We start from the raw sequence: 72,089 nt of genomic DNA, 5'->3' as shown, positions 1-72,089 counted from the left end.
CAGGGGAACAGCTGGCGGTGCTGAACCCCACTGACACATCACCTAGTGTTTTTTCTGTGTAGACAACACTTCCAGGTGGCAACTGACAATGTTGAAACCCAGGGAATCAAAGAGGAGCAGAGTGTAGGCCAAAGCCTGCAGTGGAGCAAGTTGAAAGGGAACCTTTAACCCCCCCCCAGGCATTTGTTGCTGAAAGAGCCATCTTGTACAGCAGTAATACTGCACATGGAAAATGGTGGCTCCGAAAATTATGCTCCTTGCAAATGCTGAAGTACACACTCATATAATGTGTCCCCTCACACCGTCAAACCATCCCGGAAGTGGGACTTTCCTTTATAATGTGAAACAGCACAGCCGTCATTCCAACCCCCTTGGTGCCGTGCGCCACCTCCTCAACGTTGTTTGGTTCTGTCACGGAGCCCGCGCTGTAATGTTATCCCTTGGCCATGCACAGTTAGCGGTGCCCGTCTTCTGACATCATGTAGGTGTCAGGCTGGCAGTGCCTGTGCGTCCAAGCTGCCCTAGATCCAACCTTGCAGTGTCATCTAATGTAGTCCCACTGCGGGCCAGGGATCCATGGGCATGCGCAGTGCATATCATCGCCTCTCACTCACCTCCTTCCTGCTTCTTCAGACTGTGCGGCGTCACGGCCGTGGCATGCTATTAGGGATCAGCTGACGCCGCCTAGTCTGAAGAAGCGTGAAGAAGGGGAGTGAGAGGCTAGTATATGCACTGCGCATGGCCATGGATACCAGGCCCACTGTGGGATCACATTAGACGACACTGCGAGGTGTGATTTCGGGCAGCGTGGACGCACAGGCGCAGCCAGGACGACAACAAATGATGTCAGAGGACGGGCAGCGCAAACTGTGCATGGCCAAGGGATAACATAACAGCGCAGGGTCCATGACGGAATCAAACAACGCTAAGGAGGCAGCGCACGGTGCCAACGGGGTAGCAATGACGGCTGTGCTGCGTCACATTACAAAGGAAAGTCCCACCTCCGGGACGGTTGGACGGTGTGAGGGGACACATTACATGAGTGTGTAGTTCAGCGTTTGCAAGGAGCATAATTTCAAGAGCGACCTTTCCCTTGTGCAGTATTAGTGCTGCACATGGTGGCTCTTTCAGTAACAAACGCCTAGGGGGGGGGGGACAGGTCCCCTTACATTTTAGTTGTGCCAGCGTGGCGGTCGCATGACACGTTGCCGGATACACAGCTGGGGATCAGCTGACGTTACTGAACCCCAATAACAGAGGAGCGACTGTTGACTGTGCACACAGCACTTCCAGGCACCAACTGGCGGTGTTAGAGCCCAGGGACAGCAGGAGGAGCAGATTGGAGGTATTGCCGCACACACAGCTGGGGATCAGCTGACGTTACTGAACCCCAATAACAGAGGAGCGACTGTTGACTGTGCACACAGCACTTCCAGGCACCAACTGGCGGTGTTAGAGCCCAGGGACAGCAGGAGGAGCAGATTGGAGGTATTGCCGCACACACAGCTGGGGATCAGCTGACGTTACTGAACCCCAATAACAGAGGAGCGACTGTTGACTGTGCACACAGCACTTCCAGGCACCAACTGGCGGTGTTAGAGCCCAGGGACAGCAGGAGGAGCAGATTGGAGGTATTACCGCACACACAGCTGGGGATCAGCTGACGTTACTGAACCCCAATAACAGAGGAGCGACTGTTGACTGTGCACACAGCACTTCCAGGCACCAACTGGCGGTGTTAGAGCCCAGGGACAGCAGGAGGAGCAGAGGAACAGAGTGTAGGCCGAAGCCTGATTGGAGCAAGTTGAAAGGGAACCTTTAACCCCCCCCCAAGACGTTTGTAGCTGAAAGAGCCATCTTGTGCAGCACTAACGATGCATAAGGAAAAGGTGGTTATTTTAATTATGCTCCTTGCAAACACCGAAGTAAACACTAAAAATGTGTCCCCTTATACCGTTAAACCGTCCCGGAGGTGCGAATTTCCTTCGTAATTGGACACAGCACAGCTGACATTCCTATCCCCTTGGTGCCGTGCGCTGCCTCCTCAGCGTTGTTTTAAGCTGTCACGGAGCCTGCGCTGTTCTGTTAGCCCTTGGCCATGCCCAATTAGCGCTGCCTGTCTTCTGACATAATTTGGTGTCAGGCTGTTACTGCTTGTGCGTCCACGCTGCTCCAGATCCCACCTCGCAGTCTCGTCCAACGTAATCCCACTGCGGGCCTTGGAACCATGGACATGCACAGTGCATATCCTCGACTCTTACTCCCCTCCTTCCCTCTTCTTCAGACTGTGCGGTGTCACGGCCGTGGCATGCTATTAGGGATCAGCTGACGGCGCACAGTCTAAAGAAGGCGGAGGGAAATGAGCGAGAGCCCGAGGGGAAGATATGCACTGCGCATGGCCATGGATCCCAGGCCCGCAGTGTGACTCAATCAGAAGGCGCAGCCAGCCTGACACCAAATTATGTCAGAAGACAGGCAGCGCAAATAGGGCATGCCCAAGGGATAACAGAACAGCGCAGGCTCCGTGACAACTTAAAACAACGCTGAGGAGGCAGCGCATGGCACCAAGGGGGTAGGAATGACGGCTGTGCTGCGTCACATTGCGAAGGAAAGTCCCAGCTCCGGGACAGTATAACGGTATCAGTGAACACATTTTATAAGTGTTAAGTTCTGCGTGTGCAAGGAGCTAAAAAAAAAGAGCTACCTTTTCCTTGTGCAGCATTACTGCTGCACAAGATGGCTCTTTCAGTAACAAACGACGGGGGGGGGGGTTCAGGTTCCCTTACATTTAGGTTGTTATGCCAGCGTGGCGGTCGCAGGACACATTGCCGGCTACACAGCTGGGGATCAGCTGACGTTACTGAAACCCAATAACACTGGGTCGTATGTTTTTACTGTGCAGCCTGCACTTCTGAGCCGCAACTGGCGGTGTTGAAGCCCAGGAATAGCAGTTCAGGTGGTAGAAAGATGAACACAGCAGGAGACCTGGATGACACCCAATTACTTAATCAGGCAGAGGAGTGGCAAATTCCTGCGAGATCCAGGCCTGGTTCATTTTCAGGAAAGTAAGCCGGTCAACGTTATCGGAGGATAGTCGCATGCGACGGTCTGTTAGTACACCACCTGCGGCACTAAAGACACGTTCCGATAAGACACTAGCCGCAGGGCAAGCCAGCACCTCCAATGCATACTGGCTTAGCTCTGGCCATGTATCCAGCTTAGAGACCCAAAACTTGAACGGGGAAGAGCCGTCTGGGAGTACAGTAAGAGGGCAAGCCATGTAGTCTGTCACCATCTGACGGAACCGTTGCCTCCTGCTGACTGGAGCCGCCGGTGATGGTGTAGACATTTGGGGCGGGCACACAAAAGTGTGCCAGAGTTGTGCCATACTGGGCTTGCCTTGGGCAGAGGCACTGCTTCTGCTCCCTCTTTGGGCAGAGCCTCCCCCACTGCCTCGACGCACTGAGCTGCTTTGTAAAGCACTAGCAGCACTCCTCTCAGTTGGACAGGAGAAGATGATGGAATTCACCAGTGTGTCGTGGTACTCCCGCAATTTACGCTCCCGGGTCAACGCACGGATGAGGTTTTGGACATTGTCCCGGTAGCGAGGATCAAGGAGGGTGAACACCCAATAATCAGGCATGTTGAGAATGTGGTCGATGCGGCGGTCGTTTCTCAGGCACTGCAGCATGAAATCCACCATGTGCTGCAGAGTGCCAACTGGCCCAGAAACGCTGTCCCCTGCTTGAGACATGATCTCTGCCCGCTCGTCATCACCCCACCCTCGCTGTACACACTGACCACTGGACAATTGTGTCGCTCCCTCCTCTGGACGGAGCTCTTCCTCCTCCATTGACTCCTCCTCATCCTCCTCACAAATTGGCCCCTGCGTACCCCTTTGTGAGGAACCACGTGGCGCTGACTCTCCAGAAGCTGATGGAAAAGGTGACTCCTCATCCTCCACCTCTTCCACAACATCATCCCTTAACCCTTGCAAAGTTTGCTGAAACAGGCAGATAAGGGGGACAGTCATGCTGACTAGTGCATCATCTGCACTTGCCATCCGCGTGGAATAATCAAAAGGACGCAAAACCTGGCAGATGTCCTTCATAGTGGCCCACTCTGTGGTTGTGAAGTCTGATCGGCGCTGACTGCGACTTCTTTGCGCCTGATGCAGCTGGTACTCCATAACTGCTTGCTGCTGCTCACACAACCGCTCCAACATATGTAACGTGGAATTCCACCGGGTAGGTAGGTCACATATGATACGGTGTTCCGGAAGGCGGAATCGGCGCTGCAGAGCAGCAATGCGGGATCTGGCCAAGCTGGAACGCCGCAAGTGAGCACACTCTAGGCGGACCTTGTGCAGCAGGGCATCAAGATCCGGATAGTCCCTCAGAAAACTCTGCACAACCAAATTGAGCACATGTGCCAGACATGGGATGTGAGTGAGGTTGCCAAGGGCCAAAGCTGCCACCAGATTTCGGCCATTGTCACACACTACCATGCCTGGCTGGAGATTCGCTGGCAGTAACCACACATCGTTCTCCTGCTTGATGGCATTCCAGAGCTCCTGCGCTGTGTGGCTTCGATGCCCCAATGAAACTAGTTTCAAGACGGCCTGCTGACGTTTGGCCACGACTGTGCTCATGTCGGTCATAGGTAAACATTCACGGGTCCATGTGGAGGTGGACTGTGACGGATCCTGCAGAGAGGAATCTGAGGAACTGGTGTAAGAGGAGGAGTCGATGCGTACAGACTGGATTCCTGCAATCCTTTGAGTGGGCAGGACACGTCCTGCGCCACTCGCACGATCTGTACCTTTCTCAACAACATTAACCCAATGGGCAGTGAGGGAAACATATCGCCCCTGTCCATGCTGACTGGTCCACGCATCGGTGGTGAGGTGGACCTTGCTACTGACGGCGTTCAGTAGCGCATGTTTTATGTTTGCCTCAACATGCCTGTGCAGGGCAGGGACAGCCTGCCTGCTGAAGTAAAAGCGGCTGGGCACCTTGTACTGTGGGACTGCCAATGCCATCAAGTCACGGAAGCTGTCAGTCTCCACCAGCCTGAACGAGAGCATTTCCAGGGACAACAGTTTGGCAATGCCTGCATTCAGAGCCTGTGCTCGGGGGTGGTTGGCCGAGAATGCCCGCCTTTTCTCCCATGCCTGTACTACCGATGGCTGTAGAGTAGACTGGGAGTGTGAGGATGACTGGGAAGGTGGTGCTGTGGGTGGAATTACACTAGGTCTCTGGACAACAGTGGAGGAAGAGGCAACACGAGATGAAGAGGTGGTAGCTGCCGCTGTTGGTTGGCCTACGTCTTCACTGTGTTTCTGTAACTCCACCGCGTGCCTGGTCCGCACATGTTTCCACATATTTGTGATATTGAGGTTGCTGACACTTTTACCTCTTTTTACTTTCTGATGACACAGCTTGCATTTGACAAAACAAATGTCATCTGCAACTGTGTCAAAAAAGGACCAGGCACTGCAAGTCTTGGGAGCGCCCTTTTTGGCTTTGGAAAGAGACAGGCTCCTAACGGGTGCCAAAGTGGAGGCTACAGGCTCCGCAGTCTTCCCCCTCCCTCTCCCTCTTTGGCCCGTAAGGGGAAGCTCTTCCTCAGAGCTGCTCCCACCACCTTCCTGTCCTCACGCCACGATGGGTCAAGGACCTCATCATCTCCACTACCCTCTGCCACCAACTGCTCCTCCTGGGTAGTCTCGGCAGCACAGTACGCATCAGAAAGCGGCACCTGAGTTTCATCATCAGATGCGTACTGCGCTGTGGTCACCGGAGGCACTGGCCCACCTGCCTCTTCAGAGTCAGAGAGAAAAAGCTGTTGGGCATCACTGCACACTGCCTCTTCTTCCATTTCTCCAATGCTGCTTGGCTGGCCCCCTGTTTCCAAGCCAAGAGATTCAGAGAACAGAAGTAGAGACGGCTCCTGTCCTGGGCTCTCTGACTGCCTGGCCAATTTGGCAGGTGGTGAAGAGACAGATGGCTGCTCTCCAGTGCTCTGTGCCTGAGAGGATGTGGCACTAACTGAAGTCGATGCCGAGGCGTTAGCTGCCATCCACCCGACAACGGCTTCAATTTGGTCTTCACGCAGCAGCGGTGCACGGCGCTCTCCGACAAAGCTGCGCATGAAGGACTGTTCCCTGCTGAAACTGAGTGACGACGAGTCACCGGCGCCCACAGCAGGCACAGAATCACCACGTCCTCTCCCTGCTCCTCTCCCTGCTCCGCGCCCACGCCCACGTGCCTTACTCCCTGCCCTCTTCATCTTGGTTGACAGATAAAGATAAGCAGAAAAGTACTAAGGCCTTAGCGTGCTTATTCCTGAAATGCTCCTTCTAACAGGTGTAAGAAACACTAATGTTGTAAAGTGTGGACTAAACTTTATTATTTTTCAGATGTGGCCTACACAAGTGTTAAGTTGTGTTTGGTGAACTTTACTTTTTTTTTGTGCAGATCGGGCTACAGAGCTAGTTTAAATCACACGGAGACCGTGCAGACAGCCGTAAACGGCGCTGCAAGGCCAAAAAACCCTCCTCTAGGTTATCCTATGTAGTGTTTTTCCACTATTTAGCTGGAGACGGGTGGAAAGACACTAATAGGAATTTTTTTTTTTAAATTTTAAACAGGCTGCACTATTTGAAAAAAAGGAAATTGTTTTTCAAGGTATGAGGCAGTAACGCACCCTGAGCTGAATCCAACCAGCTATGGCTGCACACAGACTACAGGGCGAGCTGGGCTCACACGGAGACCGTGCAGACAGCCGTAAACGGCGCTGCAAGGCCCAAAAAACCCCCTCTAGGTTATCCTATGTAGTGTTTTTCCACTATTTAGCTGGAGACGGGTGGAAAAACACTAATAGGGATTTTTTTTTTTAAATTTTAAACAGGCTGCACTATTTGAAAAAAAGGAAATTGTTTTTCAAGGTATGAGGCAGTAACGCACCCTGAGCTGAATCCAACCGGCTATGGCTGCACACAGACTACAGGGCGAGCTGCGCTCACACAGAGACCGTGCAGACAGCCATAAACGGCGCTGCAAGGCCAAAAAACCCTCCTCTAGGTTATCCTATGTAGTGTTTTTCCACTATTTAGCTGGAGACGGGTGGAAAGACACTAATAGGAATTTTTTTTTTACATTTTAAACAGGCTGCACTATTTGAAAAAAAGGAAATTGTTTTTCAAGGTATGAGGCAGTAACGCACCCTGTGCTGTGTGCACCTATGGCTGCACACAGACTACAGGGCGAGCTGCGCTCACACAGAGACCGTGCAGACAGCCGTAAACGGCGCTGCAAGGCCAAAAAACCCTCCTCTAGGTTATCCTATGTAGTGTTTTTCCACTATTTAGCTGGAGACGGGTGGAAAGACACTAATAGGAATTTTTTTTTTACATTTTAAACAGGCTGCACTATTTGAAAAAAAGGAAATTGTTTTTCAAGGTATGAGGCAGTAACGCACCCTGAGCTGAATCCAACGGGCTATGGCTGCACACAGACTACAGGGCGAGCTGGGCTCACACGGAGACCGTGCAGACAGCCGTAAACGGCGCTGCAAGGCCCAAAAACCCCCCTCTAGGTTATCCTATGTAGTGTTTTTCCACTATTTAGCTGAAGACGGGTGGAAAAACACTAATAGGGATTTTTTTTTTAAATTTTTAAACAGGCTGCACTATTTGAAAGAAAGGAAAATTTTTCTCAAGGTATGAGCCAGTAACGAACCCTGAGCTGAATCCAACCGGCTATGGCTGCACACAGACTACAGGGCGAGCTGGGCTCACACGGAGACCGTGCAGACAGCCGTAAACGGCGCTGCAAGGCCCAAAAACCCCCCTCTAGGTTATCCTATGTAGTGTTTTTCCACTATTTAGCTGGAGACGGGTGGAAAAACACTAATAGGAAATTTGAGAAAAAATGTGCAGCAGGCTGCACTATGAGCAAAAAAGGACAACTGTGTGAGGCAGTGTGAACCCCCCCTGAGCTGAATACAACCGGGTATATGGCTGCACACAGACTACAGAGTGAGCTGCACACACACACACACACACTGAGACCTTGCAGAACGCTGTTAAAACAGCGCTGCAAGGCAAGAGCAAGGTGAACAGTGAAGAACACACAGCGTTTTGCTAAATTAGCCTTTGGAAAGGAAAATAAAGCAATTAGCTAGCTCAACTGGCCCTCAGTTAGAACACAGCGTCCTGTCCCTAACTGAAATCACAGCAGAGTGAGCGCAAAATGGCGGCAGCGTTTTTTATAGTGCAGAGTGACATCATTTCAGCAGCCAATCACAGCCTTGCCAGTACTTACATGCCCACCATGCTAAACAGGATGTGCCCACACTTCCAATCATTCCTCATTGGCTGCTGCGTTCTGTTTGAATTCTGGGAACTTCCGATTCCGGTATCCGATACGCGGGAAGTATCGGAATTCGGTATCGGAATTCCGATACCGCAAATATCGGCCGATACCCGATACTTGCGGTATCGGAATGCTCAACACTACAAATAACCAAACATTAAAATCAGATGGTGCCTCACACCAAGCAAAACCGAAAGCCAGGCAAGCAGAGTGGAACTCAAATGGAGAAAGTTTTTTCCCCGATGAATTTCTTTAAAAATTATTATAGAGGTGTATAGCTATAAATCTAAAGAGTGACATATTGCAATCTTATTCTTTGAGCATATAATAACTATGCCAAACACATTATCCACATAAGCATTGGAAAGAAGGAGAGCAGGAAACCGGAAATCATATCCACAGTTTGGAGCAAGTGCAGAGGGCACAATTTACCCATATCACAAAACACCCCTAATCAACCTAGTATTATGTAATTCCTCTAATCTCCCACAAAATATAAAGTGCACAGAGTCAGATCCTCCACATATTACCTCTACGTGCGTCCCACAAAGATTCCACTGCCAAGTGACAAGCCGTGCCTCCGGACCCCAACGCACGTTTCGCTGTTGCTTCTTCCTGGCTTTCGGTTTTGCTTGGTTTGAGGCACCATCTGATTTTAATGTATGGTTGTTTGTATTTAAATAAATAAATTGTTATATATTTTCATAAAAAATTGTGTTTGGTAACACTTCTTGATCCACTGAGAAGGGTCGTTATGTTTGAATTGAAGAAATGATGGCAGTCTGCGATGCATGAAAAAGAAACGCAAAGATGAAGGAGGACTTCACCTAGAGAAGTCACTGTTGAGTCAGTGTGTTACCTGTACACTGACACTATATACATAGCTCCTGTGTATAATGTCTCCAGTGATCACTGTATTACCTGCACATTGACACTATATACAGAGTTCCTGTGTATAATGACAATAGGGTTGTGTTTTTTTATTTATGATCAGTATTGTAGTATTCGGTCACTATGTGATGGTAATATGTCATCTGGTCATGGTATGGAGGTATTTGTTCCTTGTATGTGGTATTATTCCATCACTATGTGGTGGTAACATGTCGTCAGTAGTGTTGAGCGATACCGTCCGATACTTGAAAGTATCGGTATCGGATAGTATCGGCCGATACCCGAAAAATATCGGATATCGCCGATACCGATATCCGATACCAATAAAAGTCAATGGGACATCAAGTATCGGAAGGTATTCTCATGGTTCCCAGGGTCTGAAGGAGAGGAAACTCTCCTTCAGGCCCTGGGATCCATAGGGATGTGTAAAATAAAGAATTAAAATAAAAAATATTGATATATTTACCTCTCCGGCGGCCCCTGAACTCAGCGCGGGTAACCGGCAGGCTTCTTTGTTCAAAATCAGCGCTTTTAGGACCTGAGAATCACGTCCCGGCTTCTGATAGGTCGCGGGCCGCCCATGTGACCACCATGCGACCAATCACAAGCCGCGACGTCACCGCAAGCTATTAGCGCGCTCATTTTTGAAAAATGAGCGCGTTAATGACTTTCAAAGACGTAGCGGCTTGTGATTGGTCGCGGCCACCATGCGACCAATCACAAGCCGCTACGTCTTTGAAAGTCATTAACGCGCTCATTTTTCAAAAATGAGCGCGCTAATAGCTTGCGGTGACGTCGCGGCTTGTGATTGGTCGCGTGGCGGTCACATGGGCGGCCCGCGACCAATCCGAAGCCGGGACGTGATTCTCAGGTCCTAAAAGCGCTGATTTTGAACAACGAAGCCTGCCGGTTACCCGCGGACTCATCATGGGCCGCCGGAGAGGTAAATATATCAATATTTTTTATTTTAATTCTTTATTTTACACATCTCTATGTATCCGATACCGATACCCGATACCACAAAAGTATCGGATCTCGGTATCGGAATTCCGATACCGCAAGTATCGGCCGATACCCGATACTTGCGGTATCGGAATGCTCAACACTAGTCATCAGTAGTGTTGAGCATTCCGATACTGCAAGTATCGGGTATCGGCCGATACTTGCTGTATCGGAATACCGATACCGAGATCCGATATTTTTGTGATATCGGAAATCGGTATCGGAGTGTGCGGCACATGTGGTTCCAAGGGTCTGGAGGAGAAGAAACTCTCCTTCAGGCCCTGGAATCCATATTAATGTAAAAAATAAAGAATAAAAATAAAAAATATGGCTATACTCACCCCTCCGAAGAACCCTGGCTGTCACCGCTTCGAGCGTCCGCCTCCGTTCCTGAGAATGTAGTGAGTGAAGGACCTTCGATGATGTCGCGGTCAGGTGAGCGGTCACATGAGCGGTTTCTGTTTGTGCTTAGGGTTCACGCGGCCACACCTACCCTGCTTTTATGAGGGTTTGAGTGTGCACCTGTGTTGCTTCCTCAGCCTATTGCTGAGGAGCAGCTCCTATATAAACTCCCTCTTTCCCGTTGGGTGGGGCCAGAGCATTGCATTGTGTTTCTGTGTCTTGCCTAGTGAGTTAGGTATGCAGCTCCTGTACTATCTGCAGTCTGTTCTGGGAGAGCTGATACCTCTCTACCGCCTGTTCTGGGGGCAGAGTACCTAGATCCCGCCTACTCTGGGGGCAGAATACCCAGATCTGCCTATCCTGGAGGCTGCATATCCAGTCTGTTTGTGTTTTATGTTTTCTGCCTGCTCTGGGGGCAGAGTACCCAGATCCGCCTGTCCTGCAGGCTGCATATCCAGTACCTGATCCTGTCTGAACTGTGTCCTGTGTTATGTTCCTGAAGCCCTTTTGTGTTTGACACCCCGTACCCAGTCCTGAAGCCCTCGGCTGCCACTCCAGTGTCCCAGACGATTACCTGGGCTGCCATACACGTGTCCCAGATGTCTATCGTCTGCCCTATGACCTGATGTCCTGCTTTTGTCCTGATGTCCTTCCTGTGTCTGATATCCTGATGCCCTGGGCTGCCACGCCAGTGTCCCAGCTCATGACCTGGGCTGCCACGCCAGTGTCCCAGCTGATGACCTGGGCTGCCACGCCAGTGTCCCAGATGTCTATCCAGTGTCCAATGTCCTGATGTCCTGCCTGTGTCCTGATGTCCTGCCTGTGTCCTGATGTCTTGAGGTCCACCCTGTGACGACGTCCTTCTGGGATCGGTGTCTGATGTTCTCCTGCTGAGGCTGTGCTACGCCTGAGGCCTGAGAGAGAGGCCGTTTTAGTAAGCCCGTTCCAGATGACCCTGGACTGCATCAACCCGTGATGACTCCTGCCATCGTCTGACGTCTGAGACGTGTACCCTTCCTAGACGTGCGGAATCGGGATCCTGACATTATTATGTTTTGTTATGTACTGTGCTTTCATTTAAGTAAACTTTGTTTCTTCATACCTGAAGTTGTGCGGTGTAGTCTAGTTCTGCATATCGACATCTTGTTCACATGCTCAGCTGCCACAGACCCTGCTCGCTGCCCTTCCCTAGTCTGGGTAGGTCCAGGTTACTCTATGTGGTCCAGTGGGTCCACATTGCGTTCCTTTTTGGGATGCCCGCCCACGTCGTCATGGTCAGGCGACGTGGAGGCCGCGTCTGCAGTCGCAGCCATTACAACTTCTTATTTATATTGTGCACTGTGGTAAGGTAAGTCAAAATCTCTGGAGATGAACTTATAACTTTGAGATTGTTGAAATCTTTCTGTTCTCCATGTTTAGTGTGGCGCACATACAATGCAAATATCAAGTTCGCCACTTTTTATTTGGTTAGCAGTGTGATTTTCACATTGCTCAAACCTGTTACTTGCCACAGGTGAGTATGAATGAGCATCACATGATTGAAACAAAGTTGTGTATCCACAATTTTGGAAAGGTGCCAACAATTTTGTTTGGCACATTTTGGGGGTTTTGTGTGAAATGATCTCCAATTTGCTTTTTTTTCCTCTTTTTTTTTGTTTGGCTCCAAAACACACAAAGGAAATAAACATGTGTGTAACAAAACATGTGTAATTGCAAGAATTTTTGGGGGAGAAATATGTAATTTTCTGTAACAATTACAATTGTGCCAACACTTTTTTTCAGCCATGATTGTAGTTAACCCTCGGTCACATACAACTGATCTGACAGGCGCTTCTCTTTTACTTTCATTTCCCCTTCCTCACCAGATTGTGAGGAAACCCCCTCCCTCCAGGTAGTCTCCTGTCTCTTGAAGGTCTGTGAAACCTGATATCACAGTTGGATTTCAGAGCTTCAGGGGAGAGGATATAGCTGCACAGATCTCTCAGGCTCATTGTATGTGAATACGTCACATTCAGTAAGGTTGGTATTTTATGTTTTTATTCATCACAATAGTTTATTTAGCTTGTTTTATGAATGTATAGCACAAAATGTGAGGATATTTCATAGAAATAAGGGAGATTTTATAAAAGAAAGTGTGCTGCTCAGGCATATACAGTAGTTCCCTAACATATTCCTTCTCTTGCTTCAGATTATCTGCTGAAATGGAGAGGAAAATGTACAATTTATCCAAACAACTTAATGTTGAGGAAGTATCAAACATGCTGTTAGATGATAGAGACCTCACACTGAATGAGGATTTAGGAGAGGAAAGTGAGATTGATTCTCATGATGAGGTGGAAGAATGTGTCCTGGATTCTGAAACAGAGCAAGATAGTGACAGTGGTGAGGATGAAGAAGTTGGATCATATTATATTGGAAAAGATAAAAATACTAAATGGAACAAGAAGCCATTCCAGAAAAAACGTAGGGAACCTTTAAACATTATTACTCACCTTCCTGCAGTAATAGGAACTGCACGTAATGCAAAAACTGCAGTTGAATGCTGGAACAGTATATTTACAGATGACATTCTGGACTCTATTGTCACATATACCAACCAATATATAGACATTATAAAGGACAAGTACATCTGCAACAGAACCATCAAGCCCACAGATGAAATAGAACTGCGTGCTTTTTTTTGATTACTGTAACTTGCAGGAGCTTATAAGGCAAATAGACAAAGTTTGGAGGAACTTTGGGGTAAAGATGGGGATGGAGTTGAAAAATTTAGCCTTGTTATGTCCATAAACAGATTCAAGATTCTAATTCGTTGCCTTCGGTTTGACGACAGAACTACCCGAACCGAACGCAAAACACATGACCGACTTGCTCCAATTCGTGATATATTTCAAAGATTTGTTGTAAACTGTAAACAAAGTTATTACCCTGGAGAGAATCTCACTATTGACGAAATGCTCCCTGGTTTTCGTGGTAGATGTGCCTTTCGTCAATATATTCCATCAAAGCCAAACAAATATGGAATAAAAATGTATGCCCTTGTTGATGCCAGTAAGACCTACACTTACAACCTGGAAGTTTATGCAGGAAAACAACCAGAAGGTCCTTACTGTGTGAGCAACAAACCCATTGATGTTGTAAAAAGACTGGCTGAACCCTTATTTGGATCGGGTCGCAATATTACAGCTGACAATTGGTTTACAAGTTGTGATCTGATTGATTATCTGAAAATTCAGAAGCTGTCATATGTGGGAACTGTAAGAAAAAACAAAAGGGAATTGCCGCCACAGTTTGTAAGTGTGAAAGAGAGACAACAGTACAGCAGTATGTTTGCATTCCATAATGGAAAGGCTTTAGTTTCCTATGTACCACATGCCAAAAAAATCGTACTTCTTCTATCAACACTTCATGATGATGCTGCCATCGATCCTGGGACTGGGGCAGAAAAAACCCCGGAGATAATTACATTTTACAATGCCACCAAAGGGGGTGTGGATACAGCAGATCAGATGTGCTCCACTTTCAACGTCAGCAGAAACATCAAACGCTGGCCAATGGTCATATTTTTTGCTATGTTGAATTTGGGTGGTATAAATTCACAAGTAGTGTTGAGCGATACCGTCCGATACTTGAAAGTATCGGTATCGGATAGTATCGGCCGATACCCGAAAAATATCGGATATCGCCGATACCGATATCCGATACCAATACAAGTCAATGGGACATCAAGTATCGGAAGGTATTCTCATGGTTCCCAGGGTCTGAAGGAGAGGAAACTCTCCTTCATGCCCTGGGATCCATAGGGATGTGTAAAATAAAGAATTAAAATAAAAAATATTGATATATTTACCTCTCCGGCGGCCCCTGAACTCAGCGCGGGTAACCGGCAGGCTTCTTTGTTCAAAATCAGCGCTTTTAGGACCTGAGAATCACGTCCCGGCTTCTGATTGGTCGCGGGCCGCCCATGTGACCGCCACGCGACCAATCACAAGCCGCGACGTCACCGCAAGCTATTAGCGCGCTCATTTTTGAAAAATGAGCGCGTTAATGACTTTCAAAGACGTAGCGGCTTGTGATTGGTCGCGGCCACGCGACCAATCACAAGCCGCGACGTCACCGCAAGCTATTAACGCGCTCATTTTTAAAAATGAGCGCGTTAATGGCTTTCAAAGACGTAGCGGCTTGTGATTGGTCGCGTGGCCGCGACCAATCACAAGCCGCGACGTCTTTGAAAGCCATTAACGCGCTCATTTTTAAAAATGAGCGCGTTAATAGCTTGCGGTGACGTCGCGGCTTGTGATTGGTCGCGGCCACGCGACCAATCACAAGCCGCTACGTCTTTGAAAGTCATTAACGCGCTCATTTTTCAAAAATGAGCGCGCTAATAGCTTGCGGTGACGTCGCGGCTTGTGATTGGTCGCGTGGCGGTCACATGGGCGGCCCGCGACCAATCAGAAGCCGGGACGTGATTCTCAGGTCCTAAAAGCGCTGATTTTGAACAACGAAGCCTGCCGGTTACCCGCGCTGAGTCCAGGGGCCGCCGGAGAGGTAAATATATCAATATTTTTTATTTTAATTCTTTATTTTACACATCTCTATGTATCCGATACCGATACCCGATACCACAAAAGTATCGGATCTCGGTATCGGAATTCCGATACCGCAAGTATCGGCCGATACCCGATACTTGCGGTATCGGAATGCTCAACACTATTCACAAGTAATTTATCTTGAAAACATGCTTGAACCACTCCGTAGACGATTGTATCTGAAAAAATTGGCCCATGAACTAGTACTTGGAGAGCTACGCAGGAGAAGCGTGAAAACAATCGGTATCCCCTCTCGCCTTCAAGTTCAGCTCAAAAGGTTCCGCCCAGAAGATGATGGTGAAAAGTCACCATCTGCACCACCTCACAAAAGAAGGAGATGCACCACCTGCCAAACGGAAAGCGGAACCAGAAGGCTTTCAAATTATGAATGTCTCAAATGTCATAAAGCAATTTGCCTGACACATGCAAAAATGGTGTGTAATTCTTGCTATTTGCTCTGCAAGTGTGACTTTTCTGGGGAAACCTCAGCATCTACTTCTGATTGAATATGTTTTTAATAGTACTTAAGGTACCTTAAAATTAAGTTTGTGTTCAAAAATTTTCTTTGTACATTTTTTTGAGAGAGTCGAACTGGGGACTATTTGGCGGGAGTTTTGAAAAGTTTGTATTTCATAGTTATTAGTTTTATGTTAAGTAAATGTTTTTTTTTTTGCAACTGATTATGTGTAGTCTCTTTTATTACATCCCTATGAAGGTCACTGATCACTTTTAGAGCACTGAAATTGCAAACATTAGATATTATAGGTATTTTTCCAGCAGGCGCCTGACAGGCACATTGTATGTGAACTCGTTAGTCCGAATATTGTATGTGACGGAGGGTTAATCATTACTTAAAGATGGAGAGTAACTTGACTAAGGGGATTAGAACTTTAACCTAAATGGGTTTAAAGAGCGAGCAGGAGAACTATTGATTCTCGATAGAACATTTATAATCCTTTCCTTCCCAAAACATAACCATCTAAGCATACGATATACTTTATTCTGCCTTGCAGCCACCGGTAGAAGGAGCGTTCTGTATATGGACTTATACATCTCACATTTATCGTAATATTCAATCACCATATCTTCCCTAGTGGGGACCAAAAGCTTTTTTTATCAATGTTTATTTTCTAAACTTCTCAGAGAGATGGTGGAAAGTTCTATGCATCACCAGTTCCAAAGAAACATCATTTCCTTTGTGATAAGGATCAGGAAAGGCTTGTCCACGCAGGTTTTGCACAACCTTGGTTTCACCATTTTCCTGCCATGTGTCTTTAAAAAAAAAAACTTCTTTTGTTGGGAAAGTAATAGGAGAACCAGGGTGGAGTTGTTGGCTTCCAACACACAAAAAAAACACAGGAATGTGCTGAAAACAAGCTGCCGCTTTACCTGCAAAAGAGAGAGAGCCGCTCAGGTAAGTGATCGATTCTGATAAATAGGATGAGATATGAATTAATATCCTAAATATGCGAATGTAGCAGAGATCGGTCTGTTTTTATCTCTTTAAATATGTCGTATGCATTTTTGGAGTAAAAATGCATCGGAAAATGAGCATGTACCCCACAGCAAGTAAATTATAATGATAGATGTAAATAGCATAGAATACATAATTAACATTATTTTGATTAAAAAGGCATAAAAGCCATCCCAGCATGACAAGGTCCCAATCTTATTGTATAGGGATGCCTTTTACTTTTTTTGGTAAAAAATATTAACTAAGTATCCTATATTATTTACATGTACTATTGATATTTACTTCCTGCAGGGTACATGCACTTTTTTTTTTTCTTGAGGATTGTCTGTGAAATGTGTGAATCATCCTTACACTTACATCTCAGTTTTTTGGGAGGATTTTTGGGGTATACATACTGTATGGTTCAACTATGGATGCACTATGTGGATTTCTTTTTTATACAATTTGTTTGCTTCTCGTCCATAACTCGTTTGTTTTTTTTTTTTGTAACGTTGCTGAAATAAAAAATGTATAAAGTAAAAAAAAATCTGCCCTTGTGAACTGCACGAATAAGGATCACGTTTTTTTTTTTTAAATTCCATCAAGTCGCTTTTATGGGCTAAAAACTTTACCGATATGGGTCTATAGAGCTGCAAACTGAAAAATGACAGAATTTGGAATGCAAGAAAAAAAAAAAACGGGAAGGAGCAGTTTGAGCCAACAATGATCGGGCAAGCAAAAAAAGCTACAATAATAAGGAACCAAATGACTTTTTCAGCATTAACCCATCTGACCGACTCAGCTCAACTACATGTATTGGAAGGGGAATTGTAGATGGGGTAAAAAAAGGCATAATTATTGTACTGGGAGATGGTAACGGGGTAAGAGTCACGTCAGAGGAAACTAACATTGTGCTTGTAGGCTTGGACGGAGGATAAATAGTCTGTGGGGGCAAAAAGATGCATTTCTCCAGAGTGTGGGTGAACTAAGTGACCGTATCACGCCGTGCATGCCCCAATGACAGAAAGTCGGTCTCCCTGGATGAAATACTGTAAATTCACCAGTGGTTTTCAGCCTGGTCGGTGGCATCTTGGCGGTGCAGATTTAAGTGTCCAGTGGCGTAACTAGAGTCCTATGGGCTGGTTCAATTTTGAAAATGGGCCCTCATCAGCATATTCGTCAGATGAATGGGCCACTGTAATGTTGTCCTCCGTCCTGGCCCTATTCTCTAATAATGTCCACCATATTGTAATAATGTCCCCTATCCCGGGTCCCTTCATATAATAGTGTCCCCCTTCCTGGGTCTCTTCGTGCAATGATATCCCCCATCCTGGCCCCCAGCCTGTATTAATGTCCCCATCCTGAAATAATATCCCCCATAATGGACCCTACTTTCATAATATTCCCTTCCCTGGCTCCTTCTATGTCCCATTACTGTAACATCATCTTATATACCATTATAATATTTACTGTCCTGTTCTAGAATGTTCCTGTAATAGAAGCCACTATCTTGTGCCTTTTCTTTAATAATGTCCCCTGTCCTGGGTCCCTTCATATAATAGTGTCCTCCTTCCTGGGTCTCTTCGTGCAATGATATTCCCCATCCTGGCCCCCAGCCTGTATTAATGTCCCTATCCTGCAATAATATCCCCCATAATGGACCCTTCTTTCATACTTTAATAATGTTCCCTTTCCTGGCTCCTTCCTGCAATAAAGTCCAATTTTCTAGGCCCCATTACTGTAATATAGTCTTATATACCATTATAATATTTACTGTCCTGTTCTAGAATGTTCCTGTAATAGAAGTCACTATCTTGTGCCTTTCCTGTAATAATGTTCCCTGTCCTGGGTCCCTTCATATAATAGTGTCCCCCTTCCTGGGTCTCTTCGTGCAATGATATCCCCCATCTTGGCCCCCAGCCTGTATTAATGTCCCCATCCTGTAATAATATCCCCCATAATGGACCCTTCTTTCATACTTTAATAATGTTCCCTGTCCTGGGTCCCTCCCTGTAATAATGTCTTCCAATATGTAATAATGATCAACGCCATGGCCCCATTCTGTAAAAATGTCCCCTGTCCTGGCCCCCATCCAGTAATAAAGTCCCATATCCTTGTTGTTTACTGTAATAATATCCCCTGTCTTAGGTCCTATCCTGAATAATGTCCCCTATCCTATGCCATTTCTTTGAGAAAGTCCATAATCCTGAATCACTTACTCTAACAGCAGCCCATGTTCTAGGTTCCTTCCAGTAACAATATTCCCCATCCTTGGTTCCATCCTGTAATAAAGTGTGCGGTCCTGGGCCCTATTCTGCAATTATGTCACCAGTCCAAGCCCCTTCCTGTAATAATGTCCCCATTCTTACTACCATCCTGAAATAATAGCTCAATCCTTTAATAATGCATTAGTCCCTATACTATAATAATGTGCTCTATAATAATGATAACTTTATTTATATAGAACCAACATGTTCTGCAGCACTTTTCAATTAAGCAAAGACATGTACATACAATAAATACAATACAAAGTAACACATAGTTCAACATTCACAGGTGAAGTGAGTGTCCAGCTGCTCACAAGCTACAATCTATAAGATACTGTAATAATTTCCCCTTCCTAGCCACTATCTTGTAATATTGGCTCCATGCAGTAATGAAGGCCTCCATTTTGGGCCTTTCCTGTAATGATATCCAGCCATTCTGGGTCCCATCGTGTAATAATGTCCCCCATTCTGTAATAAAGATCCTCATTCTGGCCCACATCCTGTAGAAAAATGTCCCCTGTCCTGGCCCCCATCCTTTATTAATGTCCTATGTCCTGAATTTAGTCCTCTAATAATATTTCCCATTCTGTGCCCTTCCTGTAGTAATATCCCCTGTCTGTGCCCCTTCATGTAATAATGGTCATGTCCTTATCCCCATCTAGTAATAATATCACCGACTTGGGCCCGATGCTGTAATAAGGGCATGTATATTGTAAAAATGTCCCCCATTCTGTATTTATTTCACCTGTGCTGTCCACTATCCTGGGCCCCAATCAATAATAATGTCACCCATCCTGGTCCCATCCCATAATAATATTCCCTGTCCTTGGGCCAAACCTGTAATTATGCTTATGATCCTGGACCCCCCCTGTAATAATATCTCCTGTCATGTGTCCCATTATGTTAAAAATTCCCCCATCCTGTTATTATATCCCCTGTCCTGGGCAACACCCCGTATTAACGTCCCCTGTCCTGAACCCCTTCCTGTAACAATATCCCATTATTATTATTATTATTATTTATTACATACAGTTGTGGCCAAAAGTATTGACACCCCTGCAATTCTGTGAGATAATACTCAGTTTCATCCTGAAAATGATTGCAAACACAAATTCTTTGTTATTATTATCTTCATTTAATTTGTCTTAAATGAAAAAACACAAAAATAATTCTCCTAAAGCCAAATTGGATATAATTCCACACCAAACATAAAAAAAGGGGGTGGACAAAAGTATTGGCACTGTTCGAAAAATCATGTGATGCTTCTGTAATTAGTGTAGTTAACAGCACCAGTAACTTACCTGTGGCACCTAACAGGTGTTGGCAATAACTAAATCTCACTTGCAGCGAGTTGACATGGATTAAAGTTGACGCAACCTCTGTCCTGTGTCCTTGTGTGCACCACATTGAGCATGGAGAAAAGAAAGAAGACCAAAGAACTGTCTGAGGACTTGAGAAACCAAATTGTGAAGAAGCATGAGCAATCTCAAGGCTACAAGTCTATCTAAAAAGACCTGAATGTTCCTGTGTCTACCGTGCACAGTGTCATCAAGAAGTTTAAAGCCCATGGCACTGTGGCTAACCTCCCTAGATGTGGACGGAAAAGAAAAATTGACAAGAGATTTCAACGCAAGATTGTGCGGATGTTTGATAAAGAACCTCGACTAACATCCAAACAAGTTCAAGCTGCCCTACAGTCCAAGGGTACAACAGTGTCAACCCGTACTATCCGTCGGCGTCTGAATGAAAAGGGACTGTATGGTAGGAGACCCAGGAAGACCCCACTTCTTACCCTGAGACATAAAAAAGCCAGGCTGGAGTTTGCCAAAACTTACCTGAAAAAGCCTAAAACGTTTTGGAAGAATGTTCTCTGGTCAGATGAGACAAAAGCAGAGCTTTTTTGGCAAAGGCATCAACATAGAGTTTACAGGAGAAAAAAAAGAGGCATTCAAAGAAAAGAACACGGTCCCTACAGTCAAACATGGTGGAGGTTCCCTGATGTTTTGGGGTTGCTTTGCTGCCTCTGGCACTGGACTGCTTGACCGTGTGCATGGCATTATGAAGTCTGAAGACTACCAACAAATTTTGCAGCATAATGTAGGGCCCAGTGTGAGAAAGCTGGGTCTCCCTCAGAGGTCATGGGTCTTCCAGCAAGACAATGACCCAAAACACACTTCAAAAAGCACTAGAAAATGGTTTTAGAGAAAGCACTGGAGACTTCTAAGGTGGCCAGCAATGAGTCCAGACCTAAATCCCATAGAACACCTGTGGAGAGATCTAAAAATGGCAGTTTGGAGAAGGCACCCTTCAAATATCAGGGACCTGGAGCAGTTTGCCAAAGAAGAATGGTCTAAAATTCCAGCAGAGCATTGTAAGAAACTCATTGATGGTTACCGGAAGCGGTTGGTCGCAGTTATTTTGGCTAAAGGTTGTGCAACCAAGTATTAGGCTGAGGGTGCCAATACTTTTTTCTGGCCCATTTTTGGAGTTTTGTGTGAAATGATCAATGTTTTGCTTTTTGCTTCATTCTCTTTTATGTTTTTTTCATTTATGACAAATTAAATGAAGATAATAATACCAAATAATTTGTGATTGCAATCATTTTCAGGAAGAAACTGAGTATTATCTGACAGAATTGCAGAGGTGTCAATACTTTTGACTATGACTGTATTATATATCCCATATCCTATTCTCCTTCTTGTAATAATAGCCTCTATTCTGGGCCCCTTCTCGTCATAATATCCTCCGTCTTAAGCCCCATTCTGGAATTATGTCTCCCATCTTGGGCCTAATACTATAAGTTTGGTCCTTGTCCTGGGTCCCATCCAATAAAAATGTCCCCCCATTCCTGTAATTATGTATCCGTCCTGTAATAATGTTCTCTGTCCAGGGCACCTTCCTGTCATATTATCCCTTGTGCTGGGCTCAATCCTGTAGCAATGTCTACTGTCCTTAGTCACAATTTGTAAAAATGCCAATATTGTTCCCTGTTCTGGTACTCATCCTGTATTAATATTCCCTTCTTGAACTCCATCCTGTAAAAATATCCTCCAGCCCATCCTGTAATAGTGTTCCCATCTTGCCCTCTTCTTGCAATTACATCCTCCATCCTGGGCCAAAACTTGTATTTTCCTCTGTCCTATGTCCTATCCTGTAAAAATTTCCTCCATCCTGTCATTATGTCTCCTGTCCTGGGACCTGTCCTATAATAATATCTCGTCTTGGGCCCCGTCCTGTAATAATAGCCAATATCCTGTAAAAATTTCATCCATTCTGTAATTATTTCCCTCCTCCTGGGCCCCATTCTGTAATAATGTCCCCATCCTGCCCTCTTCGTGCAATGGTGTCCATCGTCCTGGGCCATAATCTATAAAATGTCCCCCCATCCTGACCCCATACCATAAGAATGTTGCCCGTCCTAGCTCCCAAGTTATAATAGTGTCCCCCCATCCTGGGTCCCAACCTGTAATGATGTCTACGGTCCTGGGCCCCACCCCTGTCTGAAGTCCCATCCTGTAACAATTTCCAACATCCTGGCTCCTTCCTGTAATAAAATCCCCCATCCAGAACCCCAACCTATAATAAAATCCCCGGCCCTGGCCCTTTCCAAAAAGAATGGCTTCTATCCTGTAATTTTCACCTGTCCTCGCAGAGAGGAGTATCTTGTTCATACTCCATAGCCAGATCAGGGGGGGTAGACGAGCCATGACAGTGACATCATGTGCAACCCGTGATGGACACGCCAGCATTAGTTGTCAGACCCTGATTGGCTTTTGGCATTGCCGTGCAGGGAGTTGACGGCTCTGTGCACCACAATACATTTAATGAAGCTGGCATCATCAGGCCTGATGACTCCCCACACCCTATCATGCCTGCACTCTATCAGATTGCAATTGTTACAGCCAGGTACAAACTGGGGCTGAAATTCAGTCCTGGCATTTGAAATCACACAGGCCCATGTTGTCCCCGTCCCCAAGCACTAGATGGGATATATTACTAATATTACCCTTGATAGAGGAAAGCAAGATTTGCTACAAGACCAATATTTTCTAATGATACCGGTGGCCTGCTGGGGTAAGTGACGGAGTCAGCGACTCTGTGCTCCATTACAACTATTAACAGTATGGCTGTATTGAGAACACCGATTCTGTTAACAACGTAGCAGACAAGGCAGCCCATGACCAGACAGGCCCTTCTGGCATTTGCCAGAATTGCCAGATGGCCAGTCCGGCCCTGGTTACAGCAATCTAAGTGATGGACGCACACCATACCCAAGTAACCAGCTTTGTCACTATGTGAGCTCTGTGCGGAGGTGCAGAGCCGATCATTAAGTTCGGGCTGCACTCACTTGAGTGCTGACAATCAAGATACCAGAAAGTGATCGGTCTGTAAGTCAAAGGGCCGTAACAGTGCGCTGAAACCTCCTCATTCACATACGAAATAAACTGTATTTATTTCCTTCATCTAAACCATTAAAAGTAATAATAGTAAAAGATTCCTCCATCCAGCACAGCAAATTAAAAGCAATATTTTTTTTTTTATTGTGACTCCATTAAAATAGTCAGAGAAAAATATATGACGCGTTTTGAATCCAACTAGCTCTTCATTGTAGATAGAATTAAAAAAAAATGACAAAACTACAGGTCTAAAAACACATAAAGTCATTAGGTAGATGATATCATATATTCAGCACCTGAAATGCAAAATGATAACCCTAGAATGGGATGTTGTGGGCATGCATGTGACCGATAGACAACCATGTAACGCAAATCAAAGACCCAATTTAGAATGTGATTACAATCGAGTTACCGAATAGTTCATGGAACGGCCAAACAGCTGAATTACAGTCTTATTTTAAAGCACTGCTCCAATTTTTGCTTTATTTCACTGCTGGAGTGGTGCGTTAAAGGTAAGTCACCTGCCCTTGGCCATATACTCACCCTCCGGCATCTTCACCGTTTTTTGGCACCACTCCAGTGTGAAAGTCAGAAGCTACGTCACAAGCTCTCAATACAGACTTAGGCTGCCGTCACACTAGCAGTATTTGGTCAGAATTTTACATCAGTGTTTGTAGCCAAAACCGGGAGTGGAACAATTAGAGGAAAAGTATAATAGAAACATATGCACCACTTCTCTATTTATCACCCACTCCTGGTTTTGGCTTACAAATACTGCTAGTGTGACGGCAGCCTTAGGCCAGTCTCACACGTCCAGATATTTCCGGTACCGGAGAAAATCGTACCGAGTTATCCGTGTCAGTGTGTCCGTGTGCTCACGTAGGCCATCCGTGTGGGATCCGTGTGATGTCCGTGAGTACGTTTTTAGGGTCCGAGTGCTGTCCGTGTATTGCAACAATTTTTACAATTTTAACCCTATGGCAGGAAAAACGCACACGGACAGCATCCGTGTGCGGTACGTGTTTACACGGACCCATTGACTTTAATGGGTCCGTGTAATCCGTGCGCTCCCACGAACACTGACATGTCCCCGTGTTTGGCACACGGAGACACGGTCCGCAAAAAATCAATGACATCTGCACAGATACATTGATTTCAATGTGTCTACGTGTGTCAGTGGCTCCGGTACGTGAGGAAACTGTCACCTCACGTACCGGAGCCACTGACGTGTGAAACCGGCCTTACACTGTTATTATATGGAACCTCTGCGTCACTCCTTGAAACAATGGAACTACCAGCAGGTCTCTTTTTACTGGAGCGATGCTGGAAAAGGGTGAAGTCGGTGGCAGGTAATTAGAAGACAGGGAGCAGGGAGCTACATTTAAGGGCAGTCCCACACGTCCAGATAATTCCGGTACCGGAATTATCCATGTCCGTGTGCCCCTGCGTTTCTGTTGCACATCAGTGTGGCACACGGGCGGGGAGGAGGGGGCAGAGTTCCGGCTGCTCATGCGCGGTCGGAAATGGCAGACACAATGCACAAAAAAACGTTGCAAGCAACTTTTTTTGTTCCGACGGTCCGCCACAACATGACGCAACCATCGCACGACGGTTGCAACGTGTGGCAATGCGTTGCAATGTGTTGCTAATGTTAGTCTATTGGGAAAAAACGCATCCTGCAGACATCTTTGCAGGATGCGTTTTTGCTCCAAAGCGACACATTGCGACGTGCGTCGTACGACGCTAGTGTGAAAGTAGCCTAAAGCACCACTCAAGCGGTGCAATTAAAAAAAAAAAAAAACTGGAGTGGTGCTTTAATGGTGCTATAGTGGTGCTTTAATTTCATTTTTTATTTTGATTGCATATGGGAAACCGTTAATTTGTTCTAAGTACAATTTACATCACTTTGTAGCGTTCCTGGAGTTACAAGCACTAAACATTAAAGTAACGCTATCAGCCGTATTATAATTAGTGATTCGACTGAAACCACATTAGAAATTATTTTTATTTACAATAAATTTTCTTCTTTTTTTTTTTTGGTCACATAGTTGCCTATGGGACACATGCATGTCCACACCATACTATTCTAGGGATAACACTTTTTGCTTTTCAGGTGCTGTCAATATGTGAAGTCATTTAATTAGTGGGAATTATGTGCTTTTATAACAGCAGTGTTGTCATTTTTTTAAGTTTATCTTTGATTCCGAGTCGGTTATAATTGAAACTCATCACGTTTTTCTCCACCTGTGTTACTATTTTACTGGAATCAAAATAAAGATTTGTTGCTTTTAATTCACTTTGTTGAATTGAACCTTTTCATATCATTTTGCCCACAGCTGCTGGAGACCTCACCAGCCTTATCCGTGCACAGAGGGGATTACACAGGCACCAGCCTGAACAACGCACATATATTGGATTGGGTGAGCCACATCAATAAAACTTTCAAATACTACAAGGAGAAACAATACTACAGGTTCCGTTTTTATAGGGGTAAGGTCACCTAGTAACTTGTACAAGTGGTTTATTTAGTATTTTGGGGGTGACCGATTTTCCTTTTCAGGTCGAATGATCGTGTGTTCATACAGCGCATTTTTTTTTCTGCATGAAAAATATAAGCCATGTTTGAAAAAAAAACTGTAGTAAAACTTGTTTTACCTTTTTTTTTTTTTAAGTTGTGCGCTACGCCATCTTGATCTCAGTTGGGGAAAAATGCATTAAAAATGCTGAAATAATTTGCTCGTTATTTTAGTTTATAAAAAGTGCGACAGAAAAAAAAACTCATTGAGAGAGACTTTTTATAGATTTCATTTGTTTCACCATTAAGAACAAGGCATACAAAATGCTGCATGAGAACGCTGTTTTTTTTTTTTTTTTTTGCTATGTTTCTGAATTGGCTAAACGATGCTGCTTTCTATTCCAGGACTGACGCAAACATGTTCTCTATTGACCCGCTCACCGTTCTTGTTGGGATTTTATTTGGCCTATTTTTCATTAAGATTTTCCGAAAGTCAAAAGGCAAAAGTTACGAAAACTTCCCTCCTGGGCCCAAACCCTTGCCAATCATTGGTAACCTACACATCTTAAATCTAAAGAGGCCGTATAAGACTTTCCTAGAGGTATTATTGTATTGATATGAATATGTACAAGTATTTTATACAAAAATGGCAAAAAATGTGTGGACTATAGCCTACAGACATCATAAATAAAATGTATCTGTCAGTGGACCTGAAATAGTTTTTTTTAGTGCACCAAAATATTGTCTTCTCCCTCCTTTCTCTAGTTCTTGTTAATGTATTACTTTCCTATTCCCAGCTGTCCAAGAAGTATGGCCCAGTGTTCAGCGTACAGATAGGAAGCGAGAAGATGGTTATACTTTGCGGATATGAGACTGTGAAGGACGCTCTTGTCAACTACGCAGAAGAATTCTCTGATCGACCCTATATCCCCATATTCCAAGACCTAACAAGGGGATATGGTAATTTTTATTTTAATTTTCACTCCACAATGTAAATTTACCAACCTACATGTCATACACTTAAATAGGCAGCTTACTATCATCACCATAAATCTACTATAGTACATTAAAGGGGCTCTTTAAAGAAAAATAAAATAGATTAAACTTTGTCCATATGTCCTGTTCGGGCAAATGAATATCATAGATGAAGGACACCATGTAAGGAATCCCCCCCAGACATTTGTTTTGCTAAAACACTGACTTGGATCTAATCAAAGTTAAGTCACAAATATTTTAATGTAACTATCAGGAATGTGTAGATGGTAGGCAACCACGATATCAGGGGCATAACTTGAAGCATGGTGGGACCTAATTTATAGTCTTTAATAGGGCCCCAAGCTAAGGCCGGTTTCACACGTCCTGATATTTCCAGTACTGGAAAAACCGGTACTGGAAATGTCCGTGTGCTCACGTGGTACATCTGTGTGGCACACATGCGGAAGCAGCGCCACAGTAAGCGCTGTCCCCTGCTTGTGGTGCTGAAACCAGCTGTCATCCATTCTCCCCTGCTCTGCCGGCGATAAGCACGAGCCAGGGAGAATGAATGAAAGAAAGAAAAAAAATGTACTGGGGTCCCCCCTATATTTTACAACCAACCCAGCAAAACTCACAGGTGCAAGCTGCTGTTCTCAGGTTGGTAAGGGGCCATAGATATATGCCCCCAGCCTAAAAACAGCAGCCCTCAGCTGCCCAGAAAATGCACATCTATTAGATGCGCTAGTTCTGGAGCTTTGCCTGGTTCTTCCCACTGCCCTGTAGCATTGGCATATGGGGTAAATGTCATCTTCCTATTGTAAGGTGACATTAAGCCAACTTAGTAATGGAGAGGTGTCAAAAAGACACCTATCCATTACTAATACCACAGTTTTTAAAGGGTTAATAAAACACACACACAGTAAGAAAAAATAATTTTAATGAAATAAAACAATACACATAGTGTGACCATTTTTGTTGTTACAGGTAATACAAGCGAAGCCATTGATCTCCTGGAAAAAAGTCAAAATAAAAAACCTACAATATGCCCATACCTGTCTGCCGTATAGTCACGTCCCACACAGTAATCCATTTACATTTTACAACCGGGAACGCTGTAAATGACTGGGGAATGAATGAAATGCTGAGAGCAGAGCTTTGGTGACTAGCGGTGACGTCAACGAAGCTGCGCCCACTGATTTTTTGCCAGCTGATTTTCTCACACTCATGCGTTCATTTAAGTTCATGTCGCCAGGTGGCACAGCTTTGGTGATGTCACCGAAGCTCTGCTTCCAGCGTTCCATTCATTCCCCAATCATTTACAGCTGGGAGCGGTCGAATTAGCAGCACTCCCGGTTGTAAAATGTAAATGCCCCCAGATATGGATTACTGTGTGGGATTTGACTGCACGACGGACAGGTATGTTTATATTGTTTTTTTTATTATGACTTTTTTCCAGGAGATCAAGGGCTTTGCTTAGATTACCTGTAACAATAAAATGGTCAAACTGTGTATATTGTTTTATTTCATTAAAATTCTTTCTTACTGTGTGTGTTTTATTAACCCTTTAACAACTGTGGTATTAGTAATGGATAGGTGTCTTATTGACACCTCTCCATTACTAAGCTGGCTTAATGTCACCTTACAATAGGAAGGTGACATTAACCCCTCATTACCCCATATGCCAATGCTACAGGGCAGTGGGAAGAAGCGGGTAAAGCTCCAGAATTGGCACATCTAATAGATGCGCCTTTTCTGGGAAGCTGCGGGTTGCTGTTTTTAGGCTGGGGGCCCATATACATGGCCCCTTACCAGCCTGAGCATAGCATTCCACACCTGTGAGTTTTGCTGGGTTGGTTGTAAAATATAAGGGGACCCTACATCAGTTTTTTTTTTTCTTTCATTCGTTGTGCCCTGCTTGCGCTGCTCGCCGACACAGTAGGGGACAATGGATGAGAGTCGGCTTCAGCACCACATGCATGGGGAGAGTGGCTTACAGTAGTTCTGTTTCTCCGGCGGTCGTCTGTGCGCACGGAGGACCGTGTACACCATTCTCCGTGTGCACATTTGCGGGCCGTTTGGCAGGCCATGTGTCTGGGTAAAAACCGACATGTCTCTGTGTTTTGCACATGGACACATGGTCCATGAAAACACGATGATATTTGCATAGGCCCATTCAATTGAATTGTGTCAGTGTCTCCGTTATGTGAGAAAACTGTCACCACATGTACCAGAGGCACTGACATGTAAAGCCAGCCTAACAAAGGATTTTAATAGTGTTTTCATACGTTTTGGTTTCCTTAGTCTCCAGGGCCCAGTTGTGATTGTAACCCCTGCATCTATTGGAGTTCATTCCCATGGTCAGTAATCGATAGAGTTTTGGACGCTGCACATGTCCGCTGAGTCCAAAATGCTTCCAGCTTTTGAATGCAGGTGATTCCGCACTGAACCAATGCGGAATTACCACGTCCAGTCTTCTGAAAGATAAATTGGCATGCTGCAGTCTAAAATGATGCACTGCATGTCCTTCTCCACTGGTGAGCCGCAGGCATCTGTAGACGCATAGAGGATATGGGATTTCTTGAAATCTCATCAACTATGCTGTAACATCTGGATGCTGCAAATGTACGCAGCGTCCAGCCTGCAGCGTTTACTAACCATGGAAACATACACTTGTAGTTATTCTCCTGCTCGGTGTTTGAACTGAGATACAAATTGGAAAAGTATTGGCCTTCACTGCTACAGGAAGCACCACAGTCAGCCCCATACCATATGCTTAAGACAACTGTTAACTCTCTCCTTACCATTTCTACATTTGACCCAAATTCTTCTTCTTTACATAACGTCCCTCTTTTTAACCTTGCAAGTAGATTTTCATGAATACATTTACTATATTGAACAGGAAAATCTCCTCCTTGGTGTGTCTGTACACACACACACACTCGCACTCACGCACACACAAGTTGGTGCAATGTAGTTCTTAGACTGGAGTCACACATAGCGTATAAAAAAAATTTGGTCCCTATTTCAAGACCGAGAATCGCAGAAATGTTCCCTAAACAGTGATCCGTATGTTATCCATGTGCAATGCGAGGATGTAATCTTCTTGCATCTAAGCATCCATGTGACGTCGGTATGGCGAGATTTTCTCGCTGGCTTGTAAAATGGACATATAATGAATCCCGGCTCAGAAAATCATGAATACATAATGTGAAAGCCTATTTATTGGCTCCACAAGTTCAATCCTACAAACAAAAAAAATTACGTGGTCTCCCACGCAATTTTCTTTGCCAGAGAGAAAGCTGATGGCCGAGACCAATATTTTTAGCCTGGGAAGGGGTTAATACACATGAATCTTCCCAGGCCATGAAAATATCAGCCCACAGCTGTTTACTTAGCCTTTAATGACTATTCTAATAGTGGGACCCCCCAAAAAAGTGTGGTCCTTATAATTAATAGCCAGCAAGGCTGCGCAGACAGCTGCAGGCTGATATTCATAGCCTAGGAAGGGTCCATGGATATTGACCCCCCCTGGCTAAAAATACCAGCACCCAGCTGCCCCAGAAAAGGCGCATCTATAAGATGTGCCAATTCTGGCACTTGGCCTCTCTCTTCCTATTGCCCTATAGTGGTGGCATATGGGGTAATCAGAGGTTAATATCACCTTTCTATCATAGCGTTACATTAAGCCTGGTTAATAATGGAGAGGTGTCAATAAGACCTCTATCCATTATTAATCCAATAGTAAGAAAGGGTTAAAAAATGCACATTAAGAAGTCTTTAAATGAAATAATTAAGCACAAGCGAAGCCCTCATTCTCCTATAAAAAAGCAACAATATCCCAAACTTGTCTAACGTATAGTCAAGTCCCATGCTGCAATCCATCTCAAGGGGTTAATAAGTTTACAACTGGGAGCGCTGCTAATGTTACCATCCCGGCTGTAAACCACCGTTGAATAAATGAAAAGCTGCCTGTCCAGCCTCCTCACCTGACCGGACATGAAATCTGTAGTGTGGGAAAGCTTCTGAACTTTTTCCCATGCTACAGAGTTCACCTCAGATCAGGCGGGCCAGACTACCGCTGACGTCACTGAGCATGCGAAGATTCACAGGCTGAACTGAGGTGAACTCGGCAGGGTGGGAAAAAGTCCATAAACTTTCCCATGCTACAAAATTCATGTCTGGTCAGGCTGGGAGGCTGCGCAGGCAGCTTTTCATTCATTACACAGTGGTTTACAGCCAGGATGGTAGCATTAGCACTGCTCCTGGTTGTAAACTATTTAACCCCTTGAGATAGATTGCAGGGTTGTTATTATTATTGGATTAATAATGGATAGGTGTCTTATCGACACCTCTCCATTTTTAACCAGGCCTAATGTCACCTTACAGTATCAAGGTTACATTAACCCCTTATTACCCCATATGCCACCGCTATAGGGCAATGGGAAGAGAGAGGTTAAGTGCCAGAACTGGCGCATCTAATAGATTTGCCTTTTCTGGGGTGGCTGGTGGCAGATGTTTTTAGCCAGGGGAGCCAATAACAATGGTCCCTTTCTAAGCTATTAATATCTGCCCTCAGTCACTGGTTTTTCCTCTCTGGCGAAGAATATTACGCTGGAGCCCACGCACTTTTTTTCCCCCTAAATACATTTGTTAATTTAACACTTACATTTCCAAAATTTAAGACACATAGCACTTACATTATTAGTCAGGGAGATATATAAATCTAACTGATAGGCAATGGAATACTGTATGTAAACCACGTGTCATATCCTGTCGGTTTCTGCAATGATTTTACAGAAGCCGACAATTGAAATATCGGCTATTCTGCTACCTAACTCTCTATGAAAAAAAAAAAAAAAAAAAAAATATATATATATATATATATATATATATATATATATATATATATATATATATACACAGTTAGGGCCAGAAATATTTGGACAGTGACACAATTTTCGCGAGTTGGGCTCTGCAAGCCACCACATTGGATTTGAAATGAAACCTCTACAACAGAATTCAAGTGCAGATTGTAACGTTTAATTTGAAGGGTTGAACAAAAATATCTGATAGAAAATGTAGGAATTGTACACATTTCTTTACAAACACTCCACATTTTAGGAGGTCAAAAGTAATTGGACAAATAAACATAACCCAAACAAAATATTTTTATTTTCAATATTTTGTTGCAAATCCTTTGGAGGCAATCACTGCCTTAAGTCTGGAACCCATGGACATCACCAAACGCTGGGTTTCCTCCTTCTTAATGCTTTGCCAGGCCTTTACAGCCGCAGCCTTCAGGTCTTGCTTGTTTGTGGGTCTTTCCGTCTTAAGTCTGGATTTGAGCAAGTGAAATGCATGCTCAATTGGGTTTAGATCTGGAGATTGACTTGGCCATTGCAGAATGTTCCACTTTTTGGCACTCATGAACTCCTGGGTAGCTTTGGTTGTATGCTTGGGGTCATTGTCCATCTGTACTATGAAGCGCCGTCCAATCAATTTTGCAGCATTTGGCTGAATCTGGGCTGAAGTATATCCCGGTACACTTCAGAATTCATCCGGCTACTCTTGTCTGCTCTTATGTCATCAATAAACACAAGTGACCCAGTGCCATTGAAAGCCATGCATGCCCATGCCATCACGTTGCCTCCACCATGTTTTACAGAGGATGTGGTGTGCCTTGGATCATGTGCCGTTCCCTTTCTTCTCCAAACTTTTTTCTTCCCATCATTCTGGTACAGGTTGATCTTTGTCTCATCTGTCCATAGAATACTTTTCCAGAACTGAGCTGGCTTCTTGAGGTGTTTTTCTGCAAATGTAACTCTGGCCTGTCTATTTTTGGTATTGATGAATGGTTTGCATCTAGATGTGAACCCTTTGTATTTACTGTCATGGAGTCTTCTCTTTACTGTTGACTTAGAGACAGATACACCTACTTCACTGAGAGTGTTCTGGACTTCAGTTGATGTTGTGAACGGGTTCTTCTTCACCAAATTAAGTATGCGGCGATCATCCACCACTGTTGTCATCCGTGGACGCCCAGGCCTTTTTGAGTTCCCAAGCTCACCAGTCAATTCCTTTTTTCTCAGAATGTACCCAGCTGTTGATTTTGCTACTCCAAGCATGTCTGCTATCTCTCTGATGGATTTTTTCTTTTTTTTCAGCCTCAGGATGTTCTGCTTCACCTCAATTGAGAGTTCCTTTGACCGCATGTTGTCTGCTCACAGCAACAGCTTCCAAATGCAAAACCACACACCTGGAATCCACCCCTGACCTTTTAACTACTTCATTAACCTTTATCCGGCTGAATAGGTACAATTGTAACTATTCCGTTTTAAAATTGCAATAACTTTTTTTTGAAAAGACGTAGAGGGCTGAAATTTCGTGACATCTCTACATTTTTGGTCCAGAATATATTGGCCAAATTTCAATAAAATATCTCCACCCGCTTCCGAGATAAGGGGTCGAGATCTTTTTGCATCCATAACAAGCTGCATAGGTACAAATGTACCTCATATATTTTGAATGAAGATAATGCAAGGGAAAAAGCATAATTTTTTTTTTAATGATAATGCTATTTAACTATTATAAACAAGTAAAAAACTGTTCATTTACATTATAAAAGAAAATGTAAGAAACTTTTTTTTATTGATTTTCTTTGCAAGTAATGCATGTTGGCTTTGCTACAGAGTGTTCATCGCAAATGGGTTTCACACAAACCACACAAGACTTTCTAGTCTTGCGTTGTTTTCGCCTCAGGTCTCTGCAGACATAGCAACTACCAACAACAGGGGAGGGTCCACGACTACCATGAGGTATTTTGGGGCCAGCTGCTGGCTGCGATGCTACCACAATGCATCGTCCAAGCACCATTTCAACTGCACCTCGAAGAAAATGGTTTCTCATTATCATTTTGTTTGTACTACGATCTTCAATTGCAATCATACACAGCTGATTTGCGAGATCTTTCAGGAACTTTCTTCGTTGATCCTTTGCCCTGAAGCTTGGATTGTGTTCTCTGTAGATGATGTAGGATGCTAACCCACTGACATCAATCATATTGTAGAAAAATGCCAAAGTCCAACGTGATGTTCGTCGTTTCACAGTGTACTCTCCCAACATTTTATCCATAACATCAACGCCACCTTTTGTTATGTTGTAGTATTTTATTATCTCTGGCTTGGCTGCTAGTGTCTCTTCAACTTCTCCCGTCATGTGCATAGATGATAGAAGCACGACTGATTTGTTCTTCTTTGGTACATATGAACAGACTGTTGCATCATGATTGTAGGCAAAATTTGTCGAGTATACAGGCCTTTCTTTGGCAGGCTGCATGTTGTTAGGTAGGAACCTTTTGTTTTTTCTCACTGTACCAACTAGTGTCATGTTCCAGGAGTTCAATACCTTAGCTAGTTCCATGGTTGTAAAGAAGTTATCGGTGGTGACATTTCTTCCAGAGCCTTTATACGAGCTCACTAGGTCCAATACTGTTCGTTCTCCAATGTTTACTTGTCGAGGACCATCAGTTGGTTTCCCAGTGTAGAGCTGACCTTGTAAAGGGTAGGCATTTGATGAGTCACAAGCCCAGAAAATCTTTATGCCATATTTAGCTGGTTTTGAAGGTATATACTGGGTAAATTTAGTATGACCTCTAAATGGAAATAATTGCTCGTCGACGGTGATACAATGATATGGCTTGTAGGCTCTCTCCAGATTACTGTTCAGCATTGTCCAGATGTCCCGTATTGGTGCAGCTTTATCTGTTTGCACACGTTCTGCACGTGTATTTTCGTTGTCAAACCTGATAAATCTGAGTATCATCTTGAAGCGGTCACGAGACATGGCTGCACGTATAAGAGGCAGAGCAGCAACATTCCACATTTCCTCCAGATTCTCTTTGTTGGCTCTGTGCACACCAGCAGCAATCAGTATGCCCAAAAATGCATGAAGTTCAGTTTCAGTAAATTGCTTGAATGTTTTTTGTGGTGGCCGTTTGGAAGAATCAGGAAAACGTTGTACCAGTTCGTTGTTGTAAGCATCACAAACTCTCTTGGCCTTTCGATTCGTTTCCCGTAATATGATGTCACACATCTCGGGAGTCATGATGGACTTGAATAGCTCTTTTGCTGTATATAGGTTGCTGATTGCTGCAGGGCCACCTCTTTGTCGTAGGACATTACGAGATTTTGTTTGTGCATTTGGCAGTGGATTACTGCACCATTGAGTTTCATCCTTAGCAGTCCAAATGTCGCCTGCACTTTGAGGCACAGAATCATCCTCAACACTTTCGTCTGATTCGTATTCATTTTCATGCTCTATGACCATTTCTTGTTCAATGTCTGAATCTTCTTCAGTAACATCCACTTGTGGTACATAGTTTTCATCATCAGTTGGAACATATGGTTCATCCTCATGCTCAGAATCAGATTCTTCTAGCATTCGCATTATTTCGTCAGACGTAAATCTGTAAATATGAAAAAATGTAAAATAAATAATTTTCCGAAATACTACATTATTGGCTTTTCACAAAATTATACTAACCTGCAAACACGTTTTCTTGGATTATGGCGGAAACTAGATCCAGCATTACTATCACTCATGATGACTTGCTAGATGAATTTTGGCTTCGTATTTTGTGCTGAATATAAATAAAACATCGTAAAACAATATGTAGATACTAATTATTATCCATTTTTCGTATAAAAATTATACCTATAGTGATAAGTTTCATACAAAATATATGTAAGCCAAGTCCAGGCTGAAAGACAATTTGACTGTTCTGTCCCCACATAATGAGAATAAAGGTATAACTGGCTGTTAGATGCTGTGAGACTTTCCTACCTTCGTTTCCAAGAAATTGAAGACTTCACAAGCCTAGAAATGTGTGCTCACAGCAATGAGATGAACAGCAAAATGGCTAATGAGAGGAGGGAGGCAGGAAGACAAGTAGAAGCCACTCCCAGTTTGAATTAACTTAATTGACAGCAACATAAGTGACCAGTAACAACACTGAACAATAGATATCAGCATAACATTTGTAGCTGAATGAACTTTAGTTTCTGAAACCAAGTAAAGTCTTCCCACAGTGGAGGTATATGTGAAGGTACAATTGTACCTATGCAGCCTGTTAAGGTTGTAAAATTATGCAGCCTGACAAGGGTTAATTACAGGTTAACGAGGGAGACGCCTTCAGAGTTAATTGCAGCCCTTAGAGTCCATTGTCCAATTACTTTTGGTCCCTTGAAAAAGAGGACGCTATGCATTACAGAGCTATGACTCCTAAACCCTTTCTCCGATTTGGATGTGGAAACTATCATATTGCAGCTGGGAGTGTGCACTTTAAGCCCATATTATATATATAATTGTATTTCTGAACATGTTTTTGTAAACAGCTAAAATAACAAAACTTGTGTCACTGTCCAAATATTTCTGGCCCTAACTGTATATATATATATATATATATATATATATGTATATATATATATCCAACTTATACTATGTCTATACATTTATTTTATCTATTCTATTTTAAACTGTCAGTGTGATTTTACATTACAGCACCCTGAATTGCCGGCTTTTTTCTAAAGTACACCGGTGCTTAATTCTTTCAAGTCACACGCATGGTCCTTGTGTAATCCGTTTTTTTTCTCGCACCCATAGACTTGCATTGGCGAGTCTCTGCCATAACACCGTGCAAATCTCTGTCACGTATAATGCAGTCGTGGAAAAAAAAATCGGAGCTGCCCCATAGATTAACATTGTTCCGAGTGCTATGCGATTTTATCACATTGAACTTGTCCGTATTCCTCTCTAGTGTGACTCCGGCCTTAAAGAGAACCTTTAATACTTCCCAAAACACAAACACGACTCCAACATTTTGGCGATAATATAATTTGAAGATCCAGCCAGGTGTCATAGCTAGAGAGAAGACTAGTCCACTAGCCCCCAGAAAGAGCCAGATGGAGTGGCTCCAGACCAGTCTTGTTTCTGCCTATTATCCCTGGATGGATCTTCCAACTATATTTTTTCTGAAACGCCGGAATGTTTAGGAATAATCCAATACTACTGTCTAATGCACAACAATTTGGAAGTGTTTGCTGTTGTTTTTTGTAATTTTGCAAACTCTAACAAAATACAACTTTTTTATTATCTATGTCTTCTGTGATATGAGATTTTGTAGACTCATACAGCAGCACATTTGAAGAAGAGGCATGTCAACGATTCAAGGTATGATCATGTTCCTTTGTAAGTTTTCCAGAAAAACAAATTTGACAGCAAGCTTCAGTCAAAAATAAAGAAAATATAAAAAGTATGAAGGTACAGTACATATTTAGTGATGGATGAAACCCTGGATGTTCGGGTCCAGATGGTTCAGCCTAACATTTAAAACAAAGTTTGGTTTGGGTACCAGAACAGAATCGGAACCTGATTCCCCTTCTGATGAATGAGGGGCCCAGACATCCATTTTTTTCCACACTGTCATCTGCATGATAGTGCAGCAAACATTGCCTCTGGTTGGCTGTAAGATTATTACCAGCGGTAACGATGAAGGCGTGAGCCAGCAGCAGTGACCGGCAACAGGTTTATCGCCGATCACAGAGGCGTCGACAAATGAGTACTGCTGACATCAACCTCCGCCTGATGTCACTAATAACAGCAGGAGCAGGTATCGGGTGATGAATACTCCCATTAGTGGCACCTGCTCTTTCTGTTATTAGCGATAGCTGGCGTAGGTTGATGGGAGAAGCACTATAAGACACCTATCTATTACTAACCTCAAAGTCATATTGTCAATAAAAAAACACCCAGAATAAAGTCATTTATTTGAAATAAAAATCCCCACCTGACAATGCAAAGGTGACCTCCATCCCACAAATATTAACCCCACTTGCCACCGCCACAGGGGATGTGAAAAAAAGACGGGCAAGGTGCTAAAATTGGGGCATCTATTAGATGTGCCTTTTCTCCGGTGGCTTCTATTTTTTTGGCTTGGGGCAAATATCCATGGCCCCTTACCAGCCTGAGAATACCAGTCCCAACTGTCCGCTTTAGCTTGGCTGGTTGTCCAAAATGAGGGGGGCCTCAAGCTGTTTTTAAATTTGAAGAAGAAAAAAATGGTGTGGGGACCCCTCTATTTTTGATAACAAAACTGGCAGCTGTCAATTTTGCCATTCTGGTTATCAAAAATAGAACAGACTCCACAATGTTTCTTTATTTTTTTAATTATTTATTTGTTGCTCGGGTGCCTGATCTTGCTGTTATTAGCGACATCAGGAGTAGGCTGATGGAAGTAGTAGTCTCATCAGCCAACGCCTCTGTCACCGGAGGAAAACTTTTTACCAACGGTAACAGCTGCTGGTGCCCTTACCAGAGGTAATAGTAATCCTTCTGCAGATCAGAGCCAACGGTGTTTTTTATGCTATTATGCAGCTGACAAAGTGGGAAATATGCAATAATTGGGGTGCTGAACCCGGTGAGTAACACTGACTTCCTGGAGAAGTCTAGGTTTGAAGTCTGCACCCGACCCCAAACTTGACTGTTAGGGTATGCACATCACTATTAGTGATAGTGATCTCTGAGTATTTGTGACTGCTCGTAGATTTAGTTTTCCTTGCCGCAGCTGCGTGATTTGCTACTGTTAGACAGCGTGATTGGCTAGCATCCACAAATCATGCAGCTGTGTCAACAAAAACTAAATCTCCGAGCAGTCACAAATACTTGGAGATCACCCAAGCGTGCTCGGGAAAACCCGAGCAACGGGTATACTCGCTCATCACTAATCACTATGCATATTCATTTTTTTTTCTAAATCCGAAACCCAGTATTTGACCTCTAGTTATCTCTATTTTCTTCCACATTCCTATTTTCTATTAAACAGCACACCATGAGGTCAGGCCTAGTATTACATATAAAATGTAAAAATGATATTAATGTTTTGTAATGTGGCTAAGGAAAGCTTTTTTCACACGTTATCTTTGCCATGGAATGATATGTATTAGAGCTGAGCGAATAAATTCAGGAAGAATTGATTTCTACTCAAATTTTGTACACTGCATTGGCCAAATTGCAGATGTTTTTAATTTATTTTTTTTTTGTTTGCTTCCATGCAGATTGAGCAGAATCGTGTCCACTATCTTTCTAATTCACTATGGGTCATCCAAAGGTTAAAAAAATGCTTATGATCACTTCTTCAGCTCCTCACCATCAACCATTCAGATCTCGTCGCATAACTGGATTGTTCTGTGCATGTGCTTGCAAGGTCACGGTGCATGTCATGATGTCGTCATCATCCTCATGTCATGACTTTTCACGAGCATACATAGAATTCCTTTCCGGTCCATCATAGATGGTAGTCCCAGCTAAGTGTCAACGGCCGGGGTCAGATGATGTGACGACTGGAGGGTGAGAGTGAGGGTCTGGAGAGGTGTGCGGTAAAGATTAGGCTTTTCTAATTACTTTTTACATCTCACAATAATTAAACTCTGGGGTCTAAGGGCATAAAAAACTAACATCAAATTGTGGATAATTTTATATACCGTATTCATATATTTGGAAAATGTCCCTTGGGTATGCTCGGAACTTGGCAATATGGTACAACAGTGCTAATTTCAGACATACAGTGCCTACAAGTAGTATTCAACCCCCTGCAGATTTAGCATGTTTACACATTTGGAATTAACTTGGCATTGTGACATTTGGACTGTAGATCAGCCTGGAAGTGTGAAATGCACTGCAGCAAAAAAGAATGTTATTTCTTTGTTTATTTTTTTTTAACATGTGAAAAGTCTTTTCAGAGAGTCATTTATTATTCAACCCCTCAACCCACCAGAATTCTGTTTGGTTCCCCTAAAGTATTAATAAGTAGTTCAGGCACAAAGAACAATGAGCTTCACATGTTTGGATTAATTATCTCTTTTTCCAGCCTTTTCTGACTATTTAAGACCCTCCCCAAACTTGTGAACAGCACTCATACATGGTCAACATGGGAAAGACAAAGGAGCATTCCAAGGCCATCAGAGACAAGATCGTGGAGGGTCACAAGGCTTGCAAGGGGTACAAAACCCTTTCCAAGGAGTTGGGCCTACCTGTCTCCACTGTTGGGAGCATCATCCGGAAGTGGAAGGCTTATGGAACTACTGTTAGCCTTCCACGGCCTGGACAGCCTTTGAAAGTTTCCTCCCGTGCCGAGGCCAGGCTTGTCCGAAGAGTCAAGGCTAACCCAAGGACAACAAGGAAGGAGCTCCAGGAAGATCTCATGGCCGTGGGGACATTGGTTTCAGTCAATACCATAAGTAACGTACTCCACCGCAATGGTCTCCATTCCAGACGAGCCCGTAAGGTACCTTTACTTTCAAAGCGTCATGTCAAGGCTCGTCTACAGTTTGCTCATGATCACTTGGAGGACTCTGAAACTGACTGGTTCAAGGTTCTCTGGTCTGAGACCAAGATCGAGATCTTTTGGTGCCAACCACACACGTGACGTTTGGAGACTGGATGGCACTGCATACGACCCCAAGAATACCATCCCTACAGTCAAGCATGGTGGTGGCAGCATCATGCTGTGGGGCTGTTTCTCAACCAAGGGGCCTGGCCATCTGGTCCGCATCCATGGGAAGATGGATAGCACGGCCTACCTGGAGATTTTGGCCAAGAACCTCCGCTCCTCCATCAAGGATCTTAAGATGGGTCGACATTTCATCTTCCAACAAGACAACGACCCAAAGCACACAGCCAAGAAAACCAAGGCCTGGTTCAAGAGGCAAAAAATCAAGGTGTTGCAGTGGCCTAGTCAGTCTCCTGACCATAACCCAATTGAAAACTTGTGGAAGGAGTTCAAGATTAAAGTCCACATGAGACACCCAAAGAACCTAGATAACTTGGAGAAGATCTGCATGGAGGAGTGGGCCAAGATAACTCCAGAGACCTGTGCCGGCCTGATCAGGTCTTATAAAAGACGATTATTAGCTGTAATTGCAAACAAAGGTTATTCCACAAAATATTAAACCTAGGGGTTGAATAATAATTGACCCACACTTTTATGCTTAAAATTTATAAAAATTTAACTGAGCAACAAAACTTTTTGGTTTGTAAGATTTATGCATCTGTTAATAAATCCTGCTCTTGTTTGAAGTTTGAAGGCTCTAACTTATTTGCATCTTATTAAACCTGCTAAATCTGCAGGGGGTTGAATACTACTTTTAGGCACTATATGTCTGGAGGTTGTACTGTTTTTCAGTGTAGAAACCATAAGTGATCATTCCAAGGATATGCCACAAAAACATCAAAATATTACATGAATACATATCTGTAGATATGCAATTGCTCAGTATAAGATACCACCAAAGAATGGATAGTGTTCCACTTTTTTGCAATAACAATTAATCCTGACCTAGTAATTCATAATTTTGCTTTTGTCGGGAAGTTTCTTTCCAGGTGTTATTTTTTCTCACGGTGAGAATTGGAAAATAATGAGAAGATTTACAATTTCAACCCTGAAGGACATGGGGATGGGGAAGAAAACGATTGAAAACGAGATATGTGAAGAATGTGATTTCTTAGTTAAGAAGTTTAAATCATTTGGAGGTTAGTGATGATGAGGTTTTCTCCTTCGCCAGACAGGAACCTAAAAATTGATAATGCTACGCGCATTTCTTGATGTTCTGTCAGGAGGTGTTTATGCTACATGTGTCTTTATGTAGCTGTGATTTGTAGATTTAAAAATGTATACTTCTCTAGTATAAAAAACTAAATAAAACAATGCTGACCTTCTGTAGACCTAGAGCAAGAGCACATAAAATATCCAGCACAAATATGATGAACACATTTATAGAAGCACTTCTCCCATCAAAGTTTGGATCCTTAATATGTTCAATACCCAACCCTAAAAGAATATTTTAGGATAAAGAGGGTTCATTCAGATTTCTTTTAAAATTTATAAATATTTATTTCCAAACAATATACAAAAATTATTTAAAAATCCAAGCAGGTATTACTAACAGTGGCAAATTCAAGTATGACAACTGGCTTCATTGTTGTTTTCAAAGTGGTTCAAAAACTATTGCAGTAATTATATGGGTTAAAAAGTCCCTATACAATGCATGTGCTCAGCAAACGGAGGTTGATCCCTAATCACTAATACTAATAGAGCAGGACTTTGCCGCTATGGCCAGAAAAGTAATAAATGAGTCTATGTATCAAGAAGTGTACTTACATCAATTGCCTATAGACAAGTCCGCAATGCCAGCAAAATACGTGATAAGATGCCACCACCCCGACGACGCCGTTTCGCCAAATGCTTCTTCAAATGCTTCAATATGTTTGTTGTATTTTACACTATATATTTTCTCTCTAAAAATTTCCAGGAAAACCATTCGAGAACACATTGATATTGAATGCAGCCGTCGCCAATATAATTGTTACCATAATATTGGGTCATCGCTTTGACTATGACGATCAGGCGTTTTTAAGGCTAATGAGTTTGACCAATGAGAACATAAGACTGGCGGAAAACCCAATGGTCTTAGTAAGTTCTTGTATATTGTCTATAGTCTTGTCAATTCATTATCACTGTAATATAAATATGCGCGATGAATGGGCTAGCAATATTGATCTTGGCCGCAAGAAGCTTTTACAAACTCTTTAAAAAAAAAATGGCACCACTATTGGTGAATGGTTAGGCCTTGTAGTTGAGTGAAGTCAGCTTACCTCGCCGCTGTGTTGTAGTGTGGTGTCCCGGTTGGTATCTTTCTGGAAGGGTGATAATCCTGCTGGCGATTATGGCCAAATGCGAACCATGAAGGAGGTAGGACTGGTAAATTCCAGCACTGCCATCCAGGTAAGGTAAAACTTAGATTTATTAGGTTAACAAAATATTAAAATGCTTTAAAAATAAAACATTACGTGTGCACATCAGGATGTATAGTGGAAGATATATATTATACAATATACAGCTCTGGCAAAAATTAAGAGACCACCACATGAAAACCCTGTCATGGGCCGCCCAATCTCCAGACCTGAACCCCATTGAAAACCTCAGGAATGTAATAAGAGGATGATGGATAGTCACAAGCCATCAAACAAAGAAGAACTGCTTACATTTTTGCCCTAGGAGCAGTGTGAAAGACTGGTGGAAAACATGCCAAGACGCAGGAAAGCTGTGATTAAAAATCATTGTTATTCCACAAAATATTGATTTCTGAACTCTTCCTGAGTTACATTAGTATTGTTGTTTATAAATGATCATAAACTTCTTTTCTTTGCATTATTTGAGGTCTGAAAGCACTGTTTTTTGTTTTTTACAACTTTGACCATTTCTCCTTTTCAGAAAAAAAAATACAAGATTTATTGCTTGTGAATTTGGAGACATGTTCTCAGAAGCTTCTAGAATTAAAGAAAAATTTACATTTTACTCAAAAATATACCTATAACGAGAAAAATCAGACAAACTGAATATTTTGCAGTGGCCTCTTAATTTTTGCCAGAGCTTTAAATAAATATAAATATATATATATATATATTATATTTTTTTTTTATTTATTAGCTAATGAACCCGTTCTGCGCCCGAATGGCGAGCATTTATATTGGTACTTAGTCTCCATCCTGGTATGTGCTGCTTCCATCCTGCGCCATAGTCTTGTCACGTGCTAGCACAGCTGATAGATGGGCATCCAGGGGTCGTTCATCTTCTCCTCATCCTCGTACAGCAGGTACCGCAGGAACTTGGAGAAGGTGATGTCGTCCCCCTTGGATGCAGCAGTGGGTGGCATTTCTCACTTTGTGGCAATGCTGCATGGGAATTCTTCCACGCAGCTGTGCCACAAGTGATAGTATGATCTGAACTGTATTCACAGCGGCGGAGGGATACAGTGCGGAAGTATACCTTTCGTCAACGTATCCTGTGGCCCCTGGAGTGCAGTTGCATCATCTGATGTTACAGCTCTCCATGGGAGATCGTCGTGGGACAATCGTATTAATTGGATTACGGCGGACATAGGGAGTATATTGTTAGTTTATTATGTTAATTTTTTTCAGGTGAGCGAGGGCTTCGGGGATTAGCTGTAGATGGTGAGTATGAACTATATACAGTGGGGCAAAAAAGTATTTAGTCAGTCAGCAATAGTGCAAGTTCCACCACTTAAAAAGATGAGAGGCGTCTGTAATTTACATCATAGGTAGACCTCAACTATGGGAGACAAACTGAGAAAAAAAAATCCAGAAAATCACATTGTCTGTTTTTTTAACAATTTATTTGCATATTATGGTGGAAAATAAGTATTTGGTCAGAAACAAACAATCAAGATTTCTGGCTCTCACAGACCTGTAACTTCTTCTTTAAGAGTCTCCTCTTTCCTCCACTCATTACCTGTAGTAATGGCACCTGTTTAAACTTGTTATCAGTATAAAAAGATACCTGTGCACACCCTCAAACAGTCTGACTCCAAACTCCACTATGGTGAAGACCAAAGAGCTGTCAAAGGACACCAGAAACAAAATTGTAGCCCTGCACCAGGCTGGGAAGACTGAATCTGCAATAGCCAACCAGCTTGGAGTGAAGAAATCAACAGTGGGAGCAATAATTAGAAAATGGAAGACATACAAGACCACTGATAATCTCCCTCGATCTGGGGCTCCACGCAAAATCCCACCCCGTGGGGTCAGAATGATCACAAGAACGGTGAGCAAAAATCCCAGAACCACGCGGGGGGACCTAGTGAATGAACTGCAGAGAGCTGGGACCAATGTAACAAGGCCTACCATAAGTAACACACTACGCCACCATGGACTCAGATCCTGCAGTGCCAGACGTGTCCCACTGCTTAAGCCAGTACATGTCCGGGCCCGTCTGAAGTTTGCTAGAGAGCCTTTGGATGATCCAGAGGAGTTTTGGGAGAATGTCCTATGGTCTGATGAAACCAAACTGGAACTGTTTGGTAGAAACACAACTTGTCGTGTTTGGAGGAAAAAGAATACTGAGTTGCATCCATCAAACACCATACCTACTGTAAAGCATGGTGGTGGAAACATCATGCTTTGGGGCTGTTTCTCTGCAAAGGGGCCAGGACGACTGATCCGGGTACATGAAAGAATGAATGGGGCCATGTATCGTGAGATTTTGAGTGCAAACCTCCTTCCATCAGCAAGGGCATTGAAGATGAAACGTGGCTGGGTCTTTCAACATGACAATGATCCAAAGCACACCGCCAGGGCAACGAAGGAGTGGCTTCGTAAGAATCATTTCAAGGTCCTGAAGTGGCCTAGCCAGTCTCCAGATCTCAACCCTATAGAAAACCTTTGGAGGGAGTTGAAAGTCTGTGTTGCCAAGCGAAAAGCCAAAAACATCACTGCTCTAGAGGAGATCTGCATGGAGGAATGGGCCAACATACCAACAACAGTGTGTGGCAACCTTGTGAAGACTTACAGAAAACGTTTGACCTCTGTCATTGCCAACAAAGGATATATTACAAAGTATTGAGATGAAATTTTGTTTCTGACCAAATACTTATTTTCCGCCATAATATGCAAATAAAATGTTAAAAAAACAGACAATGTGATTTTCTGGATTTTTTTTTCTCAGTTTGTCTCCCATAGTTGAGGTCTACCTATGATGCAAATTACAGACGCCTCTCATCTTTTTAAGTGGTGGAACTTGCACTATTGCTGACTGACTAAATACTTTTTTGCCCCACTGTATGTACTGTATGTTTTTGTTTTGTTTTTTTTCACTTTCAACACATTAGCCGGATGTGGATGATGGGACTACTACTGTCCCATCATTGGCTAATGTGTCAATCACTGTCACTGTAGCAGGCAGAGCCGGATGGGACTTGAAGTCCCATCGGACGATGCCTGCACACACACAAACACACAGCCCCGCACACACACAACCCCGCACACACAGACACACACAGTCACCGCCCATACTTCGCCCACACACTTCCCTCCTCCCAGGCCGCAGCGTTTCTCGCAGGGTGCTCTGTCCGCGGGGCCGGGACACAGTGGCGGAGATCACAGTATGCGTTCAGTGCTTACGCATACCACGATCTCTACCACGATCTCCTGGGCCACAATCCTCATCCCCGGTTGCATAACTCTGTGGAGTCCAGACTGCGCAGGCACGTCTCGCTTGCGCGGTCTATGCAGGCTTCGGACAGAGTGACGCTCCTAGCATTATATTATAGATAATGAAATCCAATCGCAATGTAATTTACGATGAGTCTAATTTATGCAGATAAGGTGTGTGACTGTGAAATCCTTAGTTGTAAATAACAGCAAGACAACACAAAGTATCTATTTTTTTAATATTGATCACAGCTAAATAAATATCAATATATATTTTATATATATATATATATATATATATATATATATATATATATATATATATATATATATATATATATATATATATATACATTTTTACACTTCATACCTTTTTGGGTATTTTGTGTCTAAGTGACGAATCCAGTATACTTCTCAAAGGGTTGATTATTTTTGCCAATTTCTTCCACGGATTGGATTCTTCACTTTCTCCACTCCAAAGAAAGAAAAATGTGATAAATCTCCTTGATGTTTCAAAGTGAAATGCTTTGCTGCACCTGAATATGTGCTTGTTGTTACTTTTTATACAGTATTAACAATATGTTCTGCAATTCAACTTTTGATTTTTGTTATTGTACAGCCAATATGCTTCACAGTACAGGCATGGCACTCAACACAGTAAACAAACAGAAATGCACAGCAGCTCTCTATAAAGGCCAAAGTATATGCAAACACTGAATACAGGAGATCTGGAATACATTGTTGCTAAATAAAATGTATTCCTCCCATCAGCCCAAGGGTTATTTTAATTAGTCATGGTTTCCACCTACTGTTAAGGACTGGCAGAACACACCAAGTATAGATGAAATGGAACTAGGTGCGTTCGCAGTCCGAGGTCCACCGTGCAGGTAAAAACCCTGCTGCTAGTAAAGACGGACTATATGGCGGTACTATAAGAATACACACATGGGTTAGCTTCACCCTGTGTGAAGGAAGCGACCCTGTTGCGTCACAGGACCGCGGTACCGCACATAGAGCGCAAGCAAGGAGTCACTAATCTCAAACCCGAGACTGAGGATTTGAGTTCAGAAGACCCCATGCGCTCGACACCGCAACTGGGGTGTCAGAGGAATATAAATAATAATATAAAGGCACAAGAGTGCGTGCGGTGCCGCACTGACGGACGCCACTAACCACCCAGGCTTGGGTCAGGAAAGCGCAGAGCAAGCGCACGGCGCCGTACTGGCGGACACAGCAACTGGTAGCTGTAATGTGTGTTACGTGCTGTTGGATAAGTCGGGCGCTAGATAGCAAACATACACTTTCCGCGAACAGTCATCCAATAGGGAGGGTTATTTAAAGAGCGACTTTCACTCACAACACACACACATATTTACAAGACAATACTAGCGCATGGCCGTGCGGTCATGCGCAGTTTATATAGTTGCAGCACAGGAAGCTGCTACCGAAGTTTTGCCCTTTCAGGACCTTCCTGGAGGACCAATGGAATGTGCTGCAGTACCTGAGCATGTGACCCTCGATCTCCAACGGGAGACCCTGCCCTGGGCATGCTCAGAGTGTGAAAATAAGGACTTAGTCTCAGAGAAGCCTGCTCGCCGCAGATCAGTGCAGGGTACAACAGGAGAGCCAGAAAAGGCAGCGGTAACCCTCTGCACAGAATCAGTCCCAGCAAGACGCTGGGAGCGACGCCTCCGCTGAGCAGACCCCACTGCGGCCGATGCAGAATGGGAGACTGCAGCAGACACGGATTGAGATTCCTCCTGTGCAGCAGAGGAAACTCGACTCCTAACACCTACCTATTTAAAATGTAGGCGTGTAGCCCAGGAGAGGCATGTTTGATAAGTATGAGTAGTTACCCATCAGAGAAGGGTCACCTTGGCATGGTTGATGGGTACACATGAATTGGCCAATTTATGCTCTAAGAACGTTCATTTTTGTATGTACATTTTATTTAGGAACAATTTATTCTATATCTCCAGTATTCAGTGTTTGCATATACTTTGGCCTTTATAGAGTGCTGCTGTGCTTTCCTTTTTGTATATTGTGCAGTCATTGCAGCTTGAACCTGTTCACATTGTAGGGAGGTGCTGGTCAGGTTTTTTTTTTTTGTTCCACTCTATACAATAACCTATGTGATGTGACTGAGTCAAAGTTTATAAATGAATAGATAGTGTGGATGGAGCCTAGGAGGAGAGTGAAGATTTTTCCTGTTGTCTGCAAACTCATTACACCATTCTTCGGCACCCTTGTAGAATCCTTTAAGTATGAAATGTAGATTATAGTTATTATTCAAATAGTTCTGAAAGGTTGGCACTATGTGGACCTCTCCCCTCCACACATAGCGACCATACCATACTATATTTGAAAAAATGGATTATCTTGAGTGAATATACAAGTTTCCTCCCACCATGCCATGAATAAAATTGCAACAGTGGGTGATCGTCCCCCACATGGCTCTTAAGTAAAGGATTTTACAAGTTTGCCAGAGATCGGTGCAATGTATCTGAGTTTGCAGACAACAGAAAAAAGCTTCATACACACTATTGATTCTTGTATAAACTCACATCACATAGTTTACTATATTCAGTGCCGCACCTGTAATGTGAAGCACGTTGGCTGTACAATAAGAAAAATCATGAAGAGAATTACATAATATATTGACAATATAAAAAGTAACAACAGCGCATATTCAGGTGCGGCAAATCATGTCACTTTGACACATCAAGGAGATTTATTCATATTCCGCGGGTGGTGTCGGCTCTCTATGGTTTTTCTAGAGATGGCAAAGTACAGTGTCTTCGTCCGATGTAGCTTTCAAAGCAGAGATTTCGGGGAGGAAGTGTTGGTGGTGCAAAATCAATTCTGGTTGAGTGCCAAGAAGTCGACACACAGGAGTTAAGCTGCTCATAATCATTGTTGGATTAATCCATCAATTTAACTGGGATTAAGCAAAAAGGAATCTTGAGACCAGTCTTCTATGGCAATGGTATCCAAGTACCCTGACCATGGTGGAATGTCTTGTTGGCACTTTAGGATCAGGACACACCAGCCTCGTCCCTCCAAATATTAGAACATCTATTTTTTTCCAAAACATCAGCCCTCTTGGGAATGAAAGAAGAAACATGTTGAATTTCAAAATGGCCTATCCCTCTTCCTCCCTAGTTAAATAATAACACATGTTGGATTCATCCAAGTCTGTTTATTTGTGGGGAAATCGGACTGCGTGCCATGTGAATGTCTAGTGGTAATGAGTCAAAGTTGTTGAAAATTTTCCCCCAAAAATGTCAGATTTGTTAAAGTCTCAAATTTTGGGGATTTGATTTGCAAGTTCCTGTAAAGTAGTACACATGACATTAATCATGTGCAACATGTCCATGTGACCATGTGAGGCTTGGCAAGCGCATCCGCATCTCCAACACAGACCAGAGGAAGCTTGCTGGGTAGTCGGAGGAGCAGGGTAGGTGTGTGTGTGTGTGTGTGTAGAAAAAGATAAAATATATATTACATTTTTTCTGTTTTTTGCTAATCCCTTCCCACCACTATGTATTCATATGGACTTGATTGACCAGTTTGAGTAAACCTTCTTGAAAACATTTTCAGGACATTTACTCATTTCAATTGTTTAGCTAAAATAAATCATAGCGAAAACTCTCTAGGAAAATGATGGGATTCATGGGAAATAACTACTTTGTTTTCTTCTGCAGTTATACAACACTTTCACATCTCTGATTCGCTGGTTACCAGGAAGTCACAGAAAAATGAATAGAAATTCTGAAGAGATCGAAAAGTTCTTTACAGTGACCTTCGCAAAACACAAAGAGCAGCTAGATGTAAACGATCAGAGGACTCTGATAGACGCTTTTTTTGTCAAGCAACAGGAGGTATTGTACGTCAGCTCTTCAGAATAGTGATTAAATTTAAACATTTACAAAGGCGAGAGATCTGCAAGTCTTTCGCGTTTTTTTTTTAAAATTGGGTGTAAAATGTGAAACAGGTGTCAGTTTACATCAGTGGGGGCTCTTGTCGTGAAATACCTATTTCTTTCTAAAACAAAGGGTCAGAAGGGATCATCTTAGTGCTGTGTCCTTTTTGTATCTCATATGCTCTCCTATCCTTCAAGAATGACAAGACTTTCTAATCAGCCTGTCCTCAGAGATGATCAAATACATCCAAGTGGAATTGAATTCTAATTGAATTTAACAAAAATTTGCAATTGTCATAATTGAGATTGTTTTTGTTTAAAAACAAAGAATCACTCTATTCACCTTACTGATTACCCCTGCAATTCATCTAGTCCTCGTTGCATCTTCTGATTCCACCTCTGTTTGCTTTGGAATCTTTGAGTCTTCTTTCACAGAGCCAGAATTCTGGGTGTTACTGTGTTCCGGAGGTTTCTGAACAGGCGTGAGAAGACCGAACATTTCAATGTGAGCAATGGGCGATCACGTCAAAACTTTTGTAAGACTGTAAAAGTAAATACTTTTTAGTGCTTGAGTTGCTATACCATCACCGTCAGAGGATTTTCTTGAAGACTTTGTGCCTAGTGCATATATTTATTATGTACTGCCTTTTTTAACTATGGTATTTGCTTTTTTCTGAGATTTGTATTTGTTTTAAATTTTTAAGGAAAAATCTGAAATTGCACCTTTTTTCCACAATGAAAATTTAACAGTGATTATTACCAACCTGCTTTTTGCTGGGATGGAGACAACCTCGACCACTCTACAATGGAGTCTTCTTCTAATGATGAAATATCCTGAGATACAAAGTAAGATTGCACTTATGAATTCTATGCTCAGAATTGTATACATGATTTTTGTTATTAAAAGAAAAAAAATATATATATATATATATCTATATATATATATATATATAATTGTCTAAGGGTCACTTCCGTCTGTCTGTCTGTCACGGGTATTCATTGGTCGCGACCTCTGTCTGTCATGGAAATCCAAGTCGCTCATTGGTCGTGGCAAAAACGCCCATGACCATTGCCACGACCAATCAGTGACGGCCATAGTCTGGCAGCGAAATGGCCGCTGCTTTACTGCCCTGCAGTCAGCGCTGACCGCTCACACCGGGTTAATGCCAGCGTTAAAGGACCGTGGGGTAATGCACTCTGTTAACTCAGCTATTAATCCTGTGTGGCCAACTTTTTACTATTAATGCTGCGTATGCAGCATCAATAGTAAAACGATCTAATGTTACAAATAATAATAATAAAAAAGAAAAAGTTATTCTTACCATCCGACATCGCCTGCTGTCCTCGGCAGTGCAAGCGGCAGGTTCCGGTGCCAAGGAAGCTATGCGAGAAGGACCTGCCATGACGTCACGGTCATGTGACCGCAACATCATCACAGGTCCTGCACTCATCCAACCCTGGGTCCGGAAGCTGCCGAGTGCACCTCACACAGGCGCCAGGACTTCAAGAGGCCTTCGGAAGGTGAGTATATGTTTATTTTTTATTTTAAGTATTTTTTAACCAAGCATATAGTGCCCACATTGCTATATACTACGTGGGCTGTTGTCGGTTCTCTTACATACTACGTGGCTGTGCACCATACTATGTAGCTATGCAATATACTATGCGCCTCTACAATATACCACGTGGCTATGTTATATACTACATCGCTGACCAATGTACTACGTAGCTGTGCAATACACTATGTGACTGTGATATATACTACGTGGCTGTGCAATATACTACGTGGGCTGTGCTATATACTACGTGGGCTGTGCAATATACTACGTGGCTCTACAATATACTGCGTGGCTTTGTTATATACTAAGTGGCTCTGCTATAAACTATGTGGCTGACCAATAAACTACATACCTGTGCAATACACCACGTTGCTATGTTATATACTACGCAGCTCTGCTATATACTACGTACGCTGTGTTACATACTATGTAGCTCTGTTATATATTACATAGCCATGTTATATACTACGTCAGTTGTGTTATATACTACGTCACTGTGCAATATAGTATGTAGCCTGTGCTATATACTACCTACATATTCTAGAATACCCGATACGTTAGAATCGGGCCACCCATCTAATATATATATAATTTATAATTAGATGGTAGCCCGATTCTAACACATTGGGTATTCTAGAATATGTATGTAGTTTATTTATGAAGATTTTAGAATAATACATTGAATACACAGGATTCAAATCCCACAGCGTGGTTCAAATCCCGCGCCAATTCGCGGCCGGACTGCGCCTGTCGCTGATTGTTTGTGGCTGGCCAGGTAGTATATTGCACAGCCACATAGTATATAACACAGCCCACAGAGTATATAGCACAGCCACGTAGTATATAGCACAGCCCATGGAGTGTATAACAGCCCACATAGCATATAACACAGCCACGTAGTTTATAACAGCCCACGCAGCATATAACACAGCTCATGTAGTATATAACAGCCCACGCACGCAGTATATAACACAGGCCACATAGTATATAACACAGGCCACGTAGTGTGTAACAAAGGCCACATATGTGAGCGCTGACTGGAGGGGAGTATGGAGCAGGCACTGACCGCAGGGAGTAAGGAGCGGCCATTTTGCCGCCGGACTGTGCCTGTCGCTGATTGGTCGTGGCTGTTTTGCCGCAACCAATTAGCGACTTGGGATTTCCATGACAGACAGGCAGACAGAAGGACAGAAGGACAGACAGAAAGACGAAAGTGACCCTTAGACAATTATATAGTAGTTATGTGGATATATATATATATATATATATACTAGATTGTGGCCCGATTCAAACGCATCGGGTATTCTAGAATATGCATGTCCCCGTAGTATATGGACAATGATGATTCCAGAATTCGCGGCAGACTGTGACCGTCGCTGATTGGTCGAGGCAACCTTTATGACATCATCGTTGCCATGGCAACCATTATGACATCTACGTCGATACTGTGCCCGTCGCTGATTGGTCGAGGCCTGGCGGCCTCGACCAATCAGAGACGCGGGATTTCCTGGACAGACAGACAGACGGAAAAACCCTTAGACAATTATATATATAGATATATATATCTCTCTATATATATATATATCTATCTATATATATATATATATATATATATATATATATATATATATATATATTTCTCTCTATCTATCTATCTATCTATCTATCTATCTATCTATCTATCTATATATATATATATATATATATCTCTCTACTGGGCTATAAGGCAAAAAGACGGATGGCACCGCCAGTGTTGCTGATTCCTGTGCTGTCAGTCATACCATACTTCAGGCTTAGCCTTATGACCCCGGGTGCTAGTCCAGGAAAACTGTGTCATAAATCCTCCAAAGAAAAGCAGATAGCACTCATTGGTCTTTTGTAGAAATTCCGCTCTTTATTTGTAGTATAAAAGCATGTTGGCCGGGGGAGTGAGGACGGGAGTGGGCAGAAGCTTGACGACTGCGCTGGCCATGCTTTCCCTGCAGGGGCGTAACTAAGTGACTATCTGGTCTTCACTAGAGCCTCTGATAGTGGAGATAGGCATGGGACATTAGGGTAGTCACCAGGCACAACTCGAGGACACTGCTTGGACAAGAGGAGGAAGTAGCAGAGCTGTAAGGTTTGCACAAAGCTGCTCTACTAGATGATCTGACACTGGGAGGAGCAGAGTGGTGCAGGCAGTGAGCAGGACAACTTACCACCAGCCATGCAAGTCACCGGCATGACAGTATATATGTGTTATATCTGCCTGTACAGTAAGAGACGTCCTGGTGGCTTTAATGTGAATGGCAGACTTAAATAATTTTGCTAGAATTTTGTAATAAAGTATTGGTTTTTTTTTGTGATAGCTTTTATATTTAAATTCAATCAAAGGTATGAGTAGATGCATCTGTACCAATGATTGGGGTAATGCCTACACTGAAATATGGCAGTTGTGAAGTGATACAATAGTGGAGTATGATGGTAGTCATAACTAGAGTTCAGTGAATTTGGTTCAATTACTGTTTAATCGGCAAGCCAACACACAGACTCACCATGTATGTGCTGTGACCGTGATACAGCTGCAACACATGCAGCCGCCGCTCCGGACAGCTGATCAGCCGGTGCGCTCCAAGTATCCGGGTTTCCTCTGCAGCTTATTAATAAGCAGGGACCAGATCAAATTTGCTCAACTCTAGTGATAACCATCATCAATAAATGAATACCGCACTAGGTTGACCATGAGTACATGAATACGGAACCCAAACCATCATCAGTAAATGACTTCAGCAGCAGAACCACCATCAGTACATGAATACAGCACTATTCTTAATTCAGTGATCAATTTCAACTCCCCCACAGCTCCCTCTAATACAATATACATTGGTGTTACATCAACCTACAACTCCTAGTATGTTCTTAATAAAGGGAAACTAGGAGTTGTTGTTACCAGGCATCATCAGACTGTAGACCTTTACAGAATCCCAGTACTGAATAGATACCCAGGTAGCATTACAAATAAACACTAACATCCATGTACCTGACATGATGATGCAAGGAAAAAAGGAGAGGAAATCAATGCAGATCAATTAGAAAGCAAAGAATGGCATGAAAGAAACAATATTGTAGAACAAAATAATAAACCTTTCATATACTGATGGTAGGAAGCCCCATAGTTACTTATTACACCCCTAAGTTATTACGGCTGTAAACAAAGGACACATAAAACACCATTCACCACCTTTTCCTCCATCCTCCTTCTCCCTGCAATTATCACAGAGCATGACAAGTACAATACCCCATATAAGTCAGAGTAATTTTCATTTCTTAATTTTATTAGATGCAGATGCTGTTGTGTAAAAAAAAAATTAAATAAAATAAAAAAGAGTTCAACAAAAAATGACACAGTGGACAATGTTGGATTAATAAAGAAAAAAACGAATTTCTTAAGGAAAAGGGAGACTAATTGCTAACTTGGATTTTTGACTGATTTAAAAGATATGATATAGACAAAGATGAATGAAATAATGAAATGCAAATTGAATATGTGGGTGTTTTTGAATTTGCTGAATCAATTTACTTTGCCACTTTTACCATTGTGTCAAAGGAAGATTAAAAGCAGATTTGCCCATAATGTCTTGCTGCTGTGACATAGTATAGAGCAGCCAATCAGGAGCGACTCTCATAGCCTTTATAAAAGCCGAGGAAGGGAATGTAGCTGCCATTTTGAGGTGAATCTGGATAGTGAGAAGGACATCACAGCTCTGCCAAACAGATAAAAAGAGAAACCATGTGACGGCACAGAAGTGACGAAAATATAATTGTGCCATACACATCTTACCAGGGCAATTTTAGGCTTTGGACTACTTTTCTGCAAATCAATTTTCTTGAGAAACAATGACGAATCTGACTAACTCTATTTTTGATATTGAGAATGTTCAACCAAACAGGCTTTTATTTTCAGAAAATGTTCAAAATGAAATAGAAAAAGTTATTGGATCATCTGTACCTCAATCGGAGCACCGGAAGTTAATGCCCTACACAGACGCCGTCATCCACGAGGTCCAAAGATTTGCCAACATCATTCCAACTAATGTTCCACACGCCACTGCCCAGGATGTCACATTCAAAGGATATTTTATACCAAAAGTAAGAAATTTAGAAAAAAAAAGTGATAAATAGTTTGATGTACAAATGTTAGTTTTCTTTCTTCGAATTTCGTTATAGACTTCAATTTCTCATCAGGCAAATTTAGTTTGTTGCCACAATATGCAAGAAAAATCCTCAACAGGATGTAATATATATCACAACCACTGGGTGGCCACACCTACACATACGATATCAACATTTCCTGACCTAGTACCATAGTGTCATGAGTTGTTTTTTTTTTTTAACTTCACTATATTATCATTTTTTTCTTGGTATATGTCATGTCAAGAGAAAAGATAGACACCTGAGTACAAGAAATACGTACATATTTTTGTTACTTCTGTAGTCTTTTTGAGGTCTCAACAAACATAAAATGTATGCCACATTCATACACCATGCCAGAAGTGCTTGAAAGTTGCAGGTGGGATCTCTGGCATCCTCACCCCATGCCAAAACAATATCGTCATCACCGTTCTCGCATATCGTCTTCTGCATTTAAAATCTACAGGGTGGGCCATTTATATGGATACACCTTGGTGGGCCATTTATAAAATTGGATCCAAAATGGCCGACTACAAAATGGCCGCCATGGTCACCACCCATCTTGAAAAGTTTTCCCACTCCCATATACTAATGCTCCACAAACAGGAAGTTGATAACACCAACCATTCCCATTTTATTTAGGTGTATCCATATACATGGCCCACCTAGAAGTTGTGGAAAGGGATTATTATTATTATTATTATTATTATTATTTATTGTCATAGCATCATTTATTCCATGGCGCTTTACATGTGAGGAGGGGTATACGTAATTAAAACAGGTACAATAATCTTGAACAATACAAGTCACAACTGGTATGTGTCAGAATTCAATAGACTTGGCTGCATGCAAGTGCAGTCACCTCTCAGTTGACATTTAGGGACCAATATAAATTAGCAAACAGGTCGGAGGCCTCAGTTCTCAAGGTAGTTGGAAATTCCATTTATTGCACATTTCTTACATATATTTGTGTTTTCTAAGGAAACAATGAAATTAAAAACCGTTCCATAGTTTTATAAAAATAGTTACCGTATATACTCGAATATAAGTCAACCAGAGTACAATTCGAGACCCCTCATTTTGCCACAAAAAAATGGGAAAACTTAGTGACTCGAGTATAAGCCTAGGGTGGGAAATGCAGCAGCTACTGGTAAATTTCAAAAGTAACTAGATGGACATTTCCTAAAGGAAATACATGGTGCTTGAACAGCGCTGCCAGCTTTACAGCAGTGTATCAGGTGTCGACTGTAAGAAAGTAACGTTAGATTAGAAGGTGACGAGCAGATGAGGAAGAACAGGCCTCACACAGTGAAACTGCCTGACAGACAGCTCTGTCAACCAATCAGAGGTCCGCTTTCATTTTACCTCAGCAGTTTCAAATATGAAAGCTGACCTCTGGCTGCTATGGACAACCAAAATAGTTTTACTCTGAGGCAATTTTTATTAATCAGGCAACTAACATTTGTTATAGAAATCAGGGAACCTTGTCTCATACATTTGTTATAGCAGTGCAGTGGTCCCTATTTACTCAATAAAATTGTACAATTAGTGGACTAGTAGGTACTTAAGGTCCCTTCACACTGAATGATACCATTGCAACGCTAGAGGGTTCAAGCACCATAAAAAATTTATATATTTCAGAGTCGGGTGTCGGGTGTCATAGTCAGAGTGTCGGGGTGTCTTGGTGTTGGGGTGCTGGGTGTCAGAGTCGGGTGTCAGAGTCGAGTGTCGGAGTGCCGGGTGTCATAGTCACTTTGTTCTGATGTTTGACTTTCATAAATGATCATGTCCTAAAATGGACATCATACATTTGCATAGCTGCCATCTTTGGAAGGTCAAGTTGGGGGTCATGGAAAGGTCGCCATTAATTCCTACGGGAATTTTTTTTTTTTAAATGCGATTTAAAAAAAAAAAAAAAACTACAAATCGGATCGACTCCAAAAATACATAGCACACCTGTCCCCACCGAGGGCTTCAAAACGCCGCCTGAACGGGGTCTCTTCGCCAAGCGTTTTGGGCTGCATAAGGCTACTTTCACACTAACGTCGGAATCTCCCCGTCGCAATGCCTCGGGCCGAGATTCCGACGCTAGCGTTTGATGCGCCGCACAATGGGTGCAGCGGATGCATTTCTCCGGCGCATCCCCTGCCCCATTGTGAGGTGCGAGGAGGTGGGGGTGGAGTTTCGGCCGCGCATACGCGGTCGGAAAAAGCGGTCCATCGGCAGCAAAAAACGTTACATTTAACGTTTTTTGCTCCCGGCGGTCTGCCAAAACACAGCGCAACCATCGCACGACGGTTGCGACGTGTGGCAATGCGTCGCAATGCGTCGCTAATGTTAATCTATGGGGCAAAAACGCATCCTGCAAACAACTTTGCAGGATGCGTTTTTTGCCATAAACAACGCATTGCGACGTATTGCAAAAATCGCTAGTGTGAAAGTAGCCTTATTTGCGGAAAACGCGGAGAAGAAGAATAAAATATAAGAAATCGGATTACAAAATGTTGCTTGAACCTAGGGGGTTCAAGCACCATAAAAATAAATACCAATAAAAGTAAAATTGATTGAGACATCAGTAGGTTAAGTGCTTTTGAATATCCATATTGAATCAGGAGCCCCATATAATGCTCCATACAGTTCATTATGGCCCCATAAGATGCTCCATATTAAAATATGCCCCATGTAATGCTGCACAAAGGTTGATGGCCCCATAAGATGCTCCATAAAAAAAAAAGCATACTCGCCTCTCGTCGCTGGGGGTCAGAGCAGGCGGGAACACTAACGCGCTGTGGGGGCCAGGTGCTGGAGTCGCTGCTGGCTCAGGCCACCGTCACTTGCGATATTCACCTGTCCCCATTCCACGGCCGTGTACCACTGTGCCTTCCGGGTCTCTGCAGTGACTGTTCAGGCAGAGGGCATGCACTAACCATGTCATCGCGCCATCTGACCTGAATGTCACAATCAGAGGACACGGAAGACCGAGCCCAGCAGTGGAATGGGGACAGGTGAATATGGAATGGCTCACCCTCCCCAAGTCCTACTCACCCCACCATAGAGGTGGAGCCGCATATTCATTACAGTAGTGAGCGGTACCATGTGACTGCTCAGTACAGGAAGAAGCTGGGGAGCCGGGGATCTGCAGGTACTGCGCCAGGAGTAGGTGAGTATATTTAGACAGCCCCCGCTCTCCCTCCCCTGCCGACCCCTGGGTATGACTCGAGTATAAGCCGAGAGGGGGACTTTAAGCCCAAAAAAATGGGCTGAAAATCTCGGCTTATACTCGAGTATATACGGTAATTCCACATGTGATAATTCATAGTTCTGATGCCTTCAGTGTGAATGTACAATTTTTATAGTCATGAAAATACAAAAATAATCTTTAAATGAGAAGGTGTGTCCAAACTTTTGGTCTGTACTGTATGTCACACAAAATACTTAATAAATAGCATTTCCCTTATGTCTACTTTACATCAGCACAATGTTGGAAGCACAATTTTTTTTTTGTTAAGTAGTTATAAAGATTGTAAGTTGAATCGGCAATTTCTAATTTTTCTAACAAAATTTACAAAACCATTTGTTTTGGGACCACATCACATTTGAAGTGACTTTGAGGGGTCTATATGATAGAAAATACCCAACAGTGACACCATTCTAAAAACTGCTCTCCTCAAGGTGCTTAAAACCACATTCAAGAAGATTAACCCTTCACTTCATTTCTCGTGAGGCACCTAATGTGGTTTAACTTTTTTTTCACAGAAAATATACTTTAGACCCAAACCTTTTTTATCTTCACAAGGGTAGCAAGAGAAAATAAACTACAAGATTTGTTGTGCAATTTCTCCTTAGTACGCCGATATCCGACATGTGGGGGAAATCTACTGTTCGGGCGCACGGCAGGGCTCGGAAAGGGATGGAGCACTGACTTTTTGAACGCAAAACTGGAATGCAATGTCACATTTGGAGTGATGCAATGTCACATTTGGCAAGCCCCTGATGTTTCTAATTAGTGGGAACTCCCCTTCCCCAAGTGATACCATTTTGAAATCCAAACCCCTCAAGGATTATATCCAGGGGGGTATAGTGAGCATTTTGAACCCACAGATATGACACAGAATTTGCTAGCATTAGGTTATAATATTGAATATGTTGTAATTAGTGTTGCGCGCAAGTGCTCACTATTCCAGTTTGCATCGAGTGCTCGGGTATGCATTGAATATGATGGGTGCTCAAATGACATGCTCAACTCGCTGCCCTGCATGGTTTGAGGCTGTTAGACACAAAAAAACATGTGGGGATCCACACTAATCCATGCATACCGAAGCACCTGATGCAAACTTGAGTAGCGGGAATTTGCACTACGCACTATCATATAGTCTTCTTATTTTTATTTTTTTTTTTTTTTTACATTTGAACCCCCCCAATTCTAACTCCAACCCTAACACCAATCCCCAGCCGTGACTGCAAAGAAAGGAAAAATTATATAGTTACATGGTTAACTAGGTCCATCAAGTTCAACCTTTCAACCTTTACAATTGCAATTTTTTATTTTATAAATTTTATCTAACAAAAGGGGATTTGATCTATCTCTTTTTTTACTTTGATCACTGATGGGATCTATCACATTGATTAAAATGAATCAATATGAAAAATTCCCTGTTGTTGATGGGTAGCGGCTGGCAAATCTGTTTTTCCTTGGAAGATGATGCAGAGGGCCGGGGGATGGAGCAGGAGGGCTCGGGGATGGCGGAGGTATCAGGGGGAATCAGGGGACACAATATTTCTTTTTTTCTGATTTGTTGGATCAAATCATTGGAGAGAGAAATTAATTTTAAATCAGACATTTTTGTGATTGCTGTTTTTTGGTGAATAACAGTCATCATATGACAGGGGTCTGTAAAAACTGACCCTGATCATGTTCTCCAGGGTCTCAGCTACCCCTGATTTTCCGATGCTGGGGGGAATTATTCCTTAGAGCTGTTAAAGTAGCACTGAGGAACAAGTACCCTTAACTGCCACCTATAAAAGGCATACTGGCTGTCATTAAGGGGTTAAAGTATTGCCAAAAGCACCATCAGTATCTTTAAGGGAACCTGTCACCCCCAAAATGGAAGTTGAGCTAAGCCCACCATCATTAGGGGCTTATCTACAGCATTCTGGAATGCTGTAGATAAGCTCCCGATGTAACCTGAAAGATGAGAAAAAGAGGTTAGATTACACTCACCTGGGCGGGCGGTCTGATCCAATGGGCGTCATGGTCCGGCTCCTCCCATCTTCTTATGATCACGTCCTCTTCTTGTCTTCAGACCGCAGCTCCGGCGCAGGTGTACTTTGTCTGTCCTGTTGAGGGCAGAGCAAAGTACTGCAGTGCGCAGGTGCAGGGAAAGGTCAGAAAGGCTGGACCACAGCGGGAACGCCCCTGGGTGAGTATAATCTAACCTCTTTTTCTCATCTTTCAGGATACATCGGGGACTTATCTACAGCATTCCAGAATGCTGTAGATAAGCCCCTGATGCCGGTGGGCTTAGCTCAACTTCCTTTTTGGGGGTGACACCAGATCCACCATCAGAATATATTTTGAAGCTGTACACAAAATGCGTGTCGAGGTACTGTGCAGTTTTGTCTGTCCCTGATCCTTTGATCCTGGCTTTTGATAGGTATGGGTCCTTTTCCAGTAATATATTCTAGTAGAAGCTCCGTGTTATGTGCTGTCATCTTTGAAAATAAGGTTATTTATTATGCTTATCATATTGATTATTTGATTAAGTTATTGTAGTTTGATTATGTATGGAGTTCCCTCATTATGCCTTGTGTAATTACAGTACCATATTTTTCGGCATATAAAATCTCCTTAAAAGTCGGGGGTCTTCTTATATGCCATGTGTTGTCTTATAGGGCCAGTGACTAATGTGCCTTTTGGGGGGGGTGGTCCCAATGATGACGAAGAGGGGGCGTCTCACAGGAAAGTGTGAGTGGAGTATCCCCCTATTACCTCATTGTAGCTGTAGCGTGGGGTCTCTGTGCTGGGGAGCGGCAGCGGCTGCTCCTCTTTGTGCCGCGTGGGTGCTGTGCTGTGGGGTGGCAGCTCCTCTTTGTGCAGTGTCAGGGCTCTGTGCTGTGGGGCGGCGTATCTTCGTGCAAAGTCGGGGCTCCTCCGGCATTTCCTCAAAGCCCGGAGGCACCGGCAGCTCCATTGCTGCGATGCGGTGGCCTCCGGGAAAATGGCTGCTCGGGGCGGCGCATACTTAGATTCAGATCTCGTCTCCCGAGATCTCGGGACGAGATCTGAATCTGAGCATTGGAGCTGCCGGTGCCTCTGGGCTTTGAGGAATTGGGAAATGCCAGAGGAGCCCCGACTCTGCACGAAGATACGCCGCCACCGCCCCACAGCACAGAGCACCCATGCGGCACAAAGAGGAGCCGCCGCTGCTCACCAGCACAGCACCCACGCTGCCACAATCAGGTAATAGGGGGATATTCCACTCATGCTTTCCTGTGAGATGCCCCCTTTCGTCATCGGGACCACTCCCCCCACCCCCCACCCACCATATACACATTGGTCTGCACCCGACGTACAAGACGACACCCGGCATATAAGATGACCCCCGACTTTTAAGAAGATTTTCAGGGGTTATAAAGTCATCTTATACGCCGGAAAATACGGTACATATTTTTTTTTTATGTATATATTTTTTGTAAACAATATTTTATTTGAGGATTTTTGTTATTTACCTAGCTTTTAGGAGCAAATTATAGATTTTTATTAATGCATTACCTAAATGCCATCAGTACATAAACACAGCACCAGAACCACCTTCAGTACATAAACACGGCATCAAGTTTAGTACAGCAATCAATTGCAATATGATGTCAGCCTCCACAATATTGGTATGTGTTTAATGATGGTAAGGCGATACAAGGCAGTGTAACCAGCCATCATCAAATTGCTGAAAATTCAGGAATCCCTATCTTGAATGGACAGTCAGTGTCACTAATAAACATTTACCACACATCCAGGTATCTTATAGGTAACATTATCTCTAATTAAAGTTGTTCTAATCACGATAATATATATGTACCTGATTTGGGATATATGTTTTTTAACATCCACAGCTCATCTCTGCAAACTTCCATTCTCTCATTCTCTGCTGCTTATCCAAACATGATGCCCTTTAAAATAAGTGTCCCTATAATTCACAGTCCAGCCAGAGGGACTCTACTTTCATAACTTTTTAATAAAAAAGACCATTTCATGCTTTTGTACACATTTTTGCATAGGATTAATTATAAGAACTATAGATGCTCATTGGATTATTCTGAAACTACAGTAGTAAGTAAAAATGACATTTTATGCTGAATGTGTTTTGTTGAAGGAATTGTTTTGTTTTATTGCAAAGTTTATTAAAATTATTAAACCTATTTTAGACTGAAGAAAGTGAATAATTTTGATTTATATAAGTCCGTAATTTTTTCTTTTTTTTTTTTTTTCTTCTTTTAGCCATATGTAGGAGGTCACAATGTTGATGTGTCTTGTTTTTGCAGGGCACATACGTTATGCCTCTATTGACATCCGTCCTTCGAGATGAGGCCTGCTTTGAGAAGCCAAATGATTTTTATCCGGGACATTTTCTCGACTCGAAAGGCAATTTTGTTAAGAAAGAAGCATTTTTGCCATTTTCAGCAGGTAATTTGATACAATATTCCATTGAAATGGCAGAGAAGCTTTAGTACATACAGTCTACAGCGTGTCCATCTATGCAGGGTGGATTATGTCCATATAATTTAGATTACTGGTAGTAATGGAAGGATGAGTATTGCACCCTTTATTAATAAAAAAAAAAAAAAATGTGTGTGTGTATATATATATATATATATATATATATATATATATATATATAAACACAGCAGTACATGAATCTAGGCCATGTGAAAACACAGACAAATATTCAATATGAATTATACTTTTCAAAAATATTTTTCACAAATTTTTTCAAACATTTTTTTTTCATAAAAACTTACAATAATAGATGAAATGAAGATTCTTAGCGCATAAATTGGCCAATTCATGTGTGCCCATCAACCACGGCAAGGTGATCTGCCTCTGATGGGTCCTACTCTAGCATACATGATGCAGCTTTTTTTCTCTATTTAGTTACTGGATGCTGGCTGCCTCCAGGCTGATCGTGCACTCCTCCCATTGACCTTGCAGGTGGCGGTAATCAACTCTACCTGCCCATAAATTGTAGGTTTAGCCCAGAGTGAAATGTTTTGTCCATAGTTGTAGGCTGGTGGCCCAAAAGTGGCATGTGCAGTAGAGTAGGACCCATCAGAGGGAGATCACCTTGCCGTGGTTGATGGGCACACATGAATTGGCCAATTCATGCGCTAAGAATCTTCATTTCTTCTATTACTGTAAGTTTTTAAGAAAAAAAAATTTGAAAAAATTTGTGAAAAATATTTTTGAGAAGTATAATTCATATTGAATATTTGTCTGTGTTTTCACATGGCCTAGATTCATGTACATGTGCTGCTGTGTACTTTTTTATCTATATGATGCAGCTTGCACGTGTTCACAATAGGAGTGCTTATTGGCTTTCTCTCTCTCTCTCTATTTATATATATATATATATATATATATATATATATATATATATATATGTGTGTATGTATATATATATATATATATATATATATATATAATTATTTTTTTTTTTTCTAAAAAAAAAACATAACCTTGGTGCTTAGGTTACTATTGGCCACCCCTGAGCTCTTGATGTGAAGACAGGGGCTCAGAAACTTAAGTTATAGGCAATCTATAACACTATCTTAATCTTAAGCACACTAGCATTTATGAACCAGTCAAGGGCATCAATATGCAATGAAAGACCATGCCATCTCCTTCCCTTAGTTTTTACAGTAATTTACATCTCACATGTCAATTATTTGTGTGGCAGAGTTATGGAAGAGAGGAATGTAATTTAATATAGCATGCAAACGTTTGGGCACCCCTGGTCGAATTTACGATTATAGTAAACAGTTAAGCAAATTGAAGATGAAACGATATCTAATAGGCCTAAAGTTATATATGGCACATTTCCTTAGCATAGTAGAATTATAATCAGAATGTTTTTTATTTATTTATTTTTTTATATTTTAGAAATTACAAAAAAAAAAATAATGGGCCGGTTGTAAAAGTTTGGGCACCCTGCATGATTAAAACCTAGTATCACTGCTTATAAAAACTTTTTGTAGCCAGTCAAGAATCTTACTATTCTTGTTCAGGAATTTTCATCTATTCTTCCTTGGAAATTTTTTTTCAGTTCTGTGAGATCCCTAGGTCATCTTTCATACAATTTGAGGCTTAGCTGCAATGCTATTCAGATCAGGGGACTGTGAGGGCTATTGTTGTACCTTTAGTTTGTGCCTTTTGATGTAACCTATTCTGTACTTTGATGTGTGTTTAGAATCCTTATCGATTTTGAGAAGCCATACTCTTTTCAGCTTTAGCTTTTTTTACAGATGGTGTTATATTGTCATCAGGAATTTGTTGAAATGCAATTGAATCCATTGCTCCCTCTACCTATGAAATGATCCTCGTGCCATTGGCTGCAACACAACCTCAAAGCACGATTGATCCTCATCCATGCTTAATGGTTGGGAAGATGTTATTTTCCTGAAATTCTGTGCCTTTTTTTTCTCCACCCAAACCTTTAAACATTGTAGCTAAAGATTTCTACTTTAACCTCATCTTATGTTCTTTTGCATACTTCTGATGCTGAATTTTATAGTGAGGACACAGGAGAGGTTTTCATCAAATGACTCTTTGATGAAGGCCATATTTGTTCAGGTCTCTCTGAACAGCAGAACAATATTTTACAGCAGAACAATATATTACAACTCCTGAGTCTGTTACATATTTCTCGGGGTCTTTTGCAGTCAACCAGGGGTTCTGGTTTGGCTCTCTACAAGCAGCGCTCACTGAAAATTTGCTTGGTCTTCCAGACCTTGTCTTGACCTTCACTGTTCCTGTTAACTCACATTTCTTAATTAAATTTCTAGCTGAAGAAATGGCATCTTGAAAATGAAAATGATTTGCTCTCTTTTTAGAACCTTCTCCTGTTTGGTGGGCCTCTACCATTTTCATTTTCAGAGTGCTAGGCAGCTGCTTCGAGAAAAACAATGGGACCCCTTTTTTTAGCAAAAGGTTAGAGGAGGCTGGGCTTTTATAACCATGGGAAATTTTCATCACCTGGCCCTTTCCAACAATGATGGTGAACAAAATTTACTTTATTGGCCTTAAATACAAAGGAAATGTGTCATCTTTAACTTTAGTCCTTTTACAGATCATTTCATCTTCAATTTGTTAACTGTTTACAGTAACAGTAATTTTTTAACCAGAGTGCCCAAACTTTAACATGCCACTGTGTATGGGTACTATATATCCGTGTAAGGCCGGGATCACACATACGCGAGATACGGCCAAGTCTCGCAGGTGAAAACCCAGCTCGAGCGCCGGCAATCCGGAGCAGAGCGTGCAGCTCCATGTGTTGCTGTGCGGCTTCTCGCTCCGCTCCGGAGTGCCGGTGCCAGAGCTGGGTTTTCACCTGCGAGACTCGGCCGTATCTTGCGTATGTGTGATCCTGGCCTTATAGAGAGTCTGATTTCCACTTTTTTTTGTGTGTGTTTCTCCAGGGAAGAGAAGTTGTGCCGGGGAGAACTTGGCTAAAACGGAGCTGTTCCTCTTCTTTACAAGATTGCTGCAGAAGTTCACATTTCAGCCTCGGTTCGGAGTGGAGTTGGACCTCACCCCGGCTCTTGGGTTCACAACATCTCCTTTGACCCATTTTACTTGTGCTATATCTCGTTCTTAAGCACCAGTCTATAAGAAAGAAGTCAAAGTATGAAGAGATGTTCCAGTTTAGCATTGTTCATAGTATGTGTATTTGCCAGCCAATGTTTTCCAGGGATGCAAGGAGTGGAAGCTGCGTCCCAACTAGAGAACCAAGACAGGAGATCACTTCTGCACACCAAAACTCTGCTAGCGACCATAAAAAAAAATTTTTTCTGAGTTCCTTTTAATTTTATGAATTAAAGGAAGATCTGAAACTTAATTGCTTTTTTTTTTTTTTTATTGGGTGACTCGAGCTCCACTGAAATGACCAATAGAATACAGTGGAAGTGAGAAATTCACTTCCTGTCTTATCAGAAGCTCCTGCCGCAGCTTCCTCCATATTCTCATTGATATGTATCAAACTATAAAGCTTCCTGTATATTTAGTAGGCAGATGCATAGTTTGAAGTTCTTACAGCCCAATGGAAAATCTATACAAGGGCCACCCCCTATTATGTGCTATTAATCATTAATGGCATGTTTAGCTTCTTCGTAATTGTACTGACATTGAGAATTGCCAGGTCTTTTTTTTTTCTATGTAGTGAACAAGTTTTCTGGAATTTATTTTAGTTACCAATTGTGTTACTGCACTTGAAATATTTTTTTCAAGCTTACCAGTAGATTTCATTGCATGATAAAATGATTGGGGTCAAAGTATAACTTATCCAGCAAAAAATAAGCACCCGTACAGCCTTGTGGATGGAAAAGTAAAAAAAGCTATTGCTCTGGTAAGTAAAGGAAATAATGAAAATTGAACGTCGGGAAGGGGTTAATCATATTGTATACATCTTTTTTTATTGCCATATCTATACTGAGAATAAAATTAAAAAAACTGACTGGCAGGAAAGCATCATACAAAAGTTGTGCCCTCATAATCTGCTCTAGTATAGAGGAACATGGATGTTTCTGTTTATATAGAGGATAATTACTGGCCAGTCTATAAATCAGAAGCTTTGATTTTCAAAATTCTATCTAAAACCCAATAAGCACAAACATGTTATAGTCATACTTTCCATAGTTCAATATAGTCCCTGATTTGTCAGGACTGGTCCCTATTTACTCAGTTGAATAATTGGTTTAAAATATCCTTGAGGGTGATGAAACTGATGACATAGTTAGTTTTTCGGATGTTGAAAAAAAACTGATCCGTCGCAGGTTGTGAAAAACTGATGCGATGGATCCGTTTTTTTGGACGGATCAGACTAGCAGATCCAGCTAATTGGCTCTTAAAAGATCAGAGCATGCTCAGTTAAAAAAAAAATGGAATCAGTCGCCGGATTCCATCATTTGACAGATCCGGCGCCATTGGCTGCCATTCTAGCAAACGACGGACGGCGACGGATCCGTCACTGTCCTTTTTTTTTCGAAGGACACAAAAAACTTTACTATGTCCATTTTCTCTGGCCACCGGAGAAACAATTTTCGATGGATCCGTCAAACGATGGATGAAACGTGAGACCATCTGTCGCTAATACAAGTCTATGAGAAAAAAAAACAGATCCGGCGGCAACATTCGCCGGATCCATTTTTTCAAAATTTGACAGATTGAGATTGACGGCAAAAGACTGATCTGTGAAAGGGTCCTTAGGCTGGAGTTACACTAAATTTATGAGAGTCACATGAGTGTCATGCGAGTACAATCCGATTTTTCACACCTAGCATCTGAATGCAGTGTGATTGCTACCCCATTGCAATGTGAATTTAACATGAGCTTTTACATAGAGCAATTCTCTGTCATTTACACATAGTTATCAAAGTAAATATTCTTCAAAACACACCATATATACTCGTGTATAAGACGAGTTCTTCAGCACATTTTTTTGTGACGAAAACACCCCCCTCGGCTTATACATGAGTCAAGGTACAGAAAGCTGGCGAGGGAGGGGGGGCGATGGAGGAGCCGGTGCTAGGAGCCAGACCACACATCATACTCGCCTACCTGCGCGCCCTCCGTGCTGGCACTGCATCTCATTCCGACCGCCGGCGCTTGCAACGCTTCCTGCTGAGCAATCACATGGTACCACTCATTAAGGTAATGAATATGGATGCGTCTCCACTCCCATAGACGGGGAGGGCTTATTCATTATATACAGTATATAATAGAATAAAAGTCGGCAAATTCATCTTCCACAAGCATTGCAATCACAGCGTAACAGGTTGGAATACTAGAATAGAATATATAGATATATACACATAGAATATATAGGTGTCAATGACACACATCTATACATATGTAAATATATTACATAGAAGAAAAGCCGGCAATTCATGTGTCTTGTACTGTAAATTCACAGCAGTAGCAGACAGGATAAAATAGATGGATAGCATACAGTAAATACACATAGAATAGATAGATATACAGATGTCAGTGACATATACAATTAGTACAGTGTGTGCAGCTTACTGTACATGTATTTAATTAATACAAGATTATTTATAGGAAAAAAATGGTGTGGGCTCTATCATAATTTTTGTAGCCAGCAGAGGGAAAGCAGACAGCTGGGGGACAATGTTTATAGCCTGGGAAGGGGGTAATACCCATGGAACTTGCCAGGATATTAATATCAGCCATCAGCTCACAGCTGTATACTTAGCCTTTACTGGCTATTAAAATGGTGGACACTAAAAAAGAGGTAAGGTTCCCTTATAATTGATAACCAGCAAAGGCTATATAGACGGCTGCAGGCTGATATTAATAGCCCAGGAATGGGATACTTCTTTCCCCAGGCTAAAAATATTAGCTCTCAGCTGCCCCAGAAAAGGTACATCTATAAGGCTATGTGCCCACGTTGCATTTTTAAAAAATTTTTTGCTGCATTTTTCCACAGCAGAAACGCTTAAAAACGCTTACAAAACGCATCCTATTATTTTTAATGGCATTCCACAATTGTTGTGCCCATGCAGTGTTTTTTTTCCTCAGAGGAAACGCATCGCGGAAAAAAATGCAGCATCTTCATTACTTTTGTGGAATCGCAGTGATTTGCAGCTATATAATTTTATTGATAATATAGAAAATGTTCAGCACAGCCGAAGGGAGGAGGTGCACGGTCATAGGTTCCCAAGCCTCAATGTGTAAATAACAAGTGACTGGCACACTCCGGACGTGTTGTGATGCAAAATTAGGGGTTTATTATACATACAGTAAACACAAACGTTTTGGTCGTAACTGGACGGGGGGCGGTGCTCCCTCCATTCATCAGGCTGCATGCACTTCCCTCTAAAGGCCCCTTCACATTTAGCGACGCTGCAGCGATACCGACAACGATCCGAATCGCTGCAGCGTCGCTGTTTGGTCGCTGGAGAGCTGTCACACAGACCGCTCTCCAGCGACCAACGATGCCGGTAACCAGGGTAAACATCGGGTAACTAAGCGCAGGGCCGCGCTTAGTAACCCGATGTTTACCCTGGTTACCATGCTAAAAGTAAAAAAAAACAAACAGTACATACTTACCTACAGCCGTCTGTCCTCCAGCGCTGCGCTCTGCTTCTCTGCTCTCCTCCTGTACTGTCTGGGAGCCGGAAAGCAGAGCGGTGACGTCACCGCTCTGCTTTCCGGCTCACAGACAGTACAGGAGGAGTGCAGAGCGCAGCGCTGGAGGACAGACAGCGGTAGGTAAGTATGTACTGTTTGTTTTTTTTTACTTTTAGCATGGTAACCAGGGTAAACATCGGGTTACTAAGCGCGGCCCTGCGCTTAGTTACCCGATGTTTACCCTGGTTACCAGTGAAGACATCGCTGGATCGGTGTCACACACGCCGATCCAGCGATGTCTCCAGGGAGTCCAGCGACGAAATAAAGTTCTGGACTTTATTCAGCGACCAACGATCTCCCAGCAGGGGCCTGATCGTTGGTCGCTGTCACACATAACGATTTCATTAACGATATCGTTGCTACGTCACAAATAGCAACGATATCGTTAACAATATCGTTATGTGTGAAGGTACCTTTAGCCCTTAACAGCGGTGACACCGCGTGGCTACATAGTTACTGGGCGGATAGTGTCACCTGTGACACACTACCCTGCATCTGCAGATTGCTTCTACAACCTGGGATCTATATAGCTTCAGGCTTTCTTCTGATAGCGCCACCTGGGACATACTCCCCTGCGTCTATGGACTGCTTCTACAACCTGAATTCTATATAGCTTCAGGCTTCCGATGCATCTTAGTTCTAACTTTTGGGGCTCCTCCAACATACTAGTAATCTAGCACACTGATGAAGGTCCAGTTACGACAGAAATGTTTGTGTTTACTGTATGTATAATAAACCCCCAATTTTGCATCACAACACGTCCGGAGTGTGCCAGTCACTTGTTATTTATATAATTTTATTGAGACGCATGGAAAAAAACGCATGAAAAATGCGAGAATAATGCAACAATTACGCAAAAAAAAAAACGCTAGAAAAATGGGAACAGATTTCCTGGCAAGAGAGTCTGGTTTTGATAAGGAAAACTGCTTACGCTCTGCAACATGGGCACATAGCCTAAAATGTGCCAATTTTGGCACTTAGCCTCACTCTTCCCACTTACTCTGTAGCGGTGGCAAGTGGAGTGATGGTTTGGTGTTTGATCTCACCTTTATATTATCAGGTGACATCAAGCCCCAAGGTTAGTAATGGAGAGGCATCAATAAGATGCCTCCATTACTAACCCCATAGTCATATCATATAAAAATACACATACACCCAGGAAAAATAGGAATTAGTCCAAGCGGTAAATGTATTTACGGAAGTCCATCATGACAGCATGACCGGAAGTAGTTCTACTCAACCTCTAGGGACAGGAAACGCACAAAATGTTAAAGGCCCCTTCAACCACACCATCAGTGTCTTTTGCCAATCACCACACCAGGATGGATGCAACTCTATTTTATAGAATTCTTACATGCAAATGTTAAAATCACGTGAGCTTCAGAATTCAGGGGATGGAATGTAATGGTGCTATCATGATGGACTCCTGGAAATGCAACTACTGGTATGACTAATTCCCATTTTTCTCAGGATGTCACTCATGACTGCACGACAGGAGAAATACTCCGAGGAATATCTAGCCTTTCCTGCACCTGGGGCAAAGGATCAGTTTGGTGCCCCCCCAAACCTCCCCCATTTGAACCTTAACTCTATTGAAACTGTATGACCAAGCCAAGGTATATTCCTGAATCCCCATAATGTCCAGATTTCTGCCCCCATAATGTCCTGACTTCTGCCCCCATAATGTCCTGATTTCTGCCCCATAATGTCCAGATTTCTGCCCCCATAATGTCCAGATTTCTGCCCCATACTGTCCAGATATGTGTTTCTCCATAATGTCCAGATTTCTGCCCCCATAATGTCCAGATTTCTGCCCCCATAATATCCAGATTTCTGCCCCATACTGTCCAGATATGTGTTTCTCCATAATGTCCAGATTTCTGCCCCAATAATGTCCAGATTTCTGCCCCCATAATGTCCAGATTTCTGCCCCCATAATGTCCAGATTTCTGCCCCCATAATGTCCAGATTTGTGCCCCCATAATATCCTGATTTCTGCCCCCATCCCCCCATATCATATGTTCCTCAGATTTCATCCAGCCCCCTGGCTTTTCTTCAGTCCTCACACTCAGTGACACAATTTACTACCGT

General features: G+C 42.8%; 1 protein-coding gene across 2 annotated transcripts; it reads left to right on the top strand.

Moving 5' to 3' along the window:
• The first annotated feature begins 16,557 nt into the window (after positions 1–16,557).
• On the top strand, positions 16,558–66,687 carry LOC138638767 (cytochrome P450 2K6-like). Of its 2 annotated transcripts, none has more exons than XM_069728335.1 (11): positions 16,558–16,676; positions 25,716–25,869; positions 26,300–26,495; positions 26,692–26,854; positions 41,303–41,452; positions 42,232–42,392; positions 49,633–49,809; positions 50,555–50,696; positions 55,353–55,537; positions 63,119–63,260; positions 66,269–66,687. In XM_069728335.1, the coding sequence occupies exons 3-11, from the start codon at positions 26,313–26,315 to the stop codon at positions 66,445–66,447; spliced, it is 1,482 nt and encodes a 493-aa protein (XP_069584436.1). In that variant the 5' UTR covers positions 16,558–16,676; positions 25,716–25,869; positions 26,300–26,312; the 3' UTR covers positions 66,448–66,687. The 2 variants fall into 2 exon arrangements, with proteins under 2 accessions (XP_069584436.1, XP_069584437.1); XM_069728336.1 differs by having other exon boundaries at positions 16,583–16,676; positions 25,716–25,799.
• Positions 66,688–72,089: the final 5,402 nt, after the last annotated feature.

Source organism: Ranitomeya imitator, chromosome 5, assembly GCF_032444005.1.
Source record: "Ranitomeya imitator isolate aRanImi1 chromosome 5, aRanImi1.pri, whole genome shotgun sequence".
NCBI classification, from domain to species: domain Eukaryota; kingdom Metazoa; phylum Chordata; class Amphibia; order Anura; family Dendrobatidae; genus Ranitomeya; species Ranitomeya imitator.
Note: the sequence above shows the minus strand (reverse complement) of the source record. Positions and strands in the feature narration are given on the sequence as shown.

What these genes read in the sequence shown, in the direction of transcription:
- LOC138638767 (XM_069728335.1), top strand. Translation starts at nt 26,313, where the DNA reads ATGTTCTCTATTGACCCGCTCACCGTTCTTGTTGGGATTTTATTTGGC. An exon ending in TTTTTGTCAAGCAACAGGAG is followed by an intron (nt 49,810 to 50,554) that starts GTATTGTACGTC and finishes TAAATTTTTAAG; the next exon opens with GAAAAATCTGAAATTGCACC. An exon ending in ATTTTTGCCATTTTCAGCAG is followed by an intron (nt 63,261 to 66,268) that starts GTAATTTGATAC and finishes GTGTTTCTCCAG; the next exon opens with GGAAGAGAAGTTGTGCCGGG.